The 72,089-nt window shown below is 40.8% G+C and overlaps 1 protein-coding gene across 1 annotated transcript; it reads right to left on the reverse strand.

The window, feature by feature from the left end:
• Nucleotides 1-55,961: 55,961 nt before the first annotated feature.
• Nucleotides 55,962-57,059, reverse strand: LOC145398448 (uncharacterized). Its single transcript, XM_080271329.1, has one exon. The coding sequence runs from the start codon at nt 57,057-57,059 to the stop codon at nt 55,962-55,964; it is 1,098 nt and encodes a 365-aa protein (XP_080127455.1).
• Between the last annotated feature and the right edge of the window lie 15,030 nt (nt 57,060-72,089).

A 72,089-nucleotide genomic window follows, 5' to 3' on the forward strand; every position in this document is an offset into this window, starting at 1 on the left:
GTTAAACAGCAGATACTTATCCAAGCGACCTTTAGAGGTTAGTACTGTATTCCAATTTACTACATTGGAGGGCAATTTGTTCCATATATTGACAACTCTGTTTAAGAAGAAATGCTTAGCTTCATGCAACTGGAATTGTTTGCCAATTATTTTGTGACCACTGCCTCTAGTATAATTAAAGTGGTCAACTGTGAAGTATTTATCAACAGCCATGTTGTTGTGCCCTTTAAATATTTTAAATACTTGAATTAAATCTCCTCGTAATCTGCATTGAGTTCAGGTGAAGAGAGTCAGTGCTTCTAAACGCTGCTCGTATGATTTGTTTCTCAAGCAAGTATCATTTTGGTTACCCATTGTTGTACTCTTTCAAATTTCTCTATATCTTTTTGTAATAAGGTGACCAGAACTGGGCACAGCACTCTAAATGCGGGAGAACTAGAGAATTACATAAAGTGGGGATATTATTGAATTTATATTTGAATGCTCTACCAATGAATCTGATTAATTTATTGGCTTTCTTAACAGTCGCCGTATACTGTTTGCTTGGTTTAAGATCATTTGTTGTAACAATTCCTTTTTTTTTTTTTTTTTTTTTTTTCATGACTGACATTATCTAGTTGAATGTTATTCATGGTGTAACTTGCATTTTCATTTCTACTTCTAATGTTTAGCACTTTGCATGTACAAATATTAAAGTCCATCTACCAGGTTTGGGCCCAATTAAACAGTCGATCGAGGTCACTCCGTATTGCCTACCTCTGTATGTGTCTCCTCTGTTACCAATTTTAATATCATCAGGAAATTTGATTACAAATTAAACCCTCATCTCTATCATTTATATATATATATATATATATATATATATATATATATATATATATATATAATATATATATATATATATATATATATATATATATATATATATATATATATATATATATATACAAAAAACAGAATAGGACCCAGTACCGATCCCTGCGGCACACCACCAGCAACACATTCCCAGTCTGATTGTTTACCATTTATTATGACCCTCTGCTTACATTCTGTAAGCCAATTATCGATCCACCTGAGCACATTCCCTCTGAACCTATGTGCATTCAGTTTCAGAAGTAATCTTTTATGGGGAACTTTATCAAATGCTTCTTGAAAATGGAGATAAAAATGTCAAAAGATTTCGTTTCATCATATATACTGAACATATCATAGAAGAAATCCAAGAGATTCGTAAGACAAGAGCGATTATTTCGAAAAGTATGTTGTGAATCTTTGATGAGATTTCTAAGTGCTTAACAAACATATCTCTGACAATAATATCCAACAACTTGCACACCACTGAAGTTAAACTTCTATCTATCTTTTGTCAGACGCCTTAATCCTGTAAGGGGTGGCCGCAAACAAATTGCCTCCATGTCGCCCTGTCTCCCACCATTTCACTCCCCTGCTCCCAGCTCACACCTCTTTCTCATATACCTCTCCACTCCATCCCACCATCTCATCATTGGCCTCCCCCTCCCTCTCCCCCCCTCCACCTCACTCACATACACTCTCCTCAGTCTCTCACTCTCCATCCTCTCCACATGGCCAGACTGTAGTGCCACAAATTTAGTATTCATGTATGTGTTTAGAGGTACTGTAATTTCTAAGTTAGATAGAGTGTAACCTGAATACTGTACTAGTCTATAAATTCCTGTCCTAAGTAGTAATTCATATGTTAATGATTGATGAATGAGTTAACTTTATTTTTATATGTATGCATCTCTGTACCTATGCATTGGGTGTTGTAATTGTGGATGTTGAGCTACGGGAATTCCTCCGTCTGGTCGAGTAATGAATAACAGATGAGCGCAGCTTTTCTCCTTGTTTGTGCGTCGTTGTGGGGCGCCAAGTTTAAACCTTAAACAGAGTAAGGATGGGTATACAATTCTTTCCGTATCCTAGTTGTGAAATGCTTACTAATGAAGCTGCTAGAACCCAAATATGTAAGATTAACAGTCAAAAAGGCCTAAATAATGTCATTTGTGAGGATTTAATAGTCCCGCTTGCCTTAGCCGTCACTAGATGGCATAAACTGCCCCAAAATTCAAGGCAGGATAGTGGTAAATTCAGTATCTAAATTAAGTAAGGATTGAATCCCAAATTTTCCCCAATTCAATCAAAAGTCCTGGCATCATGTGTACACTACTAAATTAATTGTGAAGAGAATTGAAACCCCCCCATATTCCAAAAACACCAACTCATTTGATCTAGCAGTGGCATCTCTGGCATACCCGGGGAGCCCCATTCGCTGCTCAGACATCGTGTGTAATGAATGTTGGTTCAGTTCCCAGACACCGGCGATGCCAGAATGTACACGAGGCCTTCTTGTGGTATTACATACACACATTACACTACCCATGAATTATTTTATAAACCAAATGTAGTTGAAATAGTATCATTGATCTATCAAGCGAACTTCTTTTTTTTTTGTAGATAATGAATAGAAATTTAAAAGTGATGTGATCTTGTAACGGAAAGGCGAAATTCAAATTCATTAACCATTTTCTTTCTCTTATATGAATGTGTTAGAAAATTAGGAGCGTGGAAGGGAACTTAGTGGTTGTGAGCAATAATGTGATTTTTGAATTGTTCCTCGAGGCTAAACAAGCCCAAGTGATTATGTATTCTTGGTGATTATCCGATTTTGAATTGTTCCTCGAGGCTCCACAAGCCCGAGTGATTATGCATTTTTGGTGATTATGTAGTAATGATGGGGGTAGGGGGGGTTTCAAGAATACTCCCCCAGTATCCCTGCTTGTCGTAAAAGGCGACTAAAAGGGTTGGCGGAGGGTTAGTGTCCCTCGCCGGAAAACAACTAACTAAAAAAACAAACAAGAAGCCTCGGACAAGGACTGACCAAACGATGACGTCCCAGGACCGAACAAAGGACTTGGTAATGAGTACATGGAATGTAAGAGGAGCGAATAATGTGAAAGAGAGAGAGATTGTCCAGGTGCTTGAGGGTGTGAAAGTGGATGTATGTGGAATAACTGAAACAAAATGGAGAGGAGAAAGTGTGAGAGAATGGGAGTATGGATGGGGTATATGTGCAGGAGTAGGTGAGAATGAGAGGGCAAAGGAAGGAGTATGTATAGTTGTGAGTAAAAGATGGAAGAAGAGCATAAGACAGTATGGATCAGTTGGGTCAAGGATTGTGTGGGTAAAGTTGAAAGTTGGAATACAAATGTGGGCGATTGTGTGTGTGTATGCGCCAACGCAAGATCGTGCTAGAAGAGTGAGAGAAGAGTTCTGGACAAATGTGAAAGTGTGCATGGAAAAGTTTGAAAGGAATGAGAGAGTGTTTTTGATTGGTGATATGAATGGTAAAGTTGGGAATGTGAAGGTGGATGGAATAGTTGGTGAGTGGGGTGTGCCTGCTGAGATAGATGAGAATGGGAGTGCGTTAGTGGACATTTGTGCTGGGAGGGGGTTGGTGATAGCCAATACCCTCTTCAGGCATAAAATGATCCACAGGTATACATGGCGAGTGATGAGAAGGGTGGGTGGTGAACTGAATGAAAGGAAGGCAATGATTGATTATGTGTGTGTGGATGAAAGGATGCGAAGATGTGTAAAGGATACAAGAGTGTATAGAGGTTGGGGAGTGGACTTTCTGACCACTACTTGGTGGTGGCCAGAATTAGGATGCAAGTAAGATGGAGGAATAGAAGAAGGGAAAGATGAGAGGAAGGAGTAGTTGCAAGGAAAGTGGAAAGGTTACAAGAGGATGAGAAAAAGGCAGAGTATAAGAGAGAAGTGAGGAACGATTGGGTAAATATGAATTGGAGGAGATGGGAGACGTGGAAGGTGTGTGTAAGATAATTACAGAAGAAATATGTGCAGCATGTGATGTGGTGTGTGGAAGGAAGAGAAGACGGAGGGGGGTGCAAGGAACAGCGTGGTGGACTGAAGAGGTGAAACAGGCTGTGGCACAAAAGAAGAAAGCATACAACGAATGGATGAGAAATAGGGGCGTGGAAGAAGTTGAGAGGAGGAAGAGAGAGTTATATGTGGAAAGAAAGAGAGAGGTGAAAAGATTAGTAAGAGAGAGTAAGAAGAGAGTAGATGAGGAATTTGGAAGGAATTTGAGTGTAAAGTGGAGGGACTGTAAGAAAATGTTCTGGAGAGAAGTGAAAAGAGTAAGACAGGGTGGAAGTGAAGTTAGCAGGGGAGTGAAAGATAAAAATGGTAGATTACTAGTGGAGAATGGAGAAAAAGTGAGCAGATGGAGAGAACACTTTAAGGAATTGTTGAACGTAGAGGATGGAAGTAGTGCGCGTATAAGTGGCTGGGGAATGGCTGGGAGAAGGAGGGAGGTGAGAAGACAGGAAGAAATCAGTAGGATAGAAGTTGTGGAAGCAATGAAGAAAGTTATATCGGGGAAAGCCCCAGGAATTGATGGAGTGCGTGGTGAAATGCTGAAGCATGGGGGAGAGATTGTAGTAGAATGGATGTGGAAGATGTGCAGATTGGTCTGGGAGGAAGGTAGAGTCCCGGAGGATTGGAAGTCAGGTATAATTATTACCCTGTACAAAGGAAAAGGGGAAAAAGAAGTGTGTGGTAATCATAGGGGCATTTGTCTTCTTAGTATAATAGGAAAAGTGTATGGTAGGATACTTATAGACAGAGTTAGAGAAAGAACAGAGAAATTAGTTGGAGAAGAACAGGGAGGCTTTAGGAAGGGAAGAGGTTGTGTAGATCAGATATTCATTCTTAGATCTTTAGTGGAAAAGTTTCTAGAGAAGGGAAAGAAGTTGTATGCGGCTTTCATGGATTTGGAGAAAGCATATGACAGAGTGGATAGACAAGGATTGTGGAAAGTGTTAAGAATATATGGAGTAGATGGGAAGTTGTTGAATGCTGTGAAGAGTATGTACAATGGTGCGAAGGCTGTAGTGCGTGTGGATGGCGAACTAAGTGAATTTTTCTCTTTGAAAGTTGGTTTGAAACGGGGATGTGTCATGTCTCCATGTTTGTTCAATCTGTACATGGATGGGGTAATAAAAGAGGTACAAGGAAGGGTAGTGGATGTTGGAGTGGCCCTGGTGAGAGAGGATAGTGTTTGGAAACTCCCTGTACTGTTGTTTGCAGATGATACTGTGTTGTTGAGTGAAGACGAAGGGGAGCTGCAAGGCTTGGTGGATGAGTTTGAGAGAGTGTGTAAGAAACGGAATCTAAAGGTGAATGTAGGGAAGAGTAAAGTGATGGTCTTTGAGAGAGGTGAAGTTAGTGAATGTACAGCGAGGTTGGATGGTGAGGAATTGGAAAATGTGAGTACGTTTAAGTATTTGGTAGTGTGGAGTAAGGATGGAGGTTTGGAGGGTGAAGTGCTTGAAAGGGTACAGCAGGGAAGAAAGGTTGCTGGTTCTTTGAAAGCAGTGATAAGAAACAGGGAAGTGAGCATGGAAGTGAAAAAGTTACTACATGACAGTATTGTGATACCAACTCTAACGTACGGAAGTGAAGCTTGGACATTGTTGGAAGGACACAAGTCAAGAGTGAGAGCAGTGGAAATGAGTTATTTAAGAGGAGCCTGTGGAGTCACGTGGAGAGACAGGCTGACGAATGAGGATATAAAGGAGAGTTGTGGTGTGGATGTGGATTTGATAGGAAGCGTTATGAGGAACACACTGAGGTGGTTTGCCCATGTGGAGAGGATGGAGGGTGAAAGACTGACGAAGAGAGTGTATGTGAGTGAGGTGAAGGGGGGAAGAGGGAGGGGGAGGCCGAGGATGAGATGGAGGGATGGGGTGGAGAGGTATATGAGAGAGGGGGGTGTGAGTTGGGAGCAGGGCAGTGAAATGGCGGGGGACAGGGCGACTTGGAGGCGACTTGTTTGTGGCCACCCCAAAAGGGATTGAGGCGTCTGGCAATAGATAGATAGATAGATAATTATGAACTATTAATAATTATGAATTGATAGTGTTTGTGGATTATAGAGAATTGCATGATGAGAGTATACTATACGGACGAAATAGAACACGAGTAATTATTTTTATTGGTTCGAGGCTATGCGAGCCCGAAAAGGCAACCCAAGCTCGTAAAAAGGTACCTGTCTTGAGGCTATTGTCGAGCCCAAGAAAAACTGACAAAAAAAAGGTAAGGTACGATGACCTCAGAAATCGCTTGTATGTACCAAATTGTTTTCGCCTGGTGACAATGTTGTAGGAATGATCACCCAAACCAGGGTTTTAATCTACAACCTTCTTTCATATGACAAAAGGTCATGTAATTAAAAAAATGTCTTTTGAAAACCAGTATAAAATTATTAAAGTAGAGTAAAGTATATGTCATTTTATTTTTTTTCTTGTTATACCTAATCAAGGGCATTATGTCCTCATGCCTAACTCACTCCCCTTCCAATTCAAGATTCCTTCACTTAGGGAACGACGACCACATGTAGTACTGACTTAATCTAGACTCAGCCAAAAACTACAAATGCTACCAAAATTTTCTTAAACAATTATCATCTACCATACCAAGTCAAAACACCACCCCCTCCCCCTTTTTGTTTTATTGAAGTGAATTTTCTATTAACCAAGGAGGGGAGACTAAGTCGAGTACCATCTGTATTATCAATAGGTAAGTTAACCAGTACCAACAACCGGTAAGATTATAAATCCTAATATTACACTGATTGAAAAATAACGGTGGAAGAAAATAGCGACTGTTACAAGACCACCTCAATGTGTTTCTCCTAATACTTCCTATCCACCTCCACACCACACTGATTCTTCACGTCCTCATTTGCCAGTCTGTCTCTCCATGTAACCCCACATGCTTCTCCCAAATAACTGATTTCCACTGCTCCCACTCTTGACTTTTGTCCCCCAAACAAGGTCCAGGCTTCACTTCCATACATTAGAGTTGATGTCACAAAACTGCCATGTAGTAAATTTTTCACTTCCATGCTCACTTCCCTGTTTCTTTTTGGTCGATAATTTTTTGGCTGCGATTTGTTGCCTTTTTCAACATGCCCCATCCAGACTGATTTCTCATGAATGACCCCCCCCCTCCCCCAATCCCGCTAGTTTTTGGAAAAAAATTTGGGGGCTCTAACCTCTACTTTTTATGAGAAACATTCGAAAATACCAAAATAAGGGTATACCTGAGCTGATAAGGGTGCTATACGGGTCTCCCTTCAAACACCTGGTACCGTCTTCTCTGGGCACGTGCTGCTGCTGTCAAGTTTTCTATGGTAGGGGTAACTATTGCAAACAACTCAGAATAGGTAGATATTTGTTCATTTGGTATGAATTTATATTTAGTACAAGAATATATTGGTTTTCACACAATTATATGGGCGATACATATGAATTTATATATAGTACAAGATTATATTGGTTTTCACACAATAATATGGGCGATACAAACGTTGTTTCACTCACCGAACACATAAAAATTGCCAAATTCTTGCTCAGTTGACTCACTATTACTTGTTTCAACTTACATTCAATTGTTCAAATTACATTATAGTTTTCCACAAACTTCATACCATTTTCCACCTTATGTAACTGTTATCACATATTTACAGGCGTTACTATTATAGTGAGCGATGTGTCTTTAGTGGGTCACTGCTAACAGGTGAGTTGCCAAGACAATGGCGTGCAGGGGTCACGCAGGGTCAGGCAGTGTAGAGGAAGGTCTCCCACATATGCTTACCAAAAATCATCCCCAAAATTTGAAAAATGTGCAAATGATGAACCTTGCAATTGCAGAACGTACTGGTACATCGTTAGGATGGATAACGAAAAAAAGTTGTGACATACCCATACGTCGTCAGGATGCTGCGGGATAACGGGGTTACATTTGTTAGTTTTCATTCTCGAGGCACCTTACTGTTTCTTAATGTTTCATTATCCCCTTAACCGCGGGGATGTTGGGAGTGTGCCGTGCCCGTTCCAAGGCGATAATTGCGCTCTGACTGACTTTTAAAAATATTTGCCAAAATTCGTTATTAGTCCAAGAATATTATAATTACATAAGCCTATGGCACATGCCTTCAGCTTTCTCCTGGGATGTTTTTTGAGCTTTTATCGACTACCGTAGGATTTGTGGAGACTTCTGAAGTTGGGTAACGAAGTCTCCACTTTACACTTCCCGATACTCAGTAATTTGGTTACCACTGACTGATATTATAACTACAAACACTATTCTATGAATTTCAAGTAGTTTGGAATGCATATGCCAAAAAGAAAAAAACTGTGAAAGCAAAGTATATTACGAGCACATACAAGCTTTCCACCCACGTTCGTTCCCCAATGGTATTCTGAGGCAGAGCTGTCATCTATTAATTATAAACACACTCACACTTTATATTCCTAGTACTTTATTACACTTATTTATATATATAATATTTGTCCATAAGTTTCTTTCAGTACTAGTAGTTTATTTTCACTCCAGGCATTCACTTTCTTGTTCAATAAACTAGCATAGAGAGCAAAGCTTTCACTTTCACTTTCATTACTCCAGGTATTTATACACGCTAGAGCGATGCTTTCACTTTCACTTTCATTACTCGTATTCTCTTACTAAATATTTATATTTTTATGTACATTCTCTATTTTATTTACATTATTTACATTTATATTTTATTTACACTGTTATGCACTGTCACTTGCAGTAACTTATAAAACTATTTACCACTGTTCAATTAAATTTACATTCATTGCTTTCACGTGCTATTTACTCATTATTTACACATTATTTACATTTCCACTTGCACTGTTTTAGTCACCAGAAAGATCGTAGTCACTGTCCATCATTATCATTGATAAATTAGCCAGTTCACGTTCCACAGCAGAGTCACTTAGTCTTTTACCCCTTCCCACACGAGGTTTAGTAGGGGTAGAGGTCACAGGGCTATTTGCAGGGGGCTCAAAAGAGGCAGAATTGGACAGGCGCGAATCCGACATGGTTTCACAATGTAAGACGACAGTAAACTGAATGATGTGGCCTATGGGCAGGGAAGGGTTGACAATGTCAGCGTGGTGACAGCTGCTAATTTATATGCTATGAATTGATTGGCAGGAAATATAGACAATACATAATAGATTATGTAGTTCCAGGTGAATGTAAATATCGCTTAGGCTTCTCCCTTCCTTTCTTATATATATTTTTATTAAGAGAATAGGTCATACGGCATATATCAAGGGGAAACAAACGGAAAATTAGCGAACGAGTGCCTGTGGGGTGTTGCCAGGTGATAATTAGCCCATTCCAGGTGTCTGGCAGTATCAATTACCTTTTCTCTTCCTTTTATATATTATTTTGTATAAGAATAGGGCATAGGGCACATTTCAATGGATAAAATGAGTAGAAAAATCCATCCAGGATTTGCATAGCACAGCATGGCTGGGCAGGCGGGAAGAGAGGGTAATGGAGGGGAGGTAAGGGGGGAAGTCAAGGACAGGGGGAAAATGGCTAAATTGTTAACATTGGATGGGAATACAGATGGCATTAGCAGAACTAAGTATAGCTGAACACTGGTAGTACTGACACATGATACAAGCCACCACTTGAAAGCCCAGACGAATTCAAACTAACACAGAATCACAAAAGTGACGCCCAGAGGTATGAGCCCTTGCTCTCGAGTGTCACGCAAGTGACACCCCACAGTTAAGGAGTTAATAGCTCAGATAATGGCATTGATACTTCATCCACTGCTTCTTTTAGAATGTGCAGTGATATTTTATTTGGCCCTAGTGTTTTGATCACTTTAAGTTTACTGATGGTAAGTTGTGGGAGGTGGTAGCTCAGTCAGTAGAGAGGTGGCCTGCAGTCCCACCAGACTCAGGTTCAAATCCCCGCTGGGGCAGGGGACAGTTTAAGGATTTGAATTTAGTTAAAAGCAGACTTTACTTATCTTCCAGAAGTCCCCCTGACATATCGTAAAAATATCCCTGATAATACAACTAGTCCTGTATGAGACAGCCCTAGCATGTATTCAGTATGGAAGGTGGGTGTTAGCACCGAAGTGGTGACATGTAGCGGTGTATGGTACATAGGAGGACTACTGGGCCTTGGGAGCAGGCTGTGAAGCCTTTGGCCAGAGTCGGACACATAAAAAAAAAAAAAAACATCATTCTCACTAACAGTAATGTCGCTAATTATGCTGCCCTCTTCTAAGGTAACAGCAAAAGCTGTAGGAATGGAATCTGTATTTTCAGTCGTACATGTGGATGCAAAGAAAGTGCTGAGAGTTTTAGCCACCTTTGTTTCATCTTCGATATACTCTCCATTATCTGTGAGAAGCGGGCCAATTGTTAGTGATATTATCTTCTTGTTTCTGATAGCTGAAAAATTCTTTTGGGTTGGATTGTAAGTTTCAAAGTTTTTCTTGCTCTATTAATTTTTTTGCTTTTCGATAAAGAGGATCATATTTATTTTCATCACTTTGATTCTTCGTTATAGTATAATTTTCATATGCAAGTTTTTTAGACGATATGCAGTGCTTAATTTCCACAGTCCACCATTTCGATTTAATATTATTAGCAGGCCATCAGTTTTGCAGTGGAATACATAATGTTGCTGCTTTACTGAAAATATCTGTGAATAATTTCCATGCTTCATTAACCCTAGGATGCTTACGTCGGGTTAATTTCCCTGTTCGGCGATTTATTTATTTGCTATTTTGTTATGATAAGAGCTTTGGAGCTGTCCTTCCCTATACCTTCAATCCACCCTACCCTCTACCTACATAGGTAATGGTGTGGTTTCATCTCGCATTTATCACCATGATATTTGGGTTGAAAGTGTTGTTTACCCGACAAAAGCATTTGTGTTACATTTTTTTTTATTTTTGTGTTTTCCTTTTTTTCCAGGTGTATAATTAGTTTCTGATTAAATCAAAGAGACTAAAGGGTGAAAACAATCTAAAAGAGTCTAAATTGATAAAAGTGGTGTTTCACAGGTATATTGTGGATTAAGTGTTTTTTACCCGAGAAAAGCATTTGTGCTACATTTTTTTAATTTTTCTTTTTTCTTTTTTTTTTCGGGTGTATAATTAGTGTATGATTATATCAAAGAGACTAAAGTGTACAGAGACTAAAATAGACTAAACTGAAAGAAAATGTTGAAAAAAAAAAAATTCTCCCGGCGAAAGCAGTACTGTGAGGATAATAACGTAAGCATTCTAAGGTTAATAACCACTGTTTGAACAATGGGGCTCCAATAACTAAAGCCAATTATTTCCTTAAATTTTTGAAAGTCCACTCTCTTGTAGTCAGGCAATTTCTCATAGCTAGCTCTGACATTGTCGTTACCAAAACTGATGTTGAATTGGACCATGCGATGGTCACTAGTACCAAACTCTTCCCCTACAATAACAATATTTACCAAGTTTTCTGATGCAGCCAAAATCAGGTATAATATACTAACTCCTTGTGTTAAGCAGTCTGTGAACTGATGCAATGAACTTTTTTGCAAGTTAGTGAACAGGTCCAACTCTGTATGACAACAGTCTCCCCATTTGGCAACTGGTAAATTAAAATCACCAAAGGTTACAGTATTATGGGTGCTACATATTATAGAGATTTGGTTGTAAATTTCACCGTCATGTTACTTGACTGTTCTGGTGGATGATAAATCAATCCAAGTACTCTTTTGCCACAGGATATATTTCTACGGTGAAGATAAATACTGTCAACATTATCGATTGAGGACTAAGGAATTACGAATGGATGAAGTCCTACTTTAATATAGTAAAAGTCCTATTATTCAGCATCTATGGGACCGGGCTGCTGCCAAGAAACTGAATTTGCCGATTAATAAAAAAACCTACCCACTCAGTACCTTAAAAATATTGGTGACCACTGTCATCACCACTTATGGTATTACAGCTGTGTTTGGAGACAGTACTGTATATTGTACAATACTGTAATCAATACAGTACTATACCTGAATCTGCAATATATATATATATATATATATATATATATATATATATATATATATATAAATTGGTGAACATATACAAGTGTAATGACTAAGTAGGCCTTCAAGTCTGATAACACTTCCTGGATGGCCGAAATGATACGGAGTAATACCTATCAGCTCAGTACATCATTTGTACTGGTGAACGTTGTCATCACTACTTATATTATTACAAATATGTTTGGAGTGAGTACTGTATACAGTACTTTTTCTGAACAAAATAAAGTAGTCGGAAAATTATATAAAGTGGAGGAATATGAATTGATAAGGTCTTTCTGATGATAGTTAAACGTACATTTAGCACTCATTCTTTTGTTCATTTTTTTGTTTACATGCGAAAGGGAGAGTATTGATGCAAACAGTTATGTATTCCATTAACCCATTAATAACCTCTGGCATTGAACAACCCTTTACAGTACCGATGTCAGTGATGTCGGGTTAGTGTGAGCTATGAAAAACTGAACAATTACGGGAAGGGAACGAACGTCACTGGTATGTTTACACGACTCTATGCTACGATTCCAAGCAGTCAGGGGGTCGCTTTATCGCAGATGTTTTCGCCCATTTGGTAAATGAACCGTAACTTTCTCAATTCTCCTGTGAATCATAGCGAATCATAGCATGGATTTAGGAAGCTCAATAACACATTGCTAGGTGCGCCAGATGATTATCTTCACATCCTCAAGAAAATGGAAGAAATTTAATCCCTCTTTGAGTACATAGAGTAAGTTTCTTCCATTCATCTGAAATCAATTTATTTTTTCTTAAAGATGTGAAGATAAGCGTCTGGCGCACCTAGCAATGTGTTATTTAGCTTCTTAAACCCATGCTATGATTCGCTATGAGTCATGGAAGAATTGATAAAGTTACGGTCCATTTACCAAATGGGCGAAAACAATTGCGATAAAGCGACCCTATGACTGCTTGGAATCGTATCATAGAGTCGTGTAAACATACCAGTGACCTTCGTTCCCACCCCATAATTCTTTTTTTTTTTTTTTTTTTTTTATAGCTCATGCTAACTTGACATCACTGACATCGGTATCGTAAAGGGTTGTTCAATGCCAGAGGTTTTAAAGGGGTTAACGGGAAACATTACTCTTTGCATCAATACTCTTTCACTAATAAACACAAAAACAAACAAAAGAATGAGCGCTAAAAGTACGTTTAACCCGCCCCGTCCCGACCACTTTTTGACCACTGGTACCCCCCAATCCCAACCATTTTTCGACCCTTTTTTTTTTTTTTTTTTTTTTTTTGCTAAAACTTTCGCTTTTGGTGAGAAACATCGAAAATTCATAGAGAAATCGCTCACCTGAGGTTTAAAATACTCATTACAGGTAGGAGAGCCTCCTTACCTTACTGGGTTTTCTATCAGGCTGGCACCAAAGAAAACGAGTTCTATGGGAGGATAACTATTTCACACCACTCATAAACGGTATTTATTTATTTACTGTTACGAATTTATATGTAGTACAAGAGTATATTGGTTTTCAAGCAGTAATATAGGCATTATAAGCATTGTTTCACTCACTAATACCTGACCCTTTTTTGCCACATTACCTGATCATCATTTCTAACTGTTTCTTCCTCTAATGCTATGTAAAGTTTGTCCTCCACATTGTCATTGATTGGGGAATCACTCTGGCCCTGAATTTCGTACCGTGGCATGACATGGCTATACTGGCCAGGTCAGTGATAACAGGTGAATTGCTGAGACAATGGCATGCAGGGGGGGGGAGGAGGTCATGCTGGGTAAGGCATTGTCTCTGCCTGGCATCTTGTTGAGGAAGGTGTCACGTGTATACGTACCAAAAATGACTCGCGAAAATTGAAAATTGTGGAAATTATGAACCTTGCAATTGCAGGACGTTGAAGTACGTCCCAGGGATTAGCTGTGACAAAACGTGAGGACGTGGAAGTACGTCCCCGGGACGCCGCGGGTTAACGTTCATCAGAAAGACCTTAGCAATTCATATTTCCCCAGTTTATTTTACGTATTTTTCCGACTTTAGGTTAGGTTAGGTTTGGTTAAATTATTAGGTACAGTTAAACTCGGTTAGGTTAGGTTTGGTTAAACACTTAGGACACTCCTTTCCACCATTATGCTGAGGAATCAAAATACAAGAGCTGTCACAGCCGTACAGCTAAAAACAACGGGGAAACTTGATTTAACAAACAACATTAATTTATGGGTAATGTAGTACAGTATCAGTGGTTCACGGACTATGCAATTAGCAGTAAATGTCACTTTCAGGAAGGCATCAAGAATGAGCGATTTCAAGAAATGGTTACTGTACTGTATGATACTGTCCAATATTGTAATCAATACAGTACTATACCTGATTATAGTGAACATATAGAAGTGTAATGGAACATTAGGCCTACAAGTCACAGATAACATTTCCTTGACTGCCAAGAGTATTCCAGACATCTGCTAAACAATCAAAGATTTTCGTAAATGGAACTATTTCTCAAAAACTGCCGAAATGTCGGATCTACCGAATAATCAGCTGCCGAATAATAGGACTTTTACTGTATATAGCAGTACACTGCCCCCACTCTTTTACTTTTTTCACTACCGTGCTAAAAATATTGTAACCTGGTATGTTGCACTCAGCAAAAAAAAATCCCGTTGTTTTGTTTTGAGCCATGATTCAGTTACGCCTATTACATCGTAATTTTCAGCAAGAACAGAAGCCTCTAACTCAGAAAATTTATTTCGCAAACTATGTGCATTCACAAGAAGAGCCTTAATATCCTTGCCTCCATATGTCTGTTTACGATTCCTGATGCCTTCATCAGTTCGCCTGTAGGCCTCGTATGAAGAGTGCTTTTTTGCCAGAAAAAACACACTGTATCATCCAATAAACGACCAAGACGAGCAGAGCTAATTGTATTTATGTGAAGACCATCATGTGCATACAGAGCCCACTGTTTATAAAAGTGATTCCAGGTTTCTACAAACACAATACCCTCCTGTAAGCAAAGTGACTTAATACAATTATTTAAGCTAAAAGTCTTACTGTAAAAGACATTGCCTGCTTCAGTCCTGGGAAGAACACCTGAAATGAGAATATTATTAGTTTTTCCTTGTAATGCTGTGGCATCAATTTGCACTTGATTAGGAGCTCATCAGACCTGGTTCGCATTACATCATTGATTCCTGCATGTATGATAACCAGACTGTCCTTAGTTGTACCTTCCAAAACAGTGTCCACAGCCTCAGTTACATCAAGTCCAGCACCTGGAATGCAATATAACTTTCTTTTAGCTGGTGCTCTGCCACAGAACTCCACGAGCTCTCCACAGATGATTGAGACCCCCACCAGTCGAGCCTCATTAGTTTCTTCCTCAGCATCTGCCAATATCTGAATTTTATGGTAGGTGGTGATCAGTAATATGCTTCACATCCATGTCATCCTCACACCATTTCGCACTACCTGGAAATTATCCTGTTCCGTTGGGGGTTGGTTAGTGTCAGTGGCAGGAGAAAGAACATTGTCAGTGTTGCCTTGGGCAACAGTAGTCCTTGAGTGAATGGTATTGCTCCCATCAACACTGCTTCCAATGTTGTTCATAACAAACTCCTCCAACGCATCAATCCTGCAAGTCAGGAAATTAATTTTGTTAGTAGCTTCAGACACTTGTTCCTCAAGATCACAGCATCGTTTGCATATTGTGCAAACAAAAGAGTGGTCAGTGAAAAAAAGATCTTGCGAAGCTGCTGGTGCAGGCTGTGCACATAACGTTCTGGGGCATTTTCATTACTGCAGTTCTAACGAATGCAATTTTATTGAGTGCTGTCAAGTGTTGTCACCTAAAAATTTGTTAAGTCTGGAATGCATGGGCACAGAAATAGTAAAACATCAGATGGAGCAGTGCCTGCATAGAGGGAGAAAAAATAATTTTATATGTAACAGAAAAAATATGTTACCTGTAAACAAAGATTATTACATGTATGGTGAACTTTTTAAAATAAATAAGCAAGGTGTTACTTTGCAACAATGGTAATAATTAACCCTTCGTGGGCCAGGGGTTACCAAGTTACACTGAAGTCCAATGGGGTCCCAGAGGACCCCAAACCTTAATGGTGTATTTCTGCCATATTCATGAAGTTATATCTACTATACTTTGTACATATGTTGGCCAGGACACGGCATGTGGAACCAACCCACCAAGTGTCCCTTTTTGTTTTTGTTTTTTATTATTATTTTAACTTTTTTTTTTTCATTTTATCACAATTGTATTAAAATTTGAGTGTGGAAATACTGATTCTACACATATTTGAATGTCTGATTGTCAGTATTCTTGGAACAGGTTCCCAAAATAATAACAAATTCATGTGTAAGGTAAATTAGCATGATCATGAAATAAAACTATACCCATAATGTTCAAATTTGTTACAACATTTTCTTGTTTTATCGTCTTGATGAGCATCTTCTGTATTACTACCACCACTTGCATTTTCAGAATTATCATCAGCACTCACAGGAGACTCAATAATACTCACACTAATTTCACTGTCTGATTATTCAAGCACTTCGTAATCATCAGCGCTGGATGCAGATAAACCACCATCTGCATAATTTTCTTCTTGGTCACCTTCTGCCACCACCTTTGAGGCATAAAAATTTGCTACTGGTATTGACATTGTCCTAATGTTTATAATCTGAAATATCTGAAAAAATATACAAAAAAAAAAAAAAAAATCAAACGAAAGGCCAGGTGGAGTCCTGGCGGACCTCAGTGACATTTACTGCAATGTCACTTCTTAATTGTCTAAGATTTTTTGCTCAAATTTTTTGAGGATATAAAATAATCACTTACAATAAAAGTCATGAGAGACCAGGCTGTGAAAGTAAGAAATTTCTTAATGGCAACATTTTAAACATGCTGGGGTCCGCAGGGACCCAATTTGCCCACGAAGGGTTAAAAAATGTTGAGATGCTAATTGTCTTTTCAAGTGAAGTAAAGGAGGGATCTACCTGCTAAGTATTCTAACTTACTATTTTTTTAAATAACAGAATAGAGGAAGGAAAAACATGAATTAATTTAAAAAAAATCCATACACCAGATTAGTGGTGTCCTCCATTCATAAAATGTCTGTAACAGTTGGAGTTGTACTGCTGTAGGTTGAGGTTTGAAAGGAAACAACTCTGGGGAAGTGAGTTCCAAAGAGATGTAGTTCAGGGAATGAAAGAATTCTGATTGGCAGAAGTTCTGCAATATGGATGAGTGAATTCCCAGTCATGAGCGCCGCTAGATGCCCGTGTAGCACGAGGGAAGGCATGGAGAGGTGGCACAATGGATACAACTTCGTCTGAGCATTTGCCATAAAAATATCTGTAAAATAATGCAAGGGAGGCAACATTCCTTCTTATTTGTTGGGGATGTAGTTTATTTATAATAGCAGGGTTATTGATAATTCCAGCAGCTTTGTTCTGAATTTTGTCTAGTTGTGTTAATGCAGCCTCTCCACATCCACTCCACAAGGGTGAGCAATATTCAAGCTGAGAGTGCACATGACTCTTATATACTATAGCTAACTGCTCGTCAGTGAAGAAGCTATGGTCTCTGTACAATAATCCAAGTTACTTTGAAGTGGTTTTAGCAAGTGATCTGACATGAGAGGTCCAGCTGAGGGCATTGTTTAGTGAGACACCAAGAATTTCAATACTTTTGGAGATGGGAATATTAGTGGCAGTGAAGGTAATATACGAATCTGGCAATATTTGTCTATAAATAAAGTGTATATATTTGGTTTTACTGGCATTAAATGAGACCAGGTTGTTTTGTCCCCATTCATTGATCGTAGATAAGTCTTGTACTGAGCTGAGAGAGATATCAGACTTTGTAAATGGGTGTCTTAATGTGAATGAACAATGAAGTGTTGAGTCATCTGCATATGAATGGATGGGATTGTTGATGAGAGACAAGAGGTCATTAATATGAACCAGAAACAGGGTTGGTGCCAGAACTGATCCCTGATGGCGAAAATTCTTAATATTTTCTTTGCGTCAGTATTTACAACAGAAAATATACATATGATTCTTGTTGCTTCGCCATTTCCTGGAAGAGGGATACATAATGACACTACAGTTAGTGATAACAATGTACTACATGCAATTAGCAGATTAAAAGCGAATAAAACACCGGGACCGGACAAAATAACTCTGCATGTATTAAAGAAAGTGTAGAATGAAATATCAAAACCTTTATCTGTACTTTTTAACCTATCACTTAAGACCAGTAATGTGCCACATGAATGGAAGCTTTCTAACGTAACCCCAGTATTCAAAAAGGGCAACAGAGCTCAACCAGAATACTATCACCCAATTAATTTAATTGCATATTGACTAAAACTATTATCAGAGACAAGTTTGTGAAACACTTAGAAACAATCTCACCTAAGATTCGCAAAATGGTTTTCGAAATAATCGCTCTTGCGTCAAGAATCCGTTGGACTTTTTAAGTGATACACTGAACATGTACGACAAGACTAAATCTGTTGATGTTATCTATCTCGATTTTCAAAAGGTTTTTGACAAAGTTCCATACAAAAGACTCCTCCAGAAGCTAAAAGCACATGGTTTCAGCGACAGTGCTCTCGGGTAGGTAGAAAATTGGCTCACCAACGAAAGCTATGAGTTGTAATAAATGGAAATGAGTCTGACTGGATAAACATTACAAGAGGAGTGCCACAGGGATCAGTAACAGGTCCTATTCTTTTTTTTTTTTTTAATATACAAATGACAGTGATGAAGGAATATGCTGTATGATTTAAAAATTTGCTGACAATACTTGAAAATAGGTAACAAAGCAGATACAGCATTGCAAAGGCAGGCAATTCAGAAAGACCTTGATCAACTGTTTAACTGGGCCCAAGCATGGCAAATGGATTTCAGTATCAATAAATGTAACGTGCTAAAAACTGGCAGTAAAAATGTAAGAGTTAGTCATAACATGAATAATGTCCAGCTTGATAGGATGAACCATGAAAAGGAGTTAGGAGTTATAATAACAAACGATTTGATACCAGGCAAACAATATAACAGAAGCTGTGAAAAACGCCAATAAATTGATTGGATTCATAGGTAGAACATTTGAACATAAAACGATAATATCGTGCCCACTTTGTATAATTCCTTAGTACACCCGCACATGGAGTACTGCATTCAATTTTGGTCACTGTATTATAAAAAGGATATGAAGAAACTTGAAAGAGTACAGCGAAGGATGACAAAAATGATACCTAGACAGAAATTAACCACGCTAGGAACTTTTAGAAGCTCAGAATCTCTTTACCCTAACTAAATGGAAGTTACGAGGAGATTTAATTCAAGTATTCAAAATATTCAAAGGACATGATAACATGGCTGTGATAAATACTTCGCAGTCGATTAATCGAATTATACTAGAGGCAATGGGCACAAAATATTTGGCAAACGATTCCAATCGCATGAAGCTAAGCATTTCTTCTTTAATAGAGTTGTAAATATATGGAACAAGTTGCCCTCCAGTTTAGTAAATTGTAATACACTACTAACCTTTAAAGGTCGCTTAGATAATTATCTTTCGTCTAAAACCCCTCTCTCTCTCTCTCTCTCTCTCTCTCTCTCTCTCTATTGCTACTCTTTACCCTGCCCTTGGGTGGGAAAGGAGATCCGGACGATGGTGATGATATATATATATATATATATATATATATATATATATATATACATATACAGAGAGAGAGAGAGAGAGAGAGAAAGAGAGACTGGATCAATTAATTAAATGCAAATATAGTATAAGAACAAACTAGGATATGCACAGATGGCCCTGAGTTAATGGTCAGCACTGTCATTTTCGACCTGTGATGGGCTGTGGATCACTGAGGATCCCTGTTAGATAAGTGATCACCATTGAGATTTTTTTTTTTTTATGTACCAGGGGGTCACTGCTTTGTAAGGAAACTTATGTGCTTGTCCTGCAAGGGAAAGTTCCTTGTCTCAGTGGAGTGAATGGAGCTGGGGCCTGATTGAGTGCTGTCTACTTTCAATGCGCCAGGCAAGGCTGCCGCACGACCCCTGAACATTCACACTATGCACTATACAGATCCCCACACTGTGTCTACAGAGACCCTGTTAACTCAACATACCCGTACCTAATGTCATGCGTTATTAATTCATTTAATTATTCATTTTACTTCACAACTTTCTCTTTCGGGTTATTCAAAGTGGTAGCTTACAGATAAGTGTTATAGAATGTAACTTCTCTTTTTCAGTCTTTCTTATGAATTCCATGTCAGTTTTCCATTCTGCATGGTGGTTTTTCTTACCTTTGCCTTCCACTTTTAACTGGAGGATGTGGAGATGGGGCAAACCTTCTTGCTTAACTATCCTTGTCTGTCAGCATGTAGAATTACATCTTGTAGTAGTAGTCTACTCCGTAACAAACAGCCTCGAAAGGACCATAAGGTCTGTTGCTGTTTGCTTTCTGTTCTACTCCTTTGTACTTTCTACTCCCTGTGTCTCCTGTCTCTCAATTTCCAAAACTATTCTCAACCCCAATTGATTCTTTGCAATCAACATCGCATTATGAGCCTACAATCTTACCCATGAAATTTCATTTCTGAAGTCACGTGAGAGAGCTTAATGCATCATGATAAACAGTACGAGGCTTAAGACTGATCCCTGATGCACGCAAACATTCACGGAAAACTCATCACTCAAATCTCCACTCACTCTCACCTGGGTGCGAGTGTAGGACTACATATTATATTTACAAATCATAATAGATAGATAGATAAATAGATAGATAGAAGCAGGGAGTCAGATGATGAGAGGTGTTGTGTCTGTGAGAATCGAGCAGTGCTAAACATGCTTACACACTCTGACGCGAGGAATGCTTGATAGGCACACGACAGCGTCTAGTGGCCATATACACACATACACACATGCTCACACACAGGCTGCGGGAACTTTCCACCCACGAAGAACACACGTGACACACCCCTGCTACACCAGAATTTAGGAAAGAGAGCTCAGAGGGAGATTAGCCACAGAAGAGGCAAGACAGAAGGGGACAAGCGATCCTAGAGACAGGTCACGGGAAAAGGGCTTGGCAATTAGAGAGAGAGACAGATAGCGAGAGAGGGAGGTAGCAACCCGGGACTTATACTTCGTTCCGTGTGAGAGACTTGTTAATATTTCCAAGACAAATAAAAATAGTCCCATACTATTCATTACCTCTACTGTCACTACATGACAAATGGGGAAGCTACTACAAGATATAAAAGCCGCTCGACCACAAGTCTAAAATATATATATATAACTCAACTACAACTCAAGCGCAAAGAACCACAAGGTATTTTATGACACAAAGTCATTTATGACATTTGGTAACAGCGAACGTATACGAACCTCGTCTACGAATCAACATTCAATTCCTACAAAATATCAAGATTGAAAACAAGAATACCTCTCACAACCAACAACTCACAAATAGCTCCTGACAGTTCTCTCCAACCAGCCCCCTCCGTCTCCCAGATCATCATGCTGATGCAGAGGTCAAGAGATCACACGACGCCTTGCAAGTAGTTTAACAAAATTAATACAATATTGCAATTTCTTCGACGACCCAGCGAAACTACGGACATCGTCTCCCAATTAAAAGCAAACTTCTACAAAAGCAGGCGAGACTGTACAAGATTAGCTTCAGTTCTACAGTGAATCCCGACAAAATACAGCCTACAATGCAAATAGTCTACAAGTCTACGAAACAATTCTATAATCTTCACGTAACTTCAAGCAGCAACAAGAAGAATATAAAACGAAGCAAGTAAAGAGGAGGAAAAACCAAAGCAACAAGCACAACACTCTCTCCCGCCTGACCCAGAGGTCAAGACACGCAGCAAAACACCAAGTCCATATTCACAACTCGTCTTACTCACCCGTCTTCACTCAAGTTACTCTTCGCTACTCATTCACTCACCACAGCTACCAGTGTGGGAAGCCGACGTCACCATGTGCTGAGATGACATCACAACGCGAGTCTGCCATGCCAAGCAACGTGTGACTGACACCAGGCACTTCTCACCCACTACTCATTACTCATTATTCACATAGCTCCTCCTCATACTCATTTATTTTCACAGTTAAGTTGGAAATTAGACGTTCTATGGTGAGGTTTGCCTGGGACAGCCGTTAACCACTACAAATACCAGGCCATGGAATTTCCTGAGTAATATCGTCCATCAACACACCACTAGAATTATCAAGAGATCTTCAATCAAACCTGTATTTTCTTCCGAGATCGACTTTTGTATCGACACACCTCTACGATCTGTATCAAGTGGGTAAAATTATATTTGCTCATTTCTTCTCAGTGCTAAAATTAGCTATATTCAACTTATTTACTCATCTAGTTTGCTAGGACATAAATAAACAAGAGGCGTATTTCATAACATCATATCTTAATGACAGGAATATTTTCGCCATCACCCACGTTAATACCAGATGACACACAAATTGCCACAACATCAGACTCACAATTAAAAGACAGCCCACCCCTTGTACAACCCTCAACACACGCTAAAGATAAAGAAACAAATACGGGAGTTTCGGATGATGAGTGGGAAACCCCTTCAGACATAGAGAGTGTCGACTTTGTAGCTGCCTTGAATACGTATGCCAATATACTTAACAGGGTTCACCGGTCCGGTTATACATATTCCACCATTCCCTCACATAACGATAAACACGTACAAGTTGAATTAACAGGGCAATCATTAAAAATGAATCAAGAAACAAATACTGCTGATCTAAAAACCACACCTCACGTTTTTGTGTATCACGAGGATAAGACTGCCCCAAAATTCTCTGGCACAGACAAAGATCGCATTGATGTCATTTCATTAATCAGTCAGTGCGAACAAATGTTCATCAAGCGCCACATACTAGATGAACAAGAGAAAATTGCTATTTTTTCATCTTGCATAAGCCAGGAAAGATGTCCAGCAAGCAATTTATTGCGCTCCGATAAGCTACATCGTGCTAGGACATATGATGAATTTAAAACTGAATTTCTGAAGAAATTTTCTGGAGGTATGAACTTCTTGCCAGGTATAATTCCAGAATTACATAAAATTGTAGATCTTGTAAGGGAGCACACTACAAACCATGTGCTCAGTGAAATAACTGCTGATGTCTCCACAATCAAGAGAACTCTCTTAGCTACTCTGGAGAATTCTAATTGGATAACAGATGATGGAAAGATGTCCCCAGACCTCGTCGTGGACATCATTGGTTATGTAGCGGCCTTGTGTAAATTACCTGATAGGACCCTTAAGATCGCCAAAACGATCGCGTACACCCCAGGAATGTGCTTGCTGGACTTAATGAACGAGGTAGAGATGCAGTGCAGTAAAGCAGGTGTGGTCGACACACATGCACATTCTGGTAGAATCAGGGTACCTGAGACAGTATCAGCTGTGAAAACATCTACACCTACCCCAAACAGAGAACAAAATCGATTGCAACCAGAAGTGAGGCAGCCCAAACAAACAAAGACGCCTAGAAATCGTTCCCACACGCCTTCCTACAGGCAGTTTCATAAGTTTTCGCACAGCCCGAGCAGGTCTCGCGCCATAAACAACACTTCTTATGGGAAATCACCTCGTAGGTCACAGTCAAGGGATAGGTCCATTCTATGTCATTATTGTGCAAAACCAGGACACACAAGGTATGAATGCTTTATCAAGGCAAAAGAGGATAATCAAAAGACACAAGGATTTGGTCCTTACTGTAGGCATCATAGATACCAAGGGCACTGGACTAGTGATTGCAAAACAGTAGAAAAAATTGTGTCTGTTCAAATTGGGGGAAGACCAAGTCATGACAAAAAACGAACAAACGTAAAGAAGAACAAGGCTAAACTTCACATAGGAGGCATGTTGGGAAATGAGTGTATCTTGATACCAGCTGTATGTGAGGATCAAAACGTTTCCTTATTTTTAGATACAGGCTCTCCAGTGAACTTAATAACACATGAAGAACTAAATAGAATTCTTAAAAATAAAAAGAAAGTAACTTTTCTGGATGAAGCTGATTTAGATTTACACACAGTAGATGGTCAAGAGATTACAGTAAAAGGTATGATAAGATTAAATCTCAGTTTCACAGAAACTACAAGACCATTCTCTGCATTATTCTATATCGTTGAAAACTTAGCAATTAAAGCTCATATGTTACTGGACTTAAGATCCATGAGAGCTGAGAACATAACTATACTCCCACAAATGAATGGAATAGACTTTGATAATGAATTCATAGAGGAAATAACTTCAGAGCCCTCACCGATTGGTAGAAGAGAGCCAAAAAGAATTGGTAATATTAAAGGCTTAAACAAACATACACAAACAGATGAGTGTATAGATCCACTTACACCAGCAACCCCATCCTCCAGAATTAGTGACTCAGATAACAGTACTGATTTATCAATTTTTCCAGCCCATCTCACTAATGATTTGGTTATACCACCTAATTCATACATGAAGGTTACCATAAAGAGCAAATTACGGAATAGTACTGTTCTTGTCTTAGAAGAATTATGTAAAGTAAAGGGATTGTCAGTAGAAAACGCATTATGTCATACGAACGACGAAGGGCAAACTCAGATATTCATTATTAATCACATGAATGGGGAAGTTCAGTTGAAAAAGGGAACTTGCATAGTTAATATTGAAAAATGTTTCGCCCCTGTGAAGGAAATAAATATTGGTGGAGTAACAAGTGAGATAAAATCTACGGATAGAGAAAGAATAAAAGAGAATTTAATTCACTCAGGTGAATTTGACGAAGAAAATGATTTGTTAACTCTGCTGGAAACACACACGGACACCGTAGCATTGCCCGGAGAACAATTAGGGTGTACTAACTTGATTAATCACATGATTAATGTGCACCCAGAAACACCACCAATTTTCGTACCAGCTTACCGCATACCACACTCCCAACGTACACTTCCAAATCAGTATGTCGATGAAATGTTAAAGCTTGGAATTAATGAGCCTTCAGTTTCTCCGTGGAACGCCCCCCTTTTCTTTGTGCCCAAACGAAATGGAGAAATGCGTGCAGTAGTAGATTACCGTAAACTAAATAATCACACACAATACCAGACAGATTTCCCATGCCATTGCTAAGCGATGTTCTACAGAATATTGGTCCTGAGAATAATATATTCTCGACCATCGATCTCCTAAACGGATACTATCAGATTCCGGTATCTCAGGAGTCACGTAAATACACTGCCTTTTCAACAAACAGAGGCCATTATCAATATACAAGAATGCCAATGGGACTGAGGACAGCCCCAGGCACGTTCCAGCGTCTTATGAATTACGTATTGTCCGGAATTTTAGGACAAGGAATATTTGTTTATCTTGACGATATTATTATCGCAACGAAGAATATTAAGGATCATCTCAGGAAATTAGACTTACTCTTACAAAAGCTTAGTGATGCTGGATTAAAAATTAAACTTTCTAAATGCAAACTTTGCTTTAAGGAAATAAATTTCTTAGGCCACAAATTAAGTTCTGATGGTATTCACACCACTGATGACAAAATACAGGCAGTGAGAGATTTTCCTGAACCCACTACGACTGACGAAGTTAGACAATTTTTAGGTCTGGCTGGGTACTATAGGTCATTCGTACCACAGTTCTCTCATATAGCCTTCCCTCTATTCCAACTACTCAAAAAAGATGCTGTATTCCAATGGGAAGAAGAACAAAAAAGGGCATTTAACAATCTAAAAATTAAACTAACAAATGCACCTTGTTTAGCATATCCGGATTACACGAAATCATTTCTTATTTGTACAGACGCATCAGTTAAAGGATTAGGGGCTGTACTGATGCAGGAAGATAAAAGAGGAAAGAATCAACCGATTGCATTTGCCAGCAGACAAACAAGAGGTGCGGAGAAAAATTATTGCACTACAGACTTAGAGGCACTTGCAGTGATTTTTGCATTACAAAAGTTTCGAGATTTGGTATATGGTTACGAAATCCACTTATTCACTGACCATAAACCACTGGTAGGTATGTTTAAAGAAAAACTCCTTTCTGGGAGGAGAGCAAGATGGAAATGTACAGTTGAAAACTACAATGTACAAATTCATTATATACAAGGTAAAATGAACATAGTAGCTGACGCATTATCTAGGAACCCGAACACAATTCAGGTCGCGGCGTTAGATCTCAAAGGAAATATCCCAAACCACGAGGATATCGCAAAGGCACAAAGACTTGACCCAATATGGTCAAAAGTAATATACAAGTTAGAAAGTGGAGATGACATACAATTACCCAAACTTCATGTCCCACTTGAACAATTCACAATGGTCAATAATACATTATACAAAATTAACTCTAAACAACCAAAACGCCAAAGAAATACTAACCAGTTGGTAGTACCTAATGACATGATACCCCAAGTATTACGATTGATACACGACAGCCCACATGCAGGACATCCTGGAAAGGATAAGACATTCAACCAAGCCCAGCTATTATATTACTGGCCTTCATTACGAAGAGATATAAACAATCATATAGACAGATGCGAATCATGTGCGAAACACAAAGGATACCCAATCACACCTGCACCGATGGGTAATTACCCTGTACCACATCAACCATGGGACGTTGTCGCTGTTGATTTACTCAAGATGCCATTATCATACAATAATAACCTATACTTATTCGTAGCAACGGATCATTTTTCCCGTTATGTCATTTTAGCTCCAATTAAAGATAAGACAGCAGAGACAGTAGCAAAGGCAATAACAGATAATGTAATATGTCGCTTTACTACCCCAAAGGTATTAATAAGTGATAATGGAGGAGAATTTAATTCTGAGATCTTACAAGAAATATGTAAACAATACAACATCAAAAAGGTTAACGTTTTGGCCTATCACCCAGCATCGACTGGGTTGGTAGAGAGAGAAAATAAAAAGGTATTAGATGTGCTACGACACATTCTCAGTGAAAATTATGCAAGCTGGGATGATTGGATTCCCAGAGTAGAGGCCTCAATTAATGGGTCTATAAATAAATCCATTGGTGACACGCCACATTTCATTATATATGGCACAGATAAAAAATTACCATATGAGCTCCTAGAAGGTGACAGCATGCCTATATACAATTACGATGATTACTCTAAACTCCGTTTACGTGAATTCCAGGACATTCACAAAAGAGTGAAAAAGCAATTAACGATGTCCAAGGAAGAAATGACGGAGGCATTTAACAAGAAGGCAAAAGATTCACCTATCAGCTTAGGAGACATTGTTTACGGAGTCATTCACACGAGAGACAATAAATTATCCCCAAAATTTGAGGGCCCATACAGAGTAATTAACATAAAAGCAAACAAAGTTTTGATTAAGTCACTTTCAAGTGGCGAGGAGAAACAAGTTCATATTGACCATTTAAAACGAGTTTCAAGGGAATTATCACATAATTATTCATCCTCGGATACAACCGAACAGGTGAACGTACCTCAAGAAACCAAGCAAGAACACAACAATGATTACAAAAAGAAATTAAGGTCATATACCAACCATTCGAACATAGGTGCAACTATTCCAATGAAATCTACAGTACATCATTTACGAGAATTAAATATCGATTTAAACTCCTTCTATAAATGAAATAACAGTCAACCGTAACGCACATCATCACTATCATCAACCACAGCTTTATAGGAAATTAATAGATTTTTTTTTTTTCGGTAGGTTATGATGAAGGGACTTATGCTATGGATTCTCCTATACATAGTAAGAGTATATGCGCACCTAGACCCCAAGCATATAGTACGACAAGGATGCCTCATAGCTCCAACGGCCACGACTACAATCGTTAAGGACGTCATGAGTACTGAAATAAGTCTAGATTACTTGTATGACTTACCTACTTATCTAGAAAGACTTGCGACGCCAATGCGAACTCTGGACTTCAAGATAGGGAATTATGTTTCACAAGCACATAACACCAAGGAAGTGGATGAAATGGTGAAGTTAGCGAAATGGAAACTAGAACAGGCGAAGTCAACTATGCTCGTCATGATCCAAGATCTCCCATCTTATGGACCGGATGTACTGAGCGACAGGAACAACATCACACGTACTCGCCAAAAGCGCGGTTTGTTCGATCTGGGCGGCGCAGTTCTTGGGAACATCTTTGGATTGGCTACAGAGGATGACCTTAAAGAAATAAACAACAAATTTAATAAGATAGCTCAGGTACTAACATACCAAGATAAATTCATCACAGGACAGAACTCAGCAATGAAGACAATTGTGAAAAATCTGAAACAAGCAGAAAACGTAGCTCTCGAGAGTGTAGATAAAATAAATGAATTAGAGGGTAACGTTACTCTTTTCCAGCACTTCTCCATCATCACAGAACATATTGACACGATTCTACTACAATTAGAGAACACTAGAGATCGTTTCAGGGCACTTATGCAAGGAATTTCGAATGCTGGTGATGGCAAGATCACAAATGACTTACTCCCAGTTCATGAGCTACATCAGATAGTTAGTCAAGGCATACATAAACATAAATTGAAGCCATTGTTCTGCAGTAGCGAATTTTTGCAATATTACCCGTATTTAGAAGCAACACTAACACCAACATCAGTGGTAGTTCATGTACCATTCATCACTGAAGACCTGTTCACAGTATACCAAATACACCCTTTCCCCTATAAAAATAACAACACTTTGGTCATCATCAACATCAACACAGACACCGAACTCATCATGGTCTCCAAGAGACGGGGCACTGTCACTTTAGCAAGTGAGTCAACGATTGAACGAAAGTGCCGCACATCCTTACATGCTGTTCATCTTTGTCCTGCGTACATTTTCACGTTTCAGCCTACTGATACGGTCCCTTGTGAAATGGCTATCATCAGCAATAACAATATTCATCATCATTGCAACTTCACTTTTGCTCCAGATAAACTTGTACACCATCAACGCATTGGACACTCACAGTTTTGTTATTTCCCCCATAACACATCAGTTTACATAGTCTGTCCAGATATACCACCATCTCATACATCAGCCTCAGGATTATACATAGCACCAGACTACTGTGCGGTATTTACACCAGCCATGTCTACTTTATCCACCATCAATCACTACGCCATTCTCAACCATACACACAAACATTTCCACCCACTGCCTAATATGAACTTAAACATGAGCACAAGTATTAAGCTGACTTCACCTAAGTTTGAAACTATGCAGCTGAACAATGAAACAATGAAGCCCTGGGAAGATTTGAGTTTGAGTATGTTCAACCCATATTATGTGTATAGCCCAGCACCTACTGTCTTTATAATCGTCTGCATTGTAGTTGCAGTACTGCTGTTCGCAATGCACAGAATGCATGCAAGAATTGCTAATTTGGAGTCATTATTTAGTGGGGGGAGACTTAACATCACAGTTAACCACCCTGAATAAAGTGTATATATTTTGTATATTGTATTAATTATATATATATAGATATATATATATATATATATATATATATATATATTATATATAATAATAATAATAATAATAATACAAAGAAGAATGACCCATATATGGCAGACCAGTACCATTATCTTTAAATGAAATATTAATAACTCTTACAATAATCTTAATTTTAAACTATTTTTATTCTTGCATGTATGCATTTCACTATAATAACCCAAATACATACTGTATTACAGTTAAATAATTTACTTTAATACATTTATTCAACTATGTATACAACTTATTTAAAATGTAATATTACTGAATAATCACTATTTACTATGAATAATATATGTATACAATATTCATACAATTATGTTACTTTACAATATTATGTATTTCACTTAATTAGCTTATAAGTTCATTATAATGTATATATAATATGTATTAATATGTTATAACTATTAACTGTCGATGGTACGCCATTTTCGCGCGGCCGAGCAGATGTAGGACTACATATTATATTTACAAATCATAATAGATAGATAGATAAATAGATAGATAGAAGCAGGGAGTCAGATGATGAGAGGTGTTGTGTCTGTGAGAATCGAGCAGTGCTAAACATGCTTACACACTCTGACGCGAGGAATGCTTGATAGGCACACAACAGCGTCTAGTGGCCATATACACACATACACACATGCTCACACACAGGCTGCAGGAACTTTCCACCCACGAAGAACACACGTGACACACCCCTGCTACACCAGAATTTAGGAAAGAGAGCTCAGAGGGAGATTAGCCACAGAAGAGGCAAGACAGAAAGGGACAAGCGATCCTAGAGACAGGTCACGGGAAAAGGGCTTGGCAATTAGAGAGAGAGACAGATAGTGAGACAGGGAGGTAGCAACCCGGGACTTATACTTCGTTCCGTGTGAGAGACTTGTTAATATTTCCAAGACAAATAAAAATAGTCCCATACTGTTCTTTACCTCTCCTGTCACTACATGACAAATGGGGAAGCTACTACAAGATATAAAAGCCGCTCGACCAGAAGTCTAAAATATATATATATAACTCAACTACAACTCAAGCGCAAAGAACCACAAGGTATTTTATGACACAAAGTCATTTATGACACGAGCACCCACATATATAGTCATAACCACTCTAACCAGCCACTCCTCGATCTCAAGCATTCACATTGCCCACGTCACTTCCTCCCAAGGGACTCTGTCAAAGGCCTTCATTGGTTAGACAAAAAGTTCATCTCCCATATCTTTCTTACATACTTCTTCCTGAAGCTGGATACAGAAAACCCACACTGGCAGACGAAAAAAGATGTATTCCAAACTATACACTACATAGGATAGTGGAAACTGTATGTATAGAGAGATAAAAATAATTTTAACAATAATGTAGGAATGTATAAATTTGATCCAGTGATGAGATGATTAGTGGCAAGGTCCTTACCGCCCCTTGTAATCCCTCACTCAGGTCGTGGACAGAGTAGAGGGAGAGTCTGGTAAGGTCACATCAGGTGTGATTGGGAAAAGTTGTCCTCACCCTGCATATAAGCTGCTTCTCAGCATCTGTATGCACCACTCTTGGTCTGTAGATCCACTGAAGAGGGCGACAGCTGTCGCCGAAACTGTTTGGAATACATCTTTTTTTCTCTGCCAATGTGGGTTTTTTGTACCTTATTTCATGGTCACGATAGTGTGACTCTTCAGCCAGCTTTCCTGAAGCTGTCGAAAACGAATCAGTGGTCCCTGACCTGGCTTAAACCCGACCTGTGTATCATCAGTATTCACTCTTCCCCAAATCATACCTTTTAGGGCTCTCTCCATTACCTTCATTATCTGGTTTAAAAGGTTTATGCTTCTATAATTTCCTCTAATCAGGCCATCATCCATCCCATTGCACAATCATCTAAAGAAGTGATCACTCGCTTCCTACCACCTTTCCCCCAGAAAGTAACATCTGGCATCTGCTACGGCCGAGTTTTATTTCCTTTATAGCACACCCAGAAGAACAGTATTTAAGACAAACAAGAGAAAGAAAACAGTATATAAGTGTTGTTAATGTGTATTCATCGCATTACGTGAGAGGAAACCACAATATACTAGAGTTGAGGCTCTAGCACTTTGAAAAAAATATGAAGTGCACAGGCTACCGCTAAAGATATTTAAGTTAAAATGCAGACAAACTCTCTTAATGCTTGTATTATAATCCAAAATCAACAATATTGAGGAAGAAATGACAAATAAAATAAAACCTATAGATAAAAGTGGTGTCCAACGCACGAGCATTATCAAATCACGAAAATATGTGTCAAAGTTTATTCTTAAGCACATTTAAATCTGTATGTGGGATGAAATTCTGGCGGGAAAACAAAGCCTTGGGCGTAAAACCGTGTAAAACCATGAACGCTATGAGCAAACAGTGGAGTAATAAAAGACAACAAAGACTCTCCACTGAATTTTGTGAGAAAGTGAAATTACTGGGGAACAACCCAGCTTGTACAGCACCCTACCCGTATCCCTTACCGCCTTAGAGAGAGCTCCAACATACTTGACCTCTTCCTGACAACTAATCCTTCTGCTTACACTGTTAATCTTTTCCCTCCGATGGACTCCTCCAATCACAACCTTATCACCTTAACCTGTCCTATCGCTCCAGTATGGCCTGTGGACCCTCCAAAGAAAAGTCGTGTGTGGCACTTTGGAGCTGCGGATTGGGAGGCCATCAGACAGTACTTCTTTGATTTTCCGTGGAATGATTGTTGCTTCCATGGCCGAAAGCCATCTGAGTATGCCGTGCGCATTATGGAGGTTATTCTCTCAGGCATGGAAGCATACTTTCCCTTCTCATATCCTTTGACTAATGCAAGAAAGCCTTGGTTTAATCACGGTTGTTCTAATGCTATCCGCAACAAGGAGAGAGCCAATAAAAGGCACTGGAGCCAACTCACCCCTGAATCACATCTTTTATACGTTTCTGCCCGGAATCGTGCTAAGTCTTCTTCGCTCTGCTAAAAATAATTTCATCCGTCCTAAATGCTCTCAACTCTCCAAATCAAATTCTTCCCGCTCTTTCTGGCACCTTGCCAAAAACCTTTCTAACAACTTTACCTCATCATCCTTCCTTCCTCTTTTCTACTCTGATGGCTCTGTAGCTATTTCTTCTACTGATAAAGCAGATCTCTTCGCTTAGACTTTCTCCTCCAATTCCACCTTACACGATTCCAGTGCTGTTCCTCCATCACTTCCCCCTTCTGACTTCCTCATAGCTGACATTAAAATTTCTTCAGCTGATGTATTTTCTCCCCTCACAGGCCTCAATACTAACAAGGCATATGGGCCATATGGAGTCTCTCCTGTTATTCTCAAGAACTGTGCTTCTGTGCTTACACCCTGCCTAGGCAAATTCTTTCGTCTTTATCTGTCAGCTTGTACCTTTCCTTCTTGCTGGAAGTTTGCTCTCATTCAGCCAGTCCCAATGAAGGATGACCACTCCCAACCCTCTAACAATCGTCCAATTGCTTTAACATCCTGTATCTCAAAAATTTTCGAGTCAGTTCTTAATAAAAAAAAAATTTAGAGCATCTTTCCTATCACAATCTTCTTTCCGATCGTCAGTATGGGTTCCATCAGGGACACTCCACTGGCGATCTTCTCACCTTCCTTTCAGACTCCTTGTCATCCTTCTTTCTGGACTTTGGTGAAAGCTTTGCTATTGCACTCGACATCTCAAAGGCTTTCGATCGAGTCTGGCATAAATCTTTAATTTCCAAACTGCCCTCTTACGGTTTCTATCCTTCTATCTGTGCCTTCATCTCAAGCTTTCTTTCTGGTCTTTCTATAGCCGCTGTTGTAGACGGCCATCATTCTTCTCCTAGATCTATCAACAGTGTTATTCATCAGGGCTCTGTCCTATCACCAACTCTCTTCCTTTCATTCATAAGTGACATTCTAAGCGTACATCTAACCCTATCCACTCATACCCTGATGACTCCTCCCTTCACCTTTCCATTCGGTTCCCGCAATGCCCATCTCAGCAGTTACTTCAACAAACAAGGGATGAGGCTATGGCACACCTAATGTCTGACTTGGCTCGTATCTCTGACTGGGGTAAAAATAATCTTGTCGTTTTTTGCATCAAAGACTCAATTCTTGCACTTGTCAACCCGACAAAATCTTCCACAGGTGTACCCACTAATGTTTAATAATATTCAGCTTAATCCTGCATCATCCTTGAACATGCTTGGGGTTTCATTTACTCGGGACTTATCTTGGAAAGATCGTATTACATCTCTTGTAAAATCTGCTTCCAAGAGATTAGATGTGCTAAGTGCTAAGCCGATTCCATTCCTTCTTTACCCCTGCACAACTGTTGACTCTATACACGGGTTTTATCCGGCCCTCTGTGGAGTATAACTCTCATGTGTGGGGAGGTTCCTCACATACAGCTCTTCTCAATAGGGTGGAGTCAAAGGCTTATTTTCTCATTAACTCTCCTCCTCTTACTGACTCCCTACAACCTCTGTCTCTTCGCCACACTGTTGCATCTTTATCTCTTTTCTATCGCTTCTTCAATGGTCACTGTTCCTCTGAACTGTCTGCATGCATTCCTCCACCTCTTCGATGGGTGCGTAGCACCCATTTAGGAGCAAACTCTCATCCCTTTTCTGTTCAACTCTCTAATGCAAGAGTTAACCATTACTCCCAGTCCTTCATTTATGCAACAGGTCAGCTCTGGAACTGTCTCCCTCTGTCTGTATTTCCTGCTTCCTCTGATCTCCAGTCTTTCAAATGCAGTGTGTCCAGGCATCTCGAAATGAACGGATCTTGAATTTGGCTCTCTCTTGGATGTTGATTTTCTTTTGGAAGGAACAGTTGTTGCGGGCTCGTGGCCTTTGGTTCCTTCTTCTTCGGATAAGAAAAAAAAATCTTTGTTCTTTTAATGTAAACTGGCCCAGATTTTTGTCCTTTTGAAGCTTATTTCACTTAGTCTAATGGAGGCAAAAGACAATACTATGGCTCCACAGTATTTCCATGGCATTTCCTTCTGACAATTCAGTATTCATATATTTGGATCTTTTGTGTTTGATGCACGTTCCCTAACGTTTTTGTAAATTTCATCACTAATACAGTATTTTTCAAGATGATTCCAATTTTGAATGTATTTTCGGAGATATATATATTTTTTCCATGTTAGGTCAGGTTATGTTAGGAAATAATAACAATGTTCATAATAATAACAAATAATATTTAAGTATAACCTTTATTTCACAATAACCAAACTCAAAAGATCCATTTATTGCATCATCTGTAAAACAGGTGAGTACCGAGTGAGGGGTGGAGTGACGGCAGTCTGTCGAGGAAAAATGGATGGGCCACGGACGTTTCCACTGTCACTTCATCCCTCATGCGCCACTCAGCTGTTTTGCAGATAATACAATAAATGGATCTTTTGTGTTTGGTTATTGTGAAATAAATGTTACACCTAAATATTGTTGTTGTTTTTTATCATTAACTAACCTAATTACCTCCGCCAAGCAGATTATGCTTTTGCCCGCGTTGCTCTGTCTGTTTGTTTGTTTGTTTGTTATCAGGATTACTCAACAAGTTATGAACAGATTTTGCTGAAAAAAAAAAATGGAGGGATAGGATCTGGCCCATTAGATTTTGATGGTGATCAGGATCATCATCCGGATCCAGGATTCTTTTGTTTGTTTGTCCCCATTATTTCTCGAAAATGGTCTCAATGAATTTCAATGAAATTTTGTGGAAGGGTGGGCCATGGGCTAAGAAAGAATTGATTAAATTTAGGGGCGGATCTGGATCCTGCAGTGGCATTGGCGAAGGTATGCACTCTCTGATTGCTTTCTAGTTATTATTACTAGGAAATAGACGTCCACACTGAAGATGTGGAAGGTGTCTGAGCTAGCCTGGTGCGAATTTTGACACATACTAGTAACATTTCACACATCAATGCTGTTGGAGATCTCCCCATATGGCGATAGTAGCCAACTGAGATCTTTTCAAATGGTGATGGTGTCAGGGAGGGGATGTAAATTTATGAATTAGAAATGCTAAATGTTACTTGAAGGTAAACACAAGGAAATGACTTGTGAAAATCAAGTAGTAAGTTTTGATTTATGCTGGCTTACTTCGCCGATTCTCTAAGGACGAAAATTTATAAACTTTCTCAACAGTACACAGCAGAGCCTAATTACTCACAAGTGCTGTTTGTTAGTATTGTTAGCCTCTTGAGAAAGTGACTCCACTCACGACAATCAATAACTAATACTAATCTTAATGAACAGGTTCCTGCCGGTGCTTAACTCATTGGCTGGCACAATGGATTTAAGTTTGATACAAAAGAACTAGCCTAAGTACCAGTTATGGATATTGTAAAGAGTTTGTGCAAACTAGGAGCGGCAACTAAAGTAAGCTAAATTTGGAGAAGTAAAATATGATTTTAACTACATTAAGCTCAAAGAAAAGAACTGTAAATTTATTGATTACAATAAAATAAATTTACGTTATATGAATCTCAAAAATGAACTCAAAAGGGGAATTCACGGTCACTAAGGGACTCATGAATTCAAACAAGGGAAATACTCACTCGCTCATTCAAAAGCTAATTGAACTTAAGCCTAGAAAAACAAACAGAAATACTGGTCAGTGGAGGGACGGAGCCGAACGAAAGACTGGACATCTGCATGATGAACACCAAGCACTGCTATTCGCTGCAAGCTCACTTAGCCAATCACCATATAGGTGGAGAGTCAGGAATATGCTGTACAATGGAGGCGTTGCTCTCAACGCTGGGCACAAACGATCCTACCCTCGAGGCGACCCAAAGTTGACTAAGTTCAAATGGGGAAAAGAGGTAGGAGCTGTCCGTGTTTGCATGAAGTAGGCGTGGCCTAACTTCAACGGCCAACGGAGAGAGGGTGAACGATATAGACACGCAATAAATCACTCGGTGAAAGCGCTAATGTCGTGTATAAGAATGGTCACATATGAAACAGTGACAAATGTTCTGAAAACCATCCCAATCGAAGTGCACACAGAGACGATTGAACTGAGTGATGCCCAGTGGGAATTCCACTAGAGTTCGTGGTTTTCTAACCAAAGTACAATGTCACTAATTTGTATAAATACACTCGCACGAATTCGTGACAGAGGGATACTTTTTTACATCCCATCCTGTACTATAGTAGCATTTAGAGATCTCCGCAAATGGTGAGGGATACTTTTCTTACACGCCACCCTGTACTATAGAAGCCTACAGAAATCTCCCCAGATGGTGACGGATACTTTTTTTACACATCACTCTGTACTATAGTAGCATTCAAAGATTTCCCCAAATGACGAGGGATACTTTTTTACACTTCAGCCTGTACTACAGTAGCCTACAGAGATCTCCCAAAATGGTGATGGATACTTTTTAAAAGCTGAAGCTGAACATTTCTTACCGGTAACACTCTTACGTGAATTTCGGCTAAAGTAAGTTGTCCTCGCTAACCTAACCAAATGTAACACATCCTAACCAAACATGACCTAATTTCTCCCACAAAATAATTTCAAATTTGGAATCAGTTAGAGAAAACTGTTAGTATAAAACCCAGTGATCTCAGAAAATACATCATTTGAAAATTTTCAATGTCAGCTATGAGGAAGTCAGAGGGGTGAAGTGATGAGGGAACTGCACCGGCATCATCTATGGTGGAACTGGAGTAGAAAGTCTGAGCGAAAAGATCTGCTTTATCAGTAGAAAAAATAGCTACAGAGCCATAAGAGTGGGAAAGAGGAGGGAAAGATGTTGAGGCAAAGTTATTAGAAAGATTTTTGGGAAGGCTCCTGAAGAAGTGGGAAGAATTCGAGTTGGAGACATCAGAGCATTTAGTACAGATGAAATTATTTTTAGCAGAGCAAAGAACAGACTTAGCCCGATTCCGGGCAGAAGCTTACAAAAGATGAAATTCAGGGTTGGGTGTTGAAGAAAGCTGAAGAATTTTCCAACGAACCGTATGCATCAAAGACAATGGTATCGACAGCTAAATTTTCAGCTGACAAAAGTGAAATACCAGAGGTAACACCAAATGAAGTAAACTTTTCTCTTTACAGTAGGGAAAGAGCGAAGGCCCCAGAAGAAGATGGAATAATAGTAGATTTACTGCTGTGTACAGGAATACAGGTAAAAAACAGATTCGCCCATTTATTACTCAGTGTATTAACCTGTAAACCGCGGGGTTGTTTTTGCCTGACTTGCATGTCCCGCGGGCATATTCGCTCTCCGACAGACTCTCTAAAAATATTGACCAAAAATCAGTTATTAGTCCTAGAATATTATAATTAAATATGCCTATGACACATACCTTCAGCTTTCTCCTGGGATGTTTGCTGAACCTTCTTCGAGTACTGTAGGACTTGTGGAGACCTCTGAATTTGGGTAACGAAGTCTCCACTTTACACTTCCCGACAACCCGTAATATGATTACCACAGCCTGATATTATCACTAGAAACACTATTCTATGATTCTCAACTAGTTTGGAATCCATACTCAAAAAAAAAAAAAACACTATGAAAGCAATGAAAATTAGGAGCATGTATGACCTTCCCACTTGTGATCGTTCGCCGCTGGTGTTCTGTCATTTATTATTCATAAAAACACTCATAGTTTATATTTCTATTACTATAACACTTATGTATATCTGCAGTCTTTATCCATAAGTTTCTTTCAGTAATAGTAGTTTATTGTCACTGTAGGCATTCAATTTCTCTTTCAGTAAAATACATAGCATTCACTTTCTCGTCATGTATACCAGCGTTGAGAGTGAATCTGTCACTTTCGTTTTCACTTTCATAACTCATAGTATTCATACATGCTAGAGTGAAACTTACACTTTCATTACTCCTAGTATATATACTCGTATTCTTATATTATTACTCATTTACATTTCTATTTACATTCTCTATTTTATTTACATTTTTAACATTCTATTTTATTTACACTGTGTTATGCAGTCACTTGCAGTAACTTAAAAAACTATTTTCCACTGTTCATTTATATTTTCATTCATTGCTTTCACTTGCTGTTTACACATTGTTTACACATTATTTACATTTCCACTTGCACTGTTTTACTCAACAGATAGATCGTAGTCACTGTCTATCATTTCCATTGCCAATTAGCCAGTTCACATTCCACAGCAGTCACTTAGCCTTTTACCTCTTTCCACACGAGGTTTAGTAGGGGGTAGAGGTCACAGGGCCCTTTGCATGGGGCTAAAAAGCGGCGGAATTGGGCAGGCGCGAATCCGACGTGCTTTCACCTTGAAAGACGACAGTAAACTGAATACCGTGTGGTGGCCTGCCTAGGGGAGCTGCCAGTGTCAGCGGGGTGACAGCTGCTAATTTATATGCTATGAAATGATTGGGAGGAAATCTAGGCAATACATAACAAATTAAGTAGTTCCAGGTGAATGTAAATATCACTTGGGGTTCTCCCTTCCTTTCTTATATATATTTTTATTACGAGAATAGATTATACGGCATATTTCAAGGGGAAATAAACAGCAAAAGTTAGCAAACGAGTGCACGTGAGGTGTTGTCAGGTGATAATTAGCCAGTTCCAGGTGTATGGCACTATCACTTACCTTATTTCTTTCTTGTATATATTATTTGGTAAAAGAATAGGGCATAGGGCTTATTTCAATGGATGAAATCAGTGGAATATTCCAGGGAAGATTTACTTAGTGTAGCACGGCTGGGCAGGCGAGAGAAGAGGGTAATGGAGGGGAGGTAGGGAGGGGAGTCAAGAACAGGGAGAAATGGCTAAATTGTCAACAACGGATGGGAATACAGATGAGATTAGGAGTGCTGACTAGTGTTGGACATTGGCAGTACTGATAGATGATACAAGCCACCACTTGAAATCCTGGGCGAATTCAAAATAACGCAGAATCACAAAAGTGATGCCCCGCGGTATGATCCCTTGCTCCCAAGCATCACGAAAGTGACGCCCCACTGTTAAGAGGTTAAGAAGAAAATTCTCAAAACATGTTATAATGCGATAATTATCTTGCATTATAAGAAAGATGACTTAAAAGATCTTAGTAACCATCGACCCAGTTATTTAAAAACTCTTTACCACAATCCTTACGAATAGAATAACAAAAATATTGTAAGAAAGGAAAACTCGTGAACAGCCTGAATTCTGAAGCGGGTATCTGAACATTAATTTTGTACACACAATGAATCAGCTAAAACTACAGAATGTTGTAAGCAGTTGTGCTTAGGCTTTGTTGATTTACGAACAAGGAGTAAATGAGAACTTTGTGAAACTGCTTGGAAACATATAAAAGGAAGGAACTGCTACAGTTGAATTACATAAGGACGTGGAAAAAAATAAGACTGAGAAGGGCATGCATCAGGGAGATACAGTTTCACCAAAAATTATTTACAGCATGCCTAGAAACTGTCTTTAGAAACCTAGATTGGGAAAATAAAGGAGTGAACATGGAGAAAAGCTAAACAATTTAAGACTTCCAAATGACATTGTTCTAATCTCAGAAACAGCAGGACATTGTAAGAAATGTTAAATGACCTGAACAGAGAAAGTCTCAAAGTAGGGCTAAAGATGAACCAGAGTAAAGCTAATGTTTAATCCACAAACACCAGACAGCATCGTCAGAATAAACGAAGAAATTCTTGAAGCAGTCAAGGAGTACAATTACTTGGGACAAATACTAAAATTAATGAAAGATCATGATAGCGAAATAAAAAGACGCATTACAATTATTGGATGGAAAGGTTTGGTAAACATAGAGACATTATGAAAAGTAGCTTGCCACTTTGTATGAAACGAACCTTACATAATTATTGTATAATTTCAGCTATGACGTGTGGGTGTGAGACCTGAAAACTGACTAAATCAATGGAAAGTAAATTAATCCGTTCTCAGAGAGCAATGGAAAGGTCATTGCTGGGAATATCTTTAAGAGACAGGAAAAGATCAACTTGGGAGAGAGAGTAGACTAAAATCAAAGATATTATAGGTGTTGTAAAAGAACAGAAATGGAGGTGGACAGACCATGGAGCAAGAATAAGGAATAGCCGATGAAGTAAGAGGCTGACTGGACACCATGAGATTGTAAACGTTGCAGAAAAAGACCAGAGAGGAGGTGGAGAGAGGAGATAGAGAAATTTGCAGGGAAATCGTGAATTCGTGGAGAAGGTTGGGGAGGCCTTTGTTCAGCAGTGGACTTGTAATGTAATGGCTAATGATGATATATATATATATATATATATATATATATATATATATAAGAACTTCCGTTGATGCCTCAGGCCTAAATTTCACATTCGAAGAGTCTATACCCAAGGCCACTTCCCCTTCCTCGATGTCCTAGCGACCGCCCACAATTCTGGATTCACAAATGCATTCCACACAAAATCATCCAATAGAAGACTGTCTCAATGGCAAAAGTGTATGACCTCAGTGATATTTGAGCTTCAAGATCAGTGCCTAAGTCCGCCAGGCCAACACCCACTATTCCTCATAAGGCAATGTTCATTCATAGTTGGAAAGACTCGGGCAAGTTCTCGTCTACAATAGATATTAGAATAACGACGTGGAAGACGTACTAAAGAAGGCAATTAACATGTTAACAAATGTTACTCTAGCTACAGTGCCCCTTCTCTCAGTAACGAAAAGAAGTTACCTTCTACTACTGAAACTGCATGTCTACAAAGTTTAACCCATCACGTCCTGAGCACTTTCGCACCTCCGACATCCCGCAGTCCCGAGCATTTTTGGATTTTTTTTTTTTTTGGCTAAAACTTCCGCTTTTGTTGAGAAACAAAGGAAAATCACAAAGAAAATGATTACCGTGGTCCGCAACTGGTCAGAACAGGTGAGGTCCCCTGCGCCAGGTATTGTATTCTATCATTGACGTGTGAGGCGCTCACTTTTTCTATGGTAGGTAATTTTGGGAGAAACAACAAACAACATCTCTGCATTTATTGAATTTGAACTAATAAACAATAAGAATAACAATATAATGGTTTTCAATGACATATATATGAAAAATAATCATTGTACCTTCATGCGAGCATAGCGAGTTTGGTCCGATTGGTAACATGCTATGTGCTAAGTTTCTTGTTTCAGTCAACATATCATTTTTTCTACTTGTATACTATTGTTTCAATGCCATTTTACCATTTTGTACTGTATGTAAATGTTTTCAGCTATTTTCATTCATTACGATGACATGTAGCATTAGTATAGCGCACATCTGCTTACTCTGCGCACTCGATATGACTCGTATTTCAACATACAGTATTGTTTTATCACTTTCATAATATTTTTTTCTTTACATTGAATCTTTCCTCCACCACTGTAAACGTTTTCAATTATTTACATTCATTACGAGAGCATTTAGCGAAATGCTAGCGCATAATCATGTAACACTCGTGTTTCCACTTTTACTTTATTTCTTCAATCCCAATATACTTTTCCACTTACATTACACCCATTTACACCCTATTCTACACTCTACATGTTTACTGGCCTTAATTATTCAACTGAGCGTCAGAATATCGCACCAAAATACCCTCGCAATGAATGTTTTGACTAAGATAATACTCACACACTTACATACTAATATTCCACTTATAATACAGCCGTGTCCACTTGCAGACTCCTATTTACATACTTACGGGCCTTATTTATTCCACTGAGTGTCAGAATATCGCATCAAAATACTCTCACAAGGTATGTTTCCAATTAGATAATATTCATACACTTACATACTAATTTTCCACTTATATTACACCCGTTTCCACTTCCATACTACTATTTACAGGTCTACGGGCCTTATAATTACACTGAGCGTCTGTTTGTCACATTTATTTCAGAGTATCAGCATCCTATTGCATTCACACCTTATCAGAAGTGCAGGAAGGTGTGATACGCACTGAAACATGGGTGAATACACAGACCCACTTCACACTGAATGCACTCATAGCGGTTGTCCTTTCTATGAATGGTGAGTCTCACCCGGGAATTGCTACACACGCGACACCTGCATTGGGGCCTAGGTCTATTTGCTTGGGGAGGTATAGGAGTGGGGAAATGGCAGGCGGATAATCTCAGGGGAGGTTGGGCACCTGGGGCGGTGCGGGTGCGGTGTTGGGGCCTTTCAACCGCATACCTTTCTCGTGTCAGCTCCCTCAAAGGTTTCCTTGAACTCCTGGAGTCATGGCATGAAGGTGGTGGCAATTCAGGGCAGTAATATCAAGCAGGTGAAAGAATAGTTTTTTGTACCACTTCATTGTGGTCCTGGCACACTCGACAGTGGATATCATGGAGTCTGGTCCACAAGGCGCATGTTGATGTTATAATCAAGCACACACTCAGGTTTCCATATGTGGCGCCTGTTCTCGCTCCGATAATCTACTGACTCTGTACGGTGCATCAAGGGGTGATGAACCGTGGACAAGAGGCGGACTTCTCTATTGTGGTTCCACACTGTTGCAAGGATATTGTTGGCCTGGAAAAATACCACCTCATTTCTGTCAAGTTTCCGCCCCACCTTGACCACGTGACGCTGGTTCACCTTGACGGTCCCACAGATCCCTGTGTCATGCCTGTGTAGATAACGAGCGTTAAGAGGGCTAGTGTACCAATTGTCAAGGTAAAGGACGTGATCACGATGAAGATAGTCTTCTATCATTGTCTTTACCACTGCTCAAGACAGACCAATACTCCGATCTTCTATTATGTCTGTCTGTGTACTGGTGTACAAGACTATGTCTTGCACATAACCAGTCCTACAGTCACACATAAGAAAGATCTTGAACCTAAAACGGTGCCTTTTGCTGGGTATGTACTGCCGAAATGAAATATTGCCTCTCCACAACACGAGACTCTCGTCTATGACGAGGTCACTATAGAGATAAAATGAGGAATGGAATGTCTGCCTTAGGTGATCAAAAACCAACCTAATTCGCCTCATCTTATCTGTGTCATTAGCATTTGCAGGATCATCAGCATCATAGAAATGGAGGCGACTTAGAATTTGCTAAACTGATTACGGTTCATTACTTGGCCAAATATTTGTGTAAGCATAATAGGGTCCCTTGTCCAGTATGCAGGAATTCGTTTCTTTCGTACAATACCCATCAACAGTACCAGGGCCAAAAACAAAAACATTTCTGCAAGGGAGACTGGGTAAGCGGTAGAGAGGTGGCTTGCAGTCCTGATGGACCCAGGTTCGAATCCTGGCTGGGGCAGGGGACAGTTTAAGGATTTGAATGTCATAAAAAGCAGACTTTCCTGATCTACCAGATGACCCGCCGACATGTCGTAAAAATACCCCCGCTAATACCAATACACCAGTCCTGCATGAGACAGCCCTAGCATGTATTCAGTATGGACGGTGGGTGTTAGCGCCGAAGTGGTGACATGTGGAGGTGTAGGAGGACTACTGGGCCTTGGGATAGGCTACTGCCCCCAAGATATAGGCCCTGAAGCCTTTGCCCAGAGTCGGACACATAAAAAAAAAAAAAAAAAAAAAAATCATATATGATAGAATGCCTGCTCCTTGTGCCCTGTCTTTCACTCTCAGGGCTCTGGCTGGTAGCGAACCGGTTTGTTTGATCCACTATTTCCTCCACAAAACCCTCACTGAAGAAAAGGTGGAAAAAATCCAGCCTGGTGGAATTAGGGTGAATACTGGGAGCAATGCAGCCAGCACGCCCCTGCTCAGTGAATGGGTGAATGATGGGAGTAAAATCACTTCCATCCTCCCAATTCCATGCCACAAATTCCTCGTCCTGACTGTTCCCATCGTCACCTTCATCGGGGTGGGGAGATGATGGTGGGGGAGGTTCGGGAGGAGGAGTGCAGAGGGCTTCCCCACTCGCACTCCCCTTCCCTCGGCCTTTACCCTTCCCCTTTCCCTTACCCTTACGGCCTTGGGGAACATCAGGGGGCTGTGGGGAGGAAGCCTGGGAATATTGGGGAGCATAAGATGTGCTGGGGAGTGGCTCCTCCTCACCTCCCTGCTCCATCACCACACCACGTGATTCACCACCCACCCTCACTCCCCCACGTGATACTCCCTGCCGCCTCACACCACCACGTGAGAGTGATGACTCACTCCCGCCACTCTCACTTTCAACATTCCTCCCAACACTTTCCCTTTCACTTCCCACTCCCTCAACACCACTTCCGTCATCCCCAAACAAAATACTTGGCCCATACCTGTTAAAACGATGTGGTGTGCACTCTGGGCCGCGATGAGTAATTACCTCACGGCCGTACCACGTGGCAGCACGTCCCACGTCTCCATCCTCGTCCTCGTCCTCGAAATCGGGCTCCACGTCACGTAGGGGCTGGCTAGAGGATCTTGCACGTTGTTTTTGTGCAGGCTGACCCTCTCCTGCAGCACGATAAGTCACATAGCACCACTTCTTGGGGAACGGGACCTCCTCATCACTGCTGCTGCTTTCCACCTCCTCTGGTTGGACATAATCTTTGTCCATCTCCTCGTCATCGAGTGGCGAATCACTATCGCCAGTAAAGGCATTCAGGGCTGCTTCAATTTCCTCCTCTGAGAGACCTCTATGTGCCATGTCTGAGCAGGACTGTTGCTAACAGGTGAGTGACCGAGCCGCAGGTGAGCGCGGGTCACACAGGGTCGCCGAGTGTCCCCGCCTGATGGCAGGTAGGGGAAGGTCGAGCGACGTTACGTACCAAAAATCTCGCGCGAATTTTGAAAATCGTGCAAATTATGCAACTTGCAATTGCACAACGTACCAGTACGTCGACGGGACTGGTAAATGCAATATGTTGCAATGTATCCATACGTCGATGGGACGTCTTGGGTTAAGCCTAAAGAGAGAAAAATGAAAATATCGCTCAGAAATATGTCAAATGCACAGATTCTAATAAAAGTCTTGCACTAATCACTACATGACCTGCATAGCCTCCCATCTACTACTCAAAAAATTCCCTGCCATAAAAATTACGCCCATGCAACAAGACCACGTCTTCAGCCAACATACTTGCACAAGTGAGGACCGTGGGCCTCACATCCTGGTAGGAATGACGATGATTTAATATCATGGCATCTCACATGTCACCTTCAGAACGGATAAATAAAATATCACAACAGAACTAATCATAACACCTCCCTTACCTATCAGTACCTCGAAGAAGATGATGAAATAATTGATCGTGAAAAAGACCCACGTAGACTCACGTTCCTGAAATCACTTTATATTTTCGAACTGAAACCAACAGTCAACTACAAGTGGATGACTCCCAAGTCTTTCCAACACGCAAACGATCACAAATATCTGTGGGCTAACTCGTTCCACCAATGAGATAGCCACACACTTTCCATCGCACTCTTTCCCGACCAGTCACGTGGTACCACGTGTCAGCATCCCCTATAGAATGAGGTCTCACTCCACCCGCCATCAGATTGGTCTAAAGATGTTCATAGGATGGAGCAAACGTCAACAAGTAAAGAAACATTTGGACAACTACTCGGAAGTCTGAATGAAAAATGGTGCCAGGTACAAGAGACCTAGCCCGACAGCAGTTATCTTACTGTTGTTAAATACTAAATCGGCAATGCCATTTAGTGTCAGAACACAATTAACCCCTCATGTCCCGAGGTTTTCCGCACCTCCGACATCCCCCAATCCCGAGGTATTTTCGAAAAAATTTTTTTTGGCTAAAACCTCTGCTTTTGGTGAGAAACATCTAAAATTCATAGAGAAATCGCTCACCTGAGGTTTAAAATACTCGTTGCAGGTAGGAGTACCTCCTTACCTGACTGGGTTTTCTATCAGGCTGGCTGCAAAGAAAACAAGTTCTATGGGAGGGTAACTATTTCACACCACTCATAAACGGTATTTATTTATTTACTTGGTATGAATTTATATGTAGTATGAGAGTATATTGGTTTTCAAGCAGTAATATAGGCATTATAAGCATTGTTCCACTCACTAACTAATCACCATACCTGACCTTCTTTTGCCACATTACCTGATCATTATTTCTGACTGTTTCTTCTTCTAATGCCATGTAAACTTTGTCCTCCACATTGTCATCGATTGGGGAATCACTCTGGCCCTAAATATCTTTACTGGCCAGGTCACTGGTAACAGGTGAATTGCCGAGACAATGGCGTGACGGGGGGAGGGGGGAGGTTATGCAGTGTAAGGCATTGTCCCTGCTTGGCATCTTGTAGTGGAATAGAGGAAGGTGTCCCGTGTATAAGTACGAAAAGTCATGCACGAAAATTGAAAATTGTGCAAATTAGGGACCTTGCAATTGCACGACGTACCAGTACATCGCCGGGACTGGCAAATGCAAAATGTTGCTACGTACCCATACGTCGACGGGACGGGGTGGGTTAAAGTGTACGGCAATGGCACAAATGAAATAGAACTCCTTATCTGTCAGAACTAATTATTTACAAAATATGTCATAGTGAGAGCCCATATGAGACTTCCTATATCTTTATAATAGTAAACATCTCTATCTTCAATGAGTTTCGAGTTCTAACCGCCTGAATATCCGTGACCTTGAATTTCACCTTTCCTAGTCACTAAAGTTGAAAAGTCATGGTACCAATTAAAAGACCATATGGGACTTTCTGTATGCTGATGATAGTAAATATTTATTTGCAACCAGTATCCAGTTATATGTCCCTGAATATAGGTGACCTTGAGTTTGAACGTTCAGGGTCACTCAGGGTCAAAGGTTTTGGTGTCAAATGAAAGCTCATATGGGAGTTCTTGAATGTTAACAACAGTAAATGTATCTTCACCCTGTTTCAAGGTATTGCTCTCTGAAAATCCGTGACCTTAATTTTGACCTGTCAGGGTAACTCAATTCCCTCCATAATTTAATCGCCTCCCTTTGGGACCAGTGATTACATGTGCTGAAAGTAATATATATATATATATATATATATATATATATATATATTATATATATATATATATATATATATATATATATATATATATATCGTCTTTTAACATTGAAATCAATTGAACTACAGTAGATACCTTGGCCCCAGTATTGTCATTACAGCTATGGCAGAAGCAAAGGTGTATTGTCGGCGGTGATTTTGTGAAAACTTGCGTATATTTCAGATACGAAGCGAGATCTAACTTGCGTCTTTGGATATTTTCTTCTATGGACCTATGGTACTTACATACCAAAGGGGATCTTTGCGTCATGAATTAAGGTCAAAAGTCACTTACCCGTCTGCTATTCAGTAAACCAAGTTTTCAGAGTAGTGTATATCAGCTCCTGAGCATACCTGAAGCCCATGTTCCAAACCAGAGAATTTTCAGTGCACCTTATCCACTGGGATGGTTACTCTCTATCTATCTATCTATTGCCAGACGCCTGAATCCCGTTTGGGGTGGCCACAAACAAATCGCCTCCAAGTCGCCCTGTCCCCCTCCATTTCACTGCCCTGCTCCCAACTCACACCCCCCTCTCTCATATACCTCTCCACCCCATCGCTCCATCTCATCCTCGGCCTCTCCCTCCCTCTTCCCCCCTCCACCTCACTCACATACACTCTCTTCGTCAGTCTTTCACCCTCCAATATATATATTTTTTTCTAGATATTCAAGGATGAGATGAGAGACAAGACAGAGAGGTGTTCGAATGAGGGTCAGCCTAGCTGGAGGGAAGACAGCCTGTTAGCAAACAGTAGTGTGACATGTAGATGATTTTTGTGTGGCCAGCACCTTTCGGAAAAGGCTCTAGATAGACAACCTTCCCCAGTCTTGCTGCTATCATGACTTCATGACTGCATCTCAACTGATAACAATAAAAATATTAATCATCATCATCATCATTATCACCACCATCATCATCATCATCACCATCATCATCATCATCATCATCACCATCATCATCATCATCATCATCATCATCCATCATCATCATCATCATCATCATCATCATCCATCATCATCAAATAATAAATAACAATAACAATAACAACAACAACAACAACAATAATCATCATCATCATCATCATCATCATCATAATAATAAAAATAAAAATAATAAAAATAAAAATAATAATAATAATAATAATAATAATAATAATAATTTAACGTTAGCTGGAATATTTTAATAGAGAAGTACCGAGCGTAACAGGTTGAATGGTGACACAGAATTAACGCTCCAAGTGCTATGACTCCCTCTCAGCTGGAATACAGTGTTACACATGTCGGATCACTGTAAATGTCAACAGTAACAGCATCCCCCGACTAATATGACAAAATTGTTTTACACTGGCTGGACCAGAGTAATAGTTTTACTGACCATGATGGTAAAATACAGGTATTTTGGTAAATGAAAAAGGAGAGCAGCAGGTGAGGGGAGGGGAGGGAAATAGAGAAATTAGGTTAGGAATGTGGAAGATGGTGAGGATAGAATGGGTGCAGGAAAAGTGAGGGAAAAGAGAAGAAACATGAACTGTTACACCTGTAAGTACTGGAAGGAAGAGGAGGTATAGAAGTGGGGTTGAAAGTTAAGGTCAATTTATTCCTTTTTCTCTCCATTCTCTGCACACCACACACACTCCTCAGTTGCCCCGTCTACACTGCTCTTACTCTTGACTTTTCATTATCACACCTGAATGTTAAAATAGACTCAAAAATTTCATGCAAGCCTATAGCAGCCACCACAGTCAGACCTGTAATTCTTATCAAGGCCTTCGTATAGTCAGTGACTTTCCTTCCCTGACCCGCTTTAGTTTCCACCTCTTCAACACATGTACATCTTATATATCACTCCACACAGGTACTTAAACTCTCTCATCAGTTCAGGTGTTTTTTCATTCATTGTACAGGTCTGTAGCCAGAGTTGACGGGGAGGAAGTAGAAAATGTCGGACCCCCCCCCCCTCCACCCGCCTTTACGTTCACTTTCTCACAGTCGTTTTTAATATCAGTGCAAAAAAAGTCACCCTCAGTTATTGAAAAATTTTTTGCTGCTTCTCAGCGTCGCTTATGCATACACTCAGATTCCCTACACCAAGCATGCAGCAGACCTTTGACCAACCGGCTGCTGAACAAGCAGAAAACGACCCCTTCCCCTTCAACCGAAAAGTCTGGTTACGGGCCTGCTGTAACATCACGCTGGGATTCATCTTTTAAATAGTTGTAACTTTACTTTTATCTGCATTTACGTTCGAGGCATGACGCTTACAGACACCTACAATATCCTGCACCGTTCCACCAAGCTTTGTCCCCTGTTTGCAAGCAGCACTGCATTATTATCTGCTTACATCAGATGTGAGATAATGCATTCTTCACCATTCATTACCATATACATCCGTATCTATATCTATCTACCTGTCAATCTATCCATCTGTCTATCTATCTATTTATCTATCCATCTATCTATCTATTTATCTATCCATCCATCCTCCCATCTCTCTCTCTCTCCCTCTCTCTCTCTCTCTCTCTCTCTCTCTCTCTCTCCCTAAATGTGTGTGTATATGTATATATATATATATATATATATATATATATATATATATATATATATCATAAGGATCTCATTTCCCACCCTAGGGCAGGGTGAGAAGTAGCACTGTCCTGAAAGCCCAAATTTGCCCTCTCCAGTGGGCCACGATTCCATTCACTCATCATTCAAGCCCCCGGAATCCTGGCTCTATCTGATACGCCAAAAACATTCACCACGTTCTGTAGCATCACATAAACATATCTGACTGAGTCAATTCGGACGCTGTCACGTTAAAAGGGATGCCAAATTCCCGATCATGCGCTTCTCCTCATAATATTCATCTTGCCAGCTCGATCTCTTTGTCAGTCCCCTAGCCTCACCGATTTCCGAACCTCTCTTCTTCACACACTCATCCACCATAACCCTCCACTTTCTTCTTGACCTACCTCGCCTCCATCCTCCTTCAAATTCGCTCAGATATACCTTTTTTGCCACTCTGTTGTTATCTACTCTCTCCACATGACCATCATCCCATCTCAGTACACTCTCGTCGCAGTACACTCTCGTCGATTCTGGTGTCCACATACTTCCTCACTCCACATCTTTTACGAATCACATTGTTTCATATCCTATCCACTATCTGTACTCCACATACATTCCTCAGCAGTCCCATCTTCACTGCTTTCATTTTTTATTTTTTATTTTCATGCCAAACCATAGTCTCACATCCCTATGTTAAAGTTGTCACAAACATTCATGTTAGCCTCGCGCAGCCGCAACACACAAGCCTCTGTTTCTTATCAAGGCCTTCATTGCACCAGCTACGTTTCTTCCTTGTGTTACTCTTCTTTCCAATGCTTTTGCACATTTTCCTCTCTTTTCTATCACTGTACCCAGGTATTTGAACTCTCTCACCAATTCCAGTCTCTCTCTATTCACTGTAATATCGCACTGGGAGTCACCTTCTCCCTCAGTAACCATCACTTTACTCTTTTCTACATTTACTCTCAAGGCACGACACTCACAAACATCAGCAAAACTCTGCACTAGTCTACCAAGTTCTTGTCCAGTACTTGCAAGCAGTACTGCATCATCAGCATACAACAAATTTTAGATATTCCACCCATCACCATTCATTACCAACGCCATCCCCTTCTCCATTTCGTGTTTTTACTTCTCTCATCACCCCATCCCTATATATATATATGTATATATATTGAACAACCATGAGAACACCACACAACCTTGTCGCCCTCCAACACCGTTACTGAACCATTCACTTATTAACTCTTACACATGCTTCACTACCATCGTAAAAACTCTTGACGGCACCTAGCAGCTTACCATCTACACCGTACATGCGCAAAACCTTCCACAATCCTACTCTGTCTACTTTGTCGTATGCTTTACCCAGAACCATGAATGCCATAAACACCGTATAGTCCTTCTCACAAGCCTTTTCCACTATGTCTCACTGCAAATATTTGATCCACACTTCCTCTGCCACTCCTAAAGTCACCCTGTTCATCACTCACCAGGACTTCTGATATCTCTCTTACTTTCTCTATAATAATTTTTCCATATACCTTCCCTACCACACTCAATAAACCTATGCCACGATAATTCTTGAACTCACTTCACTCACCTTTGTTTTTATACAGGGGCACGATCACAGCCATTTTCTATCTGCTGGCGCAGTTTCATTCATCCATGCCTTCTTACATATCTCCAAGTAGCACTTCATTCCGCACTCTCGACTACACTTCATACACCTCATCATCCACACCTCCTTTCCCATTTTTCAGCCGCTTCACAGCGTTCTTCACCTGTGCGAGTGCCACGTTTCCTGGCACTGCATTCCTTCTCAGCACACCCCTCAAAACCAATCATATTTACAGTGGCTCTGCTCTCTCTATTCCCATTCATCAGGCTTTCAAATATTCTTTCCATCTGGTCCTTACTTCAACCCCATGGGTTTAATAATCTACCACTTATATCCTTCACACCTTCACATTTCTTTCCGCTTTCACTTCGATATTTCTGCATCTCTTTCCAGAATAACTTTCTATTTCCAGTGTAGCTTTTATTCATTTTTCTTCCTAGATCATTATTTACCTCCATCTTTTTCCTCTTCACTAGTCTCTTAATGTGCTTCTTGGTCTCAGTATATTCAGTTCTAATTTCACATGGGCCCCTGTCCTGTAACCACTCTTGCCACTTTCTCCTCTATTCTTCCACTGCTGTGTTAATCTCTTCATCCCACCATGCCGTACCATTCTTCTTTGTTGTTACTCTTGCCACACCACACAAGCTTTTGCATTTCTAACTATATATATTAAACCGGTATATATTGATAGACAGATTAGTCATGGAGACATCAGACAAATCCTTTACTCACGCCAACACTATACTTAAAGAATTCATTTAGATGTCCACCTCCTCATAAGCAAGCTTCAGTAACGTCATAAAATGCTTTGACGGCAATCGACAGCTTACCGTCTGTACTAAGCATCCGCAGGTCCTTCCACAGTACTTCTGTTTACCTTGATGTATGCTCTTCCCAGATCAACAAATGTCATAAATTTCTCATGGTCCTTCTCACAAGCCTTCTCCATTATGTCTTATTGCAAACATCTTGTCCATATATCTTATGCTACTTCTAACGCCACCCTGCTTGTTACTCACTAGGCATACGGATATACCTTTTACATTTTCTATAATGATTCCTCCATATACTTACCTACAACACTCTACAGACTTATGTTACGATAGCTTCTGCATTCCTTCAGCTCACAGTTACTTTTGTTCAGGGGTACAGTCGCAACCTTTCACTCCTCTACTGGTATAGCTGTTCTCATCCAGATCCACTTTTTGTTACATATCTCTACCAAATACTTCATTCTACGCTCTCTACTACAATTAATCATCTCTGCATGCACCTCAACAACACATGTTGTCTTCCCATTCTTCAGCAACAGCAGAGCATTCTTCACTTCCGTCAGTGTCAGTTTTCCTAGCATAACATTCCTTCCCTTCACACCATCAAAACCATACAAATTTACAGCCCCTCTGCTCTCACCATTTCCATTCATCAGTCTATGGAAAAAGCCTGTCAATCTGCTCCTTATTTCACGTTATTTCGTTAATATTATTCTTGTTTCACCTCTCCCACTTTCACAATTCTTTCCACTTTTCCATCTACATTTTCACATCTCTTTCATGAACAGTTTTCCGTTTTCAGTTCTGTGCATTATTTTCTTTTTTCCAAGATCATTATTTACCTCTTTTTTTTTTTCTTCTTTACTTGTCTCTTTGCATGCTTCTTACTCTCACTGTATTTTCTTCATTCACTTGAATCCTTTTCGTGCATCCACTCTGGTCACTACTTTTCCTCCACTAGTCATTCATCTCTTCATCCCAAAAAGCTGTACCTTGCTTCTTAGTTGCATTCCTCGCGACACCACACACCGTTTTGTCATTCCTGACTAAACAATCCCTGTGTTCGTTTCCAAAAGTTGTCCAGATCGATTAGCTCCAAGTTCACTGTCTGACTCCAACCACTCTACTATTTTAGCATGACATTCATCTGCCACTTCTTTGTTTCCCAGCATCTCAAATTTCAGTACAGTAGACTACCATAATGTATGCATGCACCCAGTCGGCTTGCGTGGGCCGATTACACTTGGTTCACAGACTGCTCACACATCCAAAGCCACTCCAACACAACAGTTACTCTTACAAGCACTTCTCACCTTACATACAATCGCTGCCAGACAGCCTAAGCCACTTGATAGAGATACATTGGCTGTATCGTCCCCACTTCGGTCGGGATAGGCCGGTCCTGCAGTGGACACTCAAACGGCTGATAAGATAAGATAAGACTGTAGTGCCAGTCGAGCAGGGCGGTACTCCCAAGGTGGATGGAAAGCTGATGACAGGGAGAGCTGTAGCTCCCGTTTCATCAGCCCTCGGGACTAGCTCCTGACCATCCCCCATTGTTTAACTTTTTCTGTGTTTCAGTACCACATAGACTAGGCCAGCGTATTCACCAATACAAATTCTTCTTACTGTCAGCACCAAAATACATGCACATCACACACTTCACTTCCTATTCAAAATTTAACAAAAACCATGGCATCTAATTACCAAGCCTTGGAGTCCGCAGGGGTGGGGGACCATCAAAGCCCCCACCATCCGCCCCTCTCCCGGTGACGACTCAACGAGGTACCTGGAACCACTGTCTGACTCACTTCTTCTCCATTACTGCAACATTTGCGGCTTTTCCTCAAAATTTCTCTCTGTTGAGCACCACCTCTCCTCCTCTAAACCTCACCGTCTCTTCCAAATTGAGACTCAGCTGCCTGAAATGACTGATACTAAACCCTTCTCTGTATCCTCCTTCTTTCCCTATACTCGTTTCAAAGCCAAAAATGGCTGTTGAGTATATGTATGCAACGACACATCTTGCTGTCGTGTTCCTGAACTTGAATCTTCTGAATTCTGTACTCTATGGCTTCGGCTTTCCTGTCATTCTCTGATTAAATATATCTGTGCTGTTTACTTATCTCTTGTTTCTACTGACGATGAAAAATTCCTTGAGTATCTTACTTCTAAGATGTAACACATCCTACCAATTTCTCCTTTCTCTGAAATCTCCATTCTAGGAGATTTCAATGTTCACCACACCTATGGCTCTCTTGTCCTTTCACTGATCCACCTGGAGAACAAGCCTACATCTTTCATGGTCTAGGGCAGCTTGTACAGCACCCTACCCTGATCCCTGACCGCCTTGAGAGAATTCCAACATACTTGACCACTTCCTAACAACTAATCCTTATGCTTACACTGTTAATCTTTCCTCTCCATTGGGCTCCTCCAATCACAGTCTTAATACTTTAACCTGTCCTATCGCTCCAGTAAGGCCTATGGACCCTCCCCAAAAAGCGTCGGTTGTGGCATTTTGCAGCTTCTGACTGGGAGGCCTCCAGGCAGTACTTCTTTCATTTTCCCTTGAATAATTATTGCTTCCATGGCAGGGAGCCACCTGAGTTTGCCTTGCACATTACAGAGGTTATTCTGTCGGGCATGGACGCTCCACTGGTGATCTTCTCACCAACCTTTCAACGCCTAGTCATCCTTTTTTCGGGACTTTGGCGAAAGCTTTGTCATTGCATTTGACATCTCAAAGGCTTTCTATTGAGTCTGGCATAAATATTTGATTTCCAAACTGCCCTCTTACGGTTTCTATCCTTCTACCTGTGCCTTCATCTCTAGCTTCCTTTCTCTTCGTTCTATAGCTGCTGTTGTAGATAGCCACTGTTCTTGTCATAGAGCTATCAATAGTGGTGTTCTTCAGGGCTCTGTGCTATCACCAACTCTCTTCCTTTTATTCAGCAATGACCTTCTAAGTTGTATATTTAACCCTATCTGCTTATATGCTGATGATTCCACCCTTCATCATTCCATTCGTTTCCCACAGCATCCATCTCAGCAGTTACTTCAACAGTCAAGAGAAGAGGCTATGGCACTGTGGGATAACAGAAAATTCAATCACCTTGCCTGTGAAAGCAGAGTCAGTTGACTGCTTGTTCGAGTCTCCAGCACCCGTCCTCCCTGCAGGTCACCTGCGCCTCCAGACTTTTCGTGACCAACTATTACCGACCTTACAGCCCCATTGCGACTAAGGTTGGGAAAATCACCATCGCAAGAGGAGCTCCCTAAAACAACCAACCTCCTTGCCACCGCAGGAATCAGAAACGTCTTACCAAGCAAGCCACCACTTCAAAACTGCCCCCTCACCAGCACCCTCGTCTCACTTTGCTTTTCCCCCGTGTTGCCAGCTCTCATCATGCAGTGTTGCCAAATTCTTTCATCTACACCAATCACACCACACGCCCCCTTGATCTTAAGATCACTAATTAATACTGCTCCCCGCTTGACTCTCCCTCTTCATAATCTCTCATCCACACTGGTGGTCGTCTCTCTCGCTGCAACCGCCGTGGTATCTCCTCGTCTTCACCAGATGTTACTACCACTTCGTCCCCACCAGGTGCCACTGGCCCCTCGTCCTCCGTCGATGAGTCCACGACTCTTCTAATGTCCAGGATATGCCGTGGCATCCCGTCGACGGAGACATTGTTCTGGGAATGCACATCAGTCACTGTGCCCTTCCCCCATTGTGACGTGCATTTTGCATTCGGTGGCTTCACCCAAACTTCATCTCCAATCTGGACGGACGCACCTCCTTCCTCACCCCCTACACTCTTTGGTACCATACTAGGATGTCGCCATTCATACTTAAACACCGCCCTCTGCGGAACAGTCGTCTCATCCTGGCCTAACTTGGGCGACATATTATACCAAAATACCGCCTCCATAGGTGTCACCTGAGCCCTTTCTGCCATGGCCTTGATTGTCCGATGATGTCTCTCCACGATTCCATTTCCACTTGGCCGGTACGCAGCTCTAAAGTAACGACTAATATTCCACTTGTCAAGCACATTCTTCAAAACCTGCGACTGGAAAGCAGTGCTGTTATCAATCAGCACCTCATCGACTGGGCCCCTCTCCAAAAATACCTCGTTCAGTGCTCCTGCAATTTCCTCTGCATTTTCTGCCCTCAGCTTTCTCCATATAGCTACCCTACCAGGTCCACAATCAACCATAGATAAATACAGCCCCTGCCTGTAATGTGTCACATCCACTGCTAGTCTCTTCCAATTGCTCTCTACTCTGATCTCCCCCGCTTCATGTACAACTGGTGCGGGATCAACTGACTGACGCTTGCTACAGTGTCTCACCACCCGACGGACCTTGTCTCTCGTGACTGCTGGGTCAACCTTCTTCGCCACGTACAGTGTCCTATCAACCCTCATGTGGTGCATTTGGTGCAGATCTTCCACACTTTGGACTCCTGTGCAGCACACCATAGCCTCTTCCGATGTCTCTTCCGGGACCCCTAACCACGCTTTCTTCACCCTCGTTAGCACATCTGCTTTATTCTTCTCAGACGGCATAAAACTTAAATGCAGGTTGACCCTGAACCCTTCTATCAAATCTTTCAAGATCTCCAAGCGGCGCTTCACAATCAGTTCCGAGAGTCCCTTCACCCGAACTCTGTTCTCAGCAGTCACTGCTGATCTCAGCCAACCAAACACTGTAGCTGAATCCGTTCGCAACTCGATGTCTCACAAGTCTCACTTTAGAGCTAAGTTGACGCCTTTCAGTACAGAATCCAGCTCTGCCACGTTGATATGGTTGTAGTCGTCTTTTTTCCTTAACCACGCATCATCCTCAACAGTCTCATCACCAATCTCCAAAATCACTCCCGTTGCGATACTGCTTGCATCACACCAAACAACTCCTTTCTCCGACCTGGCCGCGTACCATCTCCCTCTTACCGGGTCTTTGTGCCTTACCTGCCTCACGATATCTTGCATCATTTCAACAGTCTCCTTCCCAACCTTGTCCTCCCATCTCACACCCTCGGCTCTCCTCTTCACATAACTACACGCTACCCGGAGCCATCCTGCAACTGGGTAGTGGCCCACCAACTTTCCACACACGGAAAACAACTCTCTCCTACTCAAGTCCTCCCTCACTGCCGGCACCTCATTGGCTCTCCGGAAAACTAGCTCCCCAGTTCTCTCTCTTTCCAGTCTCAGACCCAAGGCAGTACCCCCTTCCAGTGGCTCAGGCTGTTTCGTGGCCAATCCATACAGTTTCAGGTGCTCCACAACTTCAGATACTGCAACCCTCGTCTCATCGATAAGTATATCATCAACATATGAATTTGTAGCAGTCTCCATCCCTTTCCCTTTACTCAACACTGTTTTGAGGATCCTTGTCATGATTTTCGGTGCCGAACTTAACCCGAAACCCAGCCTCGTTAAACAATATGTCTTCCCCTTGTAGTTCACCAGCTGGTACCTCCACAACTTCTTGACAACATGAACTTGCAGGTAGGCTGACTTCAAATCCACGATGGTCGAGGCTCCACTCATCCGTCTCCATTCTCTCAGTGTCTCACTACACACATCCACAGCATCATCACCTTGTATGAGACATCACATGAACATTGAGCTCACGGAAGTCCAGTACTGGCCGAACCTTGTTCTTCGTCGGCTGCACCACCGGCATCAATGGCAACACTTCACTTTTCACTTCCTTCCCCCACAGCACCAGTATACCCTCAGCGATCCATCTCTCCACCTCCCTGTCAAATTCTTCTCTTACGGGCTCTTTCATTGCATGCTCATGACAACCCACTTTATTCTTCAAAACCGGTGACTCTCCCTTTAGAAACCACTCCACTACCCACTTCGTGCCATCAAATTCTGCAATGAAGTCTTTGTCTACTATTTTACATAGATCAGCCGTCTGTCCAACAGCTGTCTTCGACTCTAAATTCTTGAGTCCCTCAGGCTCAGCGCTCTTGCAACTTCCTTCCAACCCTACCTCTGCTACTGCAATGGCACACTGAACCTCCCCCCTCTCTACCTGAAAGCAGGATTCTGATGCCTTCCCAAAAGTTACTCCTCCATTCCTTATCATCACACCACCCAGTTGACTAATCACATCCATTCCCACCACTATGTCGATCCCATTAATCACTTCAGCAAGCACGATAACCTTAAGTCTCAGCCGGGTCCCTTGCACCGTCAACTCTACTTCTTTGGTGCCCTCACATCCAATTTCTATCCCATCAATTGTTACCAGCCCTTCACCCTTCTCTGTACATCTCCTTACTAATCGGGAGGCACACACAGTGGTTGAGCAACCAGAATCCACCAGTGCCCTCACCCTCCTGGCCCCCACCAAGACCTTGACTATTGGGAGAGAACTTGGAAGCGCCTTTACTTGTCTGAGGGGGTAGCTTCCGGCACAGCAGCTCCCCCCTGCCCATTTCCCTGGTCACACCGACTCGCTATGTGACCCTCCTTTCCACATCTGTAACATGTTAGGGCTGGCTTTGGCTCTTTACAATCTTTAATCATGTGAGGACCACCACATCGGAAGCAACGACCCTTGAACCCCCGAGTCTCCTTCTTGCTACTTTGCTCGCCTCGTGAGGATGAGGCACACTGAGGAGCTTGCCAGCGTTCTGCTGATACCGGACCTCTAGTTGCAACTGCTGCAACTTCCTGACCCCCAGCTCCAGGGGTCAATACTCTAGCCCTCATGATCAAATCACTCATATCCACCGTTTCAATGTCCTTCACCTGCTGCAGTTCCACTGGTATCCTATCTGGGAACCCAGTCACAAATCCTAACTTTACAGCCCTCTCCAGGCCCTCACCCTTCAGCCCGCTAGCCCTGCTAGCCGTCTTATTTCATTGGCAAAAACATCCACCTGTTCACCTGTCCACTGGATCTTCTTTAATGCTCCATATGCCTCAAACATCCCTTGGGAAAAAGCTACCTTCAATCTATTTCCTATTTTCTTATAATCCTGCTGATCATTCTCATTCATCTCAAGATACAATGCATCTCCTTCCAGAAACAGTGGTACAAAACTGGCCAAATCTTTGATGTCCGTCAGTTTGGCCACCAACTCAGCCTTTTTTAACCAGGCCACCGCATCGCCCTGACCATCATACGACCTCATCATCTCGCTACTCAGCTTCCCTTTACCAGCCATGTTGATACACAGCCTAGATAGCTTGTGGGCTAACAGAAAATTCAATCTACTTGCCTGTGGCAGCAGAGTCAGTTGACTGCTTGTTCGAGTCTCCAGCACCTGTCCTCCCTGCAGGTCACCTGCACCTCCTTATGTTGACCTTCCAGACTTTTCGTGACCAACTATTACCGACCTTACACCCCCATTGCAACTAAGGTTGGGAAAATCACCATTGCAAGAGGAGCTCCCTAAAACAACCAACCTCCTTGCCACCGCAGGAATCAGAAACGTCTCACCAAGCAAGCCACCACTTCAAAACTGCCCCCTTGCCAGCACCCTCGTCTCACTTTGCTTTTCCCCCGTGTTGCCAGATCTCATCACGCAGTGTTGCCAAATTCTTTCATCTACACCAATCACACCACAGGCATATCTAATGTCTGACTTGTCTTATATCTCTGACTGGGGTAAAAGTACTCTTGTTGTTTTTAATGCATCAAAAACTCAGTTTTTACATCTATCAACCTGACAGCATTTTCCACAGGATTATCCTCTAACTTTTAATAATATCCAGCTTAATCCTGCATCAACTTTAAATATACATGGGGTTACATTCTCCTGGGATTTGTCTTGGAAAGAACATATTACCTCTCCTGCAAAATCTGCCTCTAAGAGATTAGGTGTGCTAAGCCGACTCCGTGCCTTCTTTACCCCTGCACAGTTGTTGACTTTATACACGGACTTTATTCGCCCTTGTGTAGAGTACAACTCTCATGTGTAGGGAGGCTTCTGACATACAGGTCTTCTCAACAACACGGAGTCAAATGGGCCGTATTATTAAAAATCCCCGTCATTCGAAAGGGTTGTTCGTCACCCAAACCGTACCGTTAAAATATTTTGAGCCGGAGAGGATCCTTCACACCACGGAGGAAAGGCAAGGGAGGCCGAAAACGAAGGGACCGCATAGGGCACTTCTTCCCCAACCCCTTCGACTGTTTACAAGCTGGCGTGTATATCACCTCGCTACTTTTCATCACATTTTTGGATAAGGTAGGCACATTTCCATGACCTAATGTTAGTTTTTAGTTGTTTCTTAACGGCGGTTACTTTTGTGGATCATTAGATAGGTTCCTTGTAGTGGATGTTTATTCATATGTAGTATAGTGAGTGATGTGTTTTGTAGCTGTGTGTGACATTTGCTTGTCTCAAGGTTACTGTGTTAGAGCATATCCGTTACGTTCATCAGAAAGTTGACATGACACGTACATACAGTACATATTCACATAAAATCTCTGACACAAGACACCCTGTAGTAATTATATGTGGAGGCAAAAATGTACCTCTCACAACGAGAGCTACTTCCCTGTGTTTATTCATTTTATAACACCGTGCATAACAAGCATTCACAACAGAATAGATGATATGTTAGAATGTGTGTTTTTAGGATGGTGGTGTTTATCTATCAGTGTTACTTTAGCATGCGGTCTATTGCAGTGTTAGGTTAGGTTAGGTCAGGTTTGGTTAGGTTACGTTGGTTTAGGTTAGATTAGGTTAGGCTAGGGCAGACTGCACACTAAAATGGCACCTACCCATCTACCCACAGTATTTTGCATCTATCTATGGTGGGGAAAACCATGGTAAAAAAAAAGAAAAACAGCAAAACAACTATGATTTAAACCATCAGGTTTAAACCAATCCAGGGCAGGGTGGGGGAAATAAAACATAACTTAAAAAACAAAAAAGAGCAAAAATAACCATGGTTTAAACCAATCCACATTGCATGTAACCTATAAAGTTGCACAAGCTACAATTAACCTTTTATTAGTGCAATATTATTTCCTCATCCACTGTGCTGTCATTTGCATGTTCCTTTTTGTTTATAAAGGCCCCAACATGCTTGCATGCATTAGCCTTGTTTCACCTGATGGCAGCTTTCCATGTTGCACGATCTTGTGCAGCTATTCGGTTCAGTCCCCTTTCCCTAAGGCCCCTTGCAATGACCTCTGCCCCTCCCAGCCCTTCCCCGAGCATCCACACGCCTCACCCCCCACACTCAAGTGCCCTCTCCCACCCTCTCCACATGTTCAAACCACCTCAACCTACCCCTACTCATCACCCTGTCAATACATTCCAATCCCATCCTCCCCCTTAACTCTTCCATTGTAAACATTTCTCTCCCATGCCTTGCTCTCAGAGACGCACTGCACATCCATATAATCATTTGATTCTCCGTGCACTTAAGTCTGTTCTCATCCTCTTTCTTAACTGCCCAAGCCTCACTCCCACAAAACTTTACACTTCTGACACGCTGCATACAAGGAACCCTTGCCACGGAGAGAAAGCCCCCGCGTAGTCAAGAGAGGGAGCAACTCCCTAAACTTTCTCCATACACTACTCACTCTAGATACACCAGCCCCTCCCCCAGCACAAAGCATATCACCTAAATAACAGATCTCTACACATTCAAGGGACTTCCCTGCAAGAACAATTAATTCCCTCTTGCCTGGGAGTCTCCCTGTGTGCTCCTCGGCACACCCCGCACTTGAAGCCAGCATTGTTTTCAGGGAGCTTGCCATTTATACCACAACATCTCCAATGGACCCACTTATCACAAACAGTACACCTTTATGACAGATCAGACAGGGCCATTAACCTTTTTTTCTCGACATGTATTTGCAATTATTATTAGTTACTTTACTTTACAAATTAAAGTCAGTATTTTGTGTTTCCTTCAAGTCCAATACGTTATGAATTTACTTGGAAGATGGCACAACTGTATTGTATCAGCGTTATTACAGATATCTGAGAATATGGCATACTTCGAGATTTTAACGATTGAGATTATTAGGATGAAGAGAATGAGCTGGATGCTGAGGCAGATGCCGTGAGATATGCTGAACGTTGCCGTCGTAGAATTGTTACAGGTAGAATGTGGGGTGGAACTTACTTCTTTTTTTTATAATTCAGTATACTGTATTACAGAAAGAGTGATTGTAGAAAGATTAAAAAAAAAAAAAACTAAAACAATATTGTGAAAGTTAATTGCCAAACACACCTTTGCAGATCGCATGAATCGCTTCACGGCAATGAGTGACGATGAGTTTGTTGATCGTCTCAGACTCAGAAAAGAGTCTGTATATGATCTCCTTGAAGAAATTAGACATCAACTCCGTGCTGCTAATGATTTAAGAGGTAACATTTCTTCCAATACAAAATACTGTAAAAAGGCTGCTATTAAATTTGGTATATTGTATGCACATACTAAAACCAGTGCAAATCCTACTTCACTGCTAATCAATAATTGCTTTAACTATGTTTTTGCATTTTGTTCTTAGTGGAAATCAAAGTTGTTGTTGTTGTTGCTGGCATTCCCCAAGCTGCGGACCCACAAACGCAGACGCTACCACTTCAGGTCCTGGAAATCAAAGTAATTTAGTGTGCATCAGTAAATTTCTAACACTGTATAATTTTGTATCTTAACAGGATGCCCTGTTCCACCACACCTCCAGCTTCTGTTTGGAATACGATGCATGGCAACTGACAATAGGCGACTGCCATGACTTGTCACAAACAGCAGTCAGTTAGTGCCTGAAGACTGTGTCCAGAGCCATTGCAAGTAGAAGCCAGCATTATATACTACCTCCTGCTGGCACTGACCTACATCAAACTCTTCAACAGTTTTATAACATTGCAGAAATGCCATCAACTGAAAATTCAGAGTTGTTCTGGTGCAGGAAAGGTTTCTTTTCATTAAATGTACAAGCTGTGTGTGGCCCTGACCTACGATTTCACAGTGTCATTTCACGGCGGCCTGGGAGTGTGCATGACAGTAGGAGTTTTGATAATAGTAGGCTCTGTGCAGAACTGGAAGCAAATATAAATCCTAGGTATCACTTACTTGTTGACAGTGGATATTGCTTGAAAACATATCTACTGACCCCTGTGTCATCTCCAAGCAGTGCACGAGAGGAAGCATATAACCTAAGTCAAGCCAAGACCAGAAATATAACTGAATGGGCATTTGGTGTTTTGAAGAAGATTTACATACTTAGGAAAGAAAGTCAGAACAGAACTGGAAACCACTAAAGCTATCATTGTTGCTTCCATGGTACTTCATAATGTAGGTATTTTCACTATACTAATTTTGCCTCAAGATGGCTAATCAGGAGACATCAATAACCATGTCCTCCCTAATGAGGTGCAGTACAGGTACGTGGTAACTTACAAGGAAGATTAAAACAACAAATAATTAGTGATAACTTTTGACATGTTACGGTACCATGTCATGTTGTAGCCACCTAGTGCTGTCTACAGTAAGTCCCCAACTTACAAACAGGTGCCATTCCAAGAGGATATTCTTAAGGTACCTTAACCATACCTTGAAAAAGAGAGTTCTTGTTTACAGCACTTTGTATTCCTAAAAAGAGAGTTCTTGTTTACAGCACTTTGTATTCCTAAAAAGAGAGTTCTTGTTTACAGCACTTTGTATTCCTAAAAAGAGAGTTCTTGTTTACAGCACTTTGTATCCCTAAAAAGAGAGTTCGTGTTAACAGCACTTTGTATCTCTATAAGGAGAGTTCTTGGATACAGCACTTTTGTATCTCTAAAAAGAGAGTTCTTGTTTACAGCACTTTGTATCTCTGAATGTAACTTGAATGTTCTTAAGTTAAATGCATAGAGGTCTTCGGAGCAAATTATCTGACTTAAAAATATCACAGGAATTATATAGTGGGTCCTCGTTATAAGTTGGTCTTTTGGTGTTGTTATTGCCTGTTTAGATGTCAGTAATTGCCAAAAAGCTGCCAGTTTGATTTACAATGCTATCTTTTAAGGTAATTTACTAGTTTCTTACTATACAAATCACATGAAAAAGTCGAGATATTTTGTTTTTTTACTCTACTTATAACGAGGTGTCTCTGTACAGTAGGTAGAAAAAATAAGTTCATTTCTACCTATCTATCTATTGCCAGACGCCATAATCCCGTAAGGGGTGGCCATTTGACTTTGAGTTATTTGTTTTACGGGAAGGGGCACTAACACACCACCAACACACTTGCTGACACGTAGGGAGCACGTATGATTTGCTTACATGGTTACCACCCAGCGTTGTAAATGGTTTCTTGGCTTACAGAAAACCATTTGGCTTGTCACTCAGTGTAAAGCCACCTGTAAAGGAAAGAAAAGCAATAAGTGACAAGAGAGATGGAAGAAATAGGAAGAGAGGACGACAGGCACAGAAAAAGAATGATAAAGGCTAAGGAAGAAGTAGGCAGCACTACATCAAGTGAGTGGATGATGGTCATTAGCGGTTATTAAAATAAAAAAATAGAATACAGTAATATATTTATTTGTCCCCATGGTAATATACAGGACCTGATGCAGTGGCGTCTTATAAACCACTCAAAATAACTATAGCTAAGAACTTACAGGAACTGATTAAGTTGTAAAAAATAGTGAACTCCATCCATCATCCAATCCTACGTTGCCCCATGAGAAGCGCAGAAGCCCGGGGCTAGGCAGTTGATCTCGACATTTACGATGAGAGTGACCAGCCTCACTCATCCCTGAGTGGCATTACATGAGCAATCAACCCCAACCACCCTTGGATATAAACCTTCACCGGCTCAATCCGACTAGAGCACAATAATTACCCACTAAATCACCAGGTGCCAAAATTTGGTTATATGGTTACCACCCAGCATAGTAAATGGTTTCCTGGTGTAGAGGAAACCATTTGGCTTGTCACTCAGTGTAAAGTCACCCGTAGGCAGAAGGACAAGGAAAGAATGAAGGAAAGAAAGACAGAAGAGGATGGAAGGAAAGAAGAATGGAAGAGAGGAAAGGGTAGACACCCGAAAGCAGCACTACATCGAGTGAGTGGATGGCGAGCGCCCCCACCTACTACAAAGTTAAAATTAAATATATGTTAAATGTGTGTTAAGTGGGTGTTACATGGAATTAAACTTGATTTTATGGAATCAATCTTGAATTTACAGAATTATACTCTGAGTTTATAGACATTTCTCTTTGAATTTATGGATAACAGAAAACAATCCTTCCCTTATATCAAGATTCCTCTATATCAAATGTTTCTTATAGCACGAGTTTACTGTTCACATTTACAATTACGCTTTTCTTTGGTGAGCTTTGTTTCAGCTATTTCTCTCAGAATTTCAGCTTCCTCCACCCTAATCTCCATGTCTTTTATCTGTAATTCTAGCAGTTTTTCCGACATTCCAAGAGCTGCAGTTGCAGTTCCTCCCTTTTTTCATAAAAGACATGTCATTAAAATCGTCTCTGTCAAACAGTGACCTTCTGCTTGTTGTCTTCCTCTTTTTGTCTGAAGAGGAAGGAACAGATGCTGAAGCTGGTCTCTTTTGTATGGTTGGATCTGGAGTACCTTCCATCGGCAGGATATTTTTGTTTGAAGAAGAAGAAGAAGAAGGGATGGACGCAGCAGCTGGACTTATATGTGATGGTTGAAACTGTACTGGACGTCCCTTCTTCTCCGGCAGGATAATTTGATCCTCATTTATCTCCAAAGTCATCACCACTTCGAGAGCAGACGTGGAGTAGGAGTTGGCTGTCAGTGGAGAAGTATATTAGTTAATGTAAGATAAAATCCCTACAGTTGTACAGCTTCCTACACTAACTAGTGTCACGGTTTTCTGAATCTTTCGCCTGGTAGTAACATCTGTGAACTATATGAAAGAGAGGCATTAGCGAGGTGGTAGTCAATATTTAACTGGATGAAAATAATAAAATCCTAGTTAAAACATCAACATGCACCGTGTGTGTGCGGCGGTTTGGCCCCCAGGTTGTCGTCTCTCTTTGGTTGTCAACCTTGTGGGGGTGGACCTACTGTACAAGCGAAAACACCACCGCATCAGGTTGTAAGAGTAGGTCCATCCATCATATAGCAAGCTTATATCCCACATACAAGTAGGGTACGGTACGGTAGCAGTCAAAACACGTCTACATGGGGTTGGGGAGCTTTTAATTCAGCAGCTGAAGCACTGAATGCATGCCAATTACTTGTCAGCCCATTAGTTTGTGACCTGTTGAACAAATTATGTGTGGTAGGTACTGCAAGATTTCATAAGATATGAACAAGTATGACCACAGGACTGCATGCTCCTAAACCACGTTATTTACTGTATATGCTTATTTTATCTAACATCTTACCTCCTGCAATGAAAGACTTGGTAAATGAGATGAATTGACCTTGTCGGTGTGACTTGGCTGAGAATAAACGTACTTTACTGTAGTATATTGATGTATAGTATGGCTTAACTTAAGCTTAACAGAAAAGAACAGTACGGTACTGTACTCATTACTACAGTATTAGGAACTTTTCACAACGAGGTCTCGACATTGGAATTTACAAATACTGTAAAGTGTATACATCTTGATTAAAGTAAGGTGCTTTTGTAACATACAGTACGTACATGGGTAAATATACTTTTAATTATATTTCTAAATTACCATCAATATCTACCAATTTTGATAGTCACAACTATGGCAGTAATGGTTACTTACCCCAAAAAGACATGGCATCATTATCATATAGGCACCCAAGGTCTTCAGTCTCAGGGCCAAAAATATTGAGAACCTTGTCTGCATCCTTGGGTATTTCTGCAGGAGGGGGACCACCACCAGTTTTCATCTGTTCGCGCCTTTTCACTGCATGTTCTTGTTTTGCCCTATAATAAATAAACGTTGAATATATAATAGTGTAGGACAAGATCTGACAATTCCCATCTATTTAGAATATCACTGTAGCTCTACATTTCCCTCGGTCAACTGTCTTAGTTAAATTTCTCATCGATTGTAACTTGATACTGTATGATTACAACCGGTACTACAGATTGATAAACTAATTATAAATTGTGTTGCAAAACGTCGGGTTATCTCAAGTAATTCAGATAAAGTTGGAAAAAGTTGTTGTTGTTGTTGATGTTGGCATTCCCCAAGTTGTCTGACTGAACAGCCCCGTTAAGGAAGGTCAGGGCCAGGACCAGGCCTCCAAACAGAGCGGGTCCGTGGGAATGCCCCGGCCCCGGCTTCTCACCTCATCTTTTCAAGCACTTCATCCCTGAGATTTCCATCCGTACTCATCACACTCCCTAAGTACCGATAAATGAAACGACTTGCATTCTCCTTATCTTCACCATCCAGCCTCACTGTGCTTTCTGTGACCTCACCTCTCTTAAACACCATAACTTTGCTCCTGTTTACATTAACTTTCAGATACCTTCTCTTACTCACTGTACCAAACTCATTCACCAACCTCTGCAACTCCAATTCTTACATTAACCATAACAAAAAGTGACTTATGTTTGTGGATTAAAAGCAACAGCTGTAAGTTTATAACATTAGGTTCTAATAATGATAGGCTACTTTTACCTAACACCGAAATTTATCTCGCACACCATACCGTCATCCAAGTTATGTTAAATTTCAATGTGTTTGAACTTACTTGACTTTCGGCCGCTCCCAAACTTTTTTGAGCTGCTGTTCTGTGTGCTTCGGGCCCAAATCATGAGCATTAAAATCTTGGGCAACTCTGGCCCATGCCTGCCTCTTCAACACCACCATCTTTCCATCTGTGCTCCTCTTCTGGAGCATCTTCTCCTCCGTTATGAGACCCAGTAAAAGGTCTCGTTCAGCTTCGGAAATTGGACTGGTTCTGGCAGGCATGCTGACCTCTACAACTTCCATGTTTCAGATGACTGAGTTCGCTGTGAAAGAAGGGTTGAAAAATAACATTTAACCCTAACATCCCATGATTTTTTTTATTTAGCTACGTAATTTGCAAATACGCGCACCTCCCCCCCTCACGGCTAACGATGGGAAAATTGATTTTAAAAATTCGTCCTTCAACACATGAAAAACCATCTGAAAAACCATGAGGAGTGCAATGGGGAGGATTTGCCCACCCACACACACCCTAGTTTGTGGGGGACCTGTGCCCCCCACACCCTCCTTTATGGAAATTAACCAACCTCATCTAAGTAAAATCTGTAACATTTCTGACGGAAAAATTAGACAGACAACCCTCTCCCCATATCACCTAATAATCTAGGGTATTATTTCCCTTTACGTCACATTTTGAATTTGTTGATTTTAGTCTTCTCAATTTATAGTTGTCTCCATGAGGAATATTTCGAGTAACAACACTATATGGTGCAAATCATTACTAACCTAACAACAGAATTTCTTCGTTTTCCTGAAATTCAAGACAAGCGGCAATATTACTGCCTTGGGAACTCGCGATTTATGTTTGTTAGGTTAGGTTAGGTTAGGTTTGGTTTAAGTTAGGTTTGGTTTAGGTTTTGTTTTGTTTTGTTTTCTTTGGGTTAGGTTAGGTTTAGGTGAAGTTAGGTTGGGTTAGGCTATTTTGCAGTAAATTTCATTATCAAAATCATCAAAAAACACTGAGAGAGATTCAACAAATAATTTTTTTTTTTAATATGGGACCTAAAGGGAAATTTTACCAAATACAGAATAAAACTCTGAAAAAACCGTGGGCCTGTACTCACTTACAGTAAAAAAAAAAAATATCGGATCTGGTCATTTCCACCAGAAATGACGCTCAGAATCGAATGAATCACCTAAAAAAGAAAAAAAAAAAAAAAAAAGTTGTCGTGGGAAAACGCAATACGGGCTAAAAACCATAGACACACGCTACCTTTGCTTAATTAACTATGCTGTAACATCAAACACACATGCTAGCTGAAAGAACATCGATAAAGAGATCAGTATAGAATGTTTCTCGCTGAGGTAAATGAGGAAAAGTTCCCAGCCAGTTTTGGCAACCACTAATTTAGGCAATGAACACTACAAAGAACCTATTTAATGTTACACAAAGGCTGACTCCGTTAATAAACAGCTAAAATGTAACATTAAGTCATGGAACTATGCTTACCTTACAAATAATTGCGATGAAAATGTCTGGAGTTCTCGTCTTCTCTTCTGCTCCAAGCCGACAGTGAAATGTAAATAAAAGAGAGAGAACTCAGATGAGCTTCGGAAAGCGCAAGTTTTATCTCCTTCAGGCGTACCAACCTCTCCGCGAAGGAACCACAGGAAGGGGGAAGGGGAAGGACGATTTAACGTTACCGAGGTACTCCTTGGAGACGAGAGGTCCCTTCGTGCGGAACCTTCACGCGTAGGGGAAGAGATCATTCAACAATCCGGGTGAAGGCTTTTCGTTTCATTAACTCTCTTCCTCTTAGCGGTTCCCTTCAACCTCTGGGTCTTCGCCGCACTGTTGCATCCTGAGCTCTTTTCTATCACCACATCAATGGTCGCTGATCCTCTGAACAATCTGCTTGCACCCCTCCATCTCTATGACGGGCACGTAGCACCTGTCTAGCAACAAACTCTCATCCCTTTCCACTTCAGCTCTCTGATGCAGCAGATAACTGTTACTGCCAGTCCCTCATATATGCAATGGGTCAACTCAGGAACTGTCTTCCTCTGTCTGTGTTTCCTCCTGTCTATGATCTCCAGTCTCTCAAACGCAGTGTGTCGAGGCATCTCGAATTGTACGGATTTTGAATTTGGATCTCTGTTATCTTGTTTTTGTTTTTTCCTATAGGGAACAATTTGCGGGCTCCTGGCCTGTAGTTCCTTCTTCATTGCATTAGAAAAAAGTCTTTTGCTCTGACTGTTCTCTTTTTTCATAATCGTTTTCATTACTCCCATCTGAACCTTACAAATCTCAAGCATATGGTCAGGGAAGTCACTACATAATCCTCTCACTGTTCTCATTTCAAGAACACCCAATCATCATTTTATTTACAGACAGGTAAATCAATCAAACTCTATTTTGTACTGCCTAAAATCCCGCCTGCACCGTGTATATTTGTGCACATCTTTCTGCTTGAAACATGAATTACAAAAATATAAACGCCTTTCCGGACACACGTCCTTCAGTCTCCTGCCATTATCGTTCTACCCTGCTACGCCATAGCCACCCAATACATGATAATAATTCAGGACCTATGTCAAGTCTCCCATTCATGTGATCCATCACAAGCACTTCATAACTCTTGGGCATCTATCGTATTACTTCATTCAGCTAATTCCAGAACCTGCAGATATCTTCTGTCTCAACCCTGTTGTCGAAAGGTCCATATACTGTACAATGATCTCTGCCATTTTCACCTTCTTGAAGTGGAAATGTGTTTTTTTACATCTGGAGGTGAAACATTTGTAATCTAAAGGTGAAACATTTGTTAGCTGGAGGTGAAACATTTCAAATTTTTCAGTACCCTCTGCCACTCATCAATGATCAGCAACGCAACTCCTCCCATGCATCTTCCATGCACATTCATGACCGACCTTCACATTTCACACCTTCCCTCTCCTCAATTTCACACTCCTTCATCTTCGTTTCATACAGTGCCACCAGGGCGAACCTAGCACTATGAATCAGATTCACCACTTCCACCCATTTACTCTCCTCCGTCTCGTCGCTCACATTCCAGACGACCATACAAATCCTTTTTTTTTTTTTTTTTTTTTACCGGGGGGGGGGGTCTGGGCAGGTGATGCTCCAAGGCTTGCTGAATTGTTTTTCCATATTTAAAAATGAGATTATTGTGGACGCAAAACCCTCCCAAATCCCGTCCGTTCTGCCTGCATTTTTATTTTTTTTTTTAATGCAAGGGAGGAGGAACCAATGGCCAGGAGCCCGCAAACCCTTCCTTTCAATTAAAGGAAAAAAAAACACACACACACATACACAAAAGAGAGTCAAATTAAAGATCTGTTCATTTCGAGATGCCTGGACACACTGCCTTTGAAAGACTGGAGATCATAGGAAGTAGGGAATACAGACAGAGGGAGACAGTTCCAGAGTTGACCTGTTGCATAAATGAAGGACTGGGAGTAACGGTTAACTCTTACGCTAGAGAGTTGGACAGAAAAGGATGAGAGTTTGTTGTTAGACAGGTGCTACATGCCAGTCGTAGAGGTGGAGGAATGCAAGCAAACAGTTCAGAGGAGCACTGACCATTGAAGTAGCGATAGAAAAGAGATAAAGATGCAGCGAAGAGACAGAGGTTGAAGGAAGCCAGTAAGAGGAGGAGAGTTAATGAGACAAAAAGCCTTTGACTCCACGCTATTGAGAAGGGCTGTATGTGGGGAGCCTTCCCACACATGAGAGTTGTACTCTACACAGGGGCAAGTAAAACCCGTATAAGGTCAACAACTCTGCAGGGGTAAAGAAGGTGTGGAGTCGGCTTAGCACACCAAATCTCTTGGAAGCAGATTTTACAAGAGATGTAATATGAATGATGTAAGATGAATGAAACCCCAAGCATGTTCAAGGATAATCCAGGATTCCGCTGGATATTATTAAACATTAGCGGGTACTGCTGTGGAAGATTTTGTTGGATTGATAGGTGTAAGAACTGAGTCT

This window comes from Coenobita brevimanus, chromosome 45 (genome assembly GCF_032717465.1).
Source record: "Coenobita brevimanus isolate Jiangsu-jjx chromosome 45, ASM3271746v2, whole genome shotgun sequence".
NCBI lineage: Eukaryota > Metazoa > Arthropoda > Malacostraca > Decapoda > Coenobitidae > Coenobita > Coenobita brevimanus.

Bases quoted from the DNA above. Each gene is read 5' to 3' on its own strand.
- LOC145398448 (XM_080271329.1), bottom strand. From the start codon at position 57,059: ATGCCGTCTGAGAAGAATAAAGCAGATGTGCTAACGAGGGTGAAGAAA.